The sequence below is a fragment of the Cryptomeria japonica genome, chromosome 2, assembly GCF_030272615.1.
Source record: "Cryptomeria japonica chromosome 2, Sugi_1.0, whole genome shotgun sequence".
NCBI classification, from domain to species: domain Eukaryota; kingdom Viridiplantae; phylum Streptophyta; class Pinopsida; order Cupressales; family Cupressaceae; genus Cryptomeria; species Cryptomeria japonica.
In genome coordinates, this window is record NC_081406.1 from 542,967,416 (window position 1) to 543,039,504 (window position 72,089).

The 72,089-nt window shown below is 36.8% G+C and overlaps 1 protein-coding gene across 3 annotated transcripts; it reads right to left on the reverse strand.

Annotated features, from left to right (window-relative positions):
- Positions 1–21,271: 21,271 nt before the first annotated feature.
- LOC131052341 (guanine nucleotide-binding protein subunit gamma 3) lies at positions 21,272–48,818 on the reverse strand. 3 transcript variants are annotated; one of them, XM_057986983.2, is made up of 5 exons: positions 47,844–48,810; positions 44,653–44,705; positions 44,399–44,443; positions 44,231–44,275; positions 21,272–21,687 (listed from the first exon to the last, which is right to left on the reverse strand). In XM_057986983.2, the coding sequence occupies exons 1-5, from the start codon at positions 48,015–48,017 to the stop codon at positions 21,462–21,464; spliced, it is 543 nt and encodes a 180-aa protein (XP_057842966.1). In that variant the 5' UTR covers positions 48,018–48,810; the 3' UTR covers positions 21,272–21,461. The 3 variants fall into 3 exon arrangements, with proteins under 3 accessions (XP_057842966.1, XP_057842967.1, XP_057842968.1); XM_057986984.2 differs by lacking the exon at positions 44,231–44,275 and having other exon boundaries at positions 44,320–44,443; positions 47,844–48,818; XM_057986985.2 differs by lacking the exon at positions 44,231–44,275 and having other exon boundaries at positions 21,552–21,687; positions 44,343–44,443; positions 47,844–48,817.
- Between the last annotated feature and the right edge of the window lie 23,271 nt (positions 48,819–72,089).

The following is a 72,089-nucleotide window of genomic DNA, read 5'->3' on the forward strand; positions in this document are numbered from 1 at the left end:
GTAAACTTACAACATTAGAATATTCAACCTCTACAATAGATCATCTGAATCATAATTTATAGAAGAAAAACTACCAACTAATCCTAACTAATAGGGTGACCAGCTCCATAACATAAGGAGAGTGTCATTTATTGAAAGTATGAAAAGAGGAAAGGAAAGCTCATGCATGCGCTTAGACTTGAGTCAGATATGACTTCCTCAACGGAGATATAGTGCAGCATGCCCCTAAATAGACTCAACTTTTGTACATGATTAGTTACTCCTTGACTTCATCAACAACCGGCCAATTGGTAAGAGTCCTGCTCCTTATTGCAAGCTTCATTATAACACCAATTTCTTAGTACAGACCTACAAACAACGTTAGCACATACAAACAACCACATTTCCCAAATCATCTTGAAACAACATTCTTTTTAACCCATGCACATTTAACAGATAGTTGCATAGCATATGCACTAGTATCATGAATTTTTCAAGGTTAAAATTAAGTGCAAAAGGTAATAGTTTTTATGAAAATATTATAGTGAACAGTGACATCACAATATCCAAGTCTAAAGTATTATCATAAACAACATAATAAACCCTTAGAATATAGGACTATAAACTTGTCTCATCAAGGAGACCTGTGGATTGTTACTAACTTGACCTAGAAGTTGACTACAACTAATAGGGGATGTTGAGGCATCTGAGTAGTTCATTACACATGGAAAGTTGGGGAGGTATATGTGCATCAAATCCCTTAGTATTGGATGACATTCAAGCATGGGATTGCTAGGATAGGTTAATAGGCTTATTCATGTCAATTCCCTCTGTGCATCCTCAATATCTCTTTCGTGTCTCTCATGTTCCTTCACTACCTTTTGTTGCACCTTTCTAACCTCCTTGTCCTTTCTTTTTTATTCTCTATGCCTCTCTCTATCTTTACGAATAATTTTCTTGTCTATTTTTGCCTACTCCTTCACTTCCAGGTGAGTGCACCAACATGGGGGACCAAAAAGGTGCTAAATTTTTTTTGGCCCCCATCAACTCCTTTGGCACACACCAAATAAGGCTTGGAGGACACCAAATAGGCTTGGCATGTCAAACCTGAGGTTTGGTTATGCCAAATCTATTTTGCGTGCGCTAAATAAGATGAGTGTCAAATAAGGCGAACACCAAAGTTGGTGTGCGCCAAATGGAATTGTATTTTGACAAGTGCATTTTAATTTTACAAAGAACAAATTGTCTTTCTCTTTCACTCTCTCTCTTTCTCTCTCTCTGAATATATACATAAAATATAACATTTTTAAGTATAAGTCACATTTCTATGTCTTTTTTCTTTCTTATAGTTTAAGTTATATTTTGTGTATATATTGGTGGGATGTTTGAGAGTGGTTTCAGATCTCTAGGAGTTATAATGTAGATTCTAGTTTTTTAGAGTATTCACATAAATTTCAAATAGTCAAATTTCAGTAATCAGCATGCACGTATCACCATTATCTCTCTCTGGTCTCTCCCTCTCTCTCTCTGCATTATCTCTCTCTCTCTCTCTCTCTCTCTCTCTCTCCTCTCTCTCTCTCTCTCTCTCTCTCTCTCTCTCTCTCTCTCTCTCTCTCTCTCTCTCTCTCTCTCTCTCTCTCTCTCTCTCTCTCTCTCCTCTCTCTCTCTCTCTCTCTCTCTCTCTCAAGTATCTCCCCATCTTTCCCTCCCTCCCTCTCTTGCACTTGGGCTTTCTCTCCCTCTAGTATCTCCCTCAACCCCCACCTTCCTCCCTCTCTCTCTTTCTCACTCTCTCCCTCCCTCCCTCTCTTCACCCCTCTCTCTCTCCTTCTCTATATTTGATATAATGAAAGGAAAATACTAGGGATAGAGAGAGAGAGAGAGAGAGAGATAGACCAAAGAGAGCAAGTGAGAGAGATGGAGGGAGGAAGGGAGTGGTTGATGGAAAGAAAGGAAAATAACAAGGATGGAGAGATCCCAAGAGAGATAGGGGGGAAGGAATGGGTTGAGGGAGAGACCTAAGAGAAATAGATAGAGAGAGATCAATTGGGAGAGATGGAGGAAGGGAGGGGTTGATGGAAAGAGAGGGATATATCAGGGAGAGAGGGAGAGATCATAGGGAGAGGGATATTAAGTGAGAGAGAGGGAAGGAGGGGTTGAAGCAAAGAGAGATCCCAAGTGATAGAGATGGAAGGATGGAGATAGGGGTTGATGAAAAGAGAGGGAGAGACTAGAGAGAGACCAAGCAAGAAAGAGAGAGGGAGGAAGGTAGGGGTTGAGAGAGAGAGAGAGAGATTAAAGTGAAAGAGAGAGGGAGGGAGGAAGGAATGGGTTGAGGGAGAGACCAGAGAGAGAGAGAGAGAGAGAGAGAGAGAGAGAGAGAGAGAGAGAGAGAGAGAGAGAGATCAAATGGGAGAGATGGAGGGAGGAAGGGAGGGGTTGATGGAAAGAGGGATATATTGAAGGGAAGAAGAGAGAGGATGGAAAGAGAGGGAGAGATCAAAGGGGGGGAGATAGTAAGTGAGAGAGTGAGAGAGGGAGGGAGGGGTTGAGGAAAAGAGAGAGCCCAACTGAGAGATATGGAGGGAGGGAGATAGGGGTTGATGAAAAGAGAGGGTGGGACATAAGAGAGAGAGAGAGAGAGGGGGGGGTGGGGGTTGAGGGAAAGACTAGAGAGAGAGCCCAAGTGCAAGAGAGAGAGACTTGAGAGAGAGAATTCTCAAGATAGAGATACAAGGGATAGAAAGAGAGAGTGAGAGACAAAGAAGGCTTGCGTGAGAGGGGGGAAGGGATGGAAAGAGAGTAAGAGATTAGAGAGAGATGAAGAGATGGAGAGAGGGAGAGAGTGAGAAAGAGAGAGAATGAGAAAGGGGAGAAAAGGAGGTGTAGAGAGAGAGGGAGAGAATGGGAGAGAGATATTCCTAAGAGAGGAAGAGAGAGAGAAAGAGAGATAGAGGGTGGGCGGGGAGACATACTTAAGAGAGAAATAATGTGAGAGAAAGAGAGAGAGGGAAGGAGAGTTAGAGAGAGAGACTTGAGAGAGAAAGAGAGAATGTAATGGGAGGGAGAGAGGGAAAGAGAGAGAGAGAGACTCAAGAGAAAAAGAGAAAGGGAGGGGGAGGGAGAGAGGGACAAAAATGGGAGAGAGAGACACACCTTAAAGAGAAGAGAGAGATAGAGAGATATAAAGGGTGAGAGGGAGAGAGGGAGAGATACTTGAGGGAGAGAGACTTAAGAGGAGAGAAAAGGAGCGGGAGGGAGAGAGGGAAAGAAAGAGAGACTTGAGAGAGAAAGAGAAAGGGGGAGAGAGAGAGAGAGAGATGAGAGAGAGAGAGAGAGAGAGGGAGGGGAGAGAGATACCTGAGAGAGGGGGGAAAAGAGAGGCAGACACCTGGGGGAAAGAGAGAGAGAGAGAGAGAGAGAGAGAGAGAGAGGGGGGGGGAAGGTAGGGAGGGAAACAATGGGGGAGAGAGACCTGAGACAAGGAGGGAAATATTGGGAAATAGAGATACCTAAGAGAGGGAGACAAGGACAGAGAGAGAGAGAGAGGGGTGGGGGAGGGAAAGAGAGGGATATAAAAAAGAGAGAGTGGGTAAGGGATATGGGAAAGAGGAGATATGCCTAAGAGATGGAGGGAGGTAGAGAGGGAGAGAGAGGGATAGGGAAGAGAGAGATGTGGGGGAGGGAAAGAGAGGGATAAACCAAAGAGAGAATAGGTGAGGGAGGTGGGAAAGAGAGGGAGAGAGAGAGACTTGAGAGAGGGAGGGAAGTAGAGAGGGAGAGAGAGGGAGAAGGAAGAGAGAGGGAAGAGAGAGGGAGAGTTAAAGGGAAATATGCAAAGAGAGGGAGAGAGAGAGAGATGAGAGAGAGAGAGAGAGAGAGAGAGAGATGAGAGAGAGAGAGAGAGAGAGAGAGAGAGAGAGAGAGGAGAGAGAGAGAGAGAGAGAGAGAGAGAGAGAGAGAGAATTAAGGGGAAGCATGTGAAGAGAGGGAGTGGAATGTGTGTGTGTGAGAGAGAGAGAGACCTCGGAGAGAATAAATAGGTATAATATTGAGGGAGAGGGGGTGATATAGAGAGACTTAAGAGGTGGATGGAAAGAGAGAGAGAGGGGGGGGGATGGTGAGAGAAAGAGACAGCCTGTTAGTGTAGGTTTTTATTTTCCTAGCTAGGTTTATTATTTTCCCTTTTCCTAGGTTTTTCCTACCCTTTAATTAAGCTTGCTTAGGTTAATAAAACATGTTTACTTAAGACAAGTGGGTATTGAGGTTTTGACATGCTATGAGGAGGTGCATTTACTGTTTAGACCATCATGGTGGTCTCTCCTCATTGGCCGGTTTTGCCACCTCCACCCCTCTCTTGAGTCTATATAAAAATGCTACCTTGCTTGTATTTTCATATAGTTGGAGATAGTAATTTGATGCTATTTTTCCTTTGAGCACTTCACATCAGTTTTCTCTCGGTATCACAGTTATGTTGTTTATTTTATTTTCATTTACAGTTTATTTGATCTATCCCTTTCAATTCAATTCTGGGTTGTAATCTGTTTCTCAGATTTTAACATGGTATCAGAGCGCAGGTCATCAGTTCGAGTCCCTCGAGCCCTAGACCCTTCATCCACGTAATCTTGGCTTATCAATGTGGTACGTAGTGGGTATGAATCCTACATGGTACATGGTTGTATCCAGCTCTATCATGTGGGGGGGTGTTGGCATAGCGACTATATCCACGATGAGATCTCTCTATATTCTGGGGGGGTGTACTCTCCTTTGTTGGGGGGAGCTTCTTCTTTTTGGGGGGGAGGACTATGTACATGGGTACCTCATCGGGCTTTATTTTTCGGGACCCATATTTTCACCCACCTAAGCTATGCTTAACGGGGGTGTTACTATAGGTTTTTGTTTTCCTAGTTGGGTTTATTATTTTCCCTTTTCCTAGGTTTTTCCTACACTTTAATTAAGCTTGCTTAGGTTAATAAAACATGTTTACTCAAGACAAGTGGGTATTGAGGTGTTGACATGCTATGATGAGGTACATTTACTATGTTTAGACCATCATGGTGGTCTCTTCTCATCGACTGGTTTTGCCACCTCCACTCCTCTCTTGAGTCTATATAAACATGCTACCTTGCTTGTATTTTCGTGTAGTTGTAATATGTTTCTTAGATGCTATTTTGCCTTGGAGCACTTCACATCAGTTTTCTCTCAGTATCATTGTTACGCTATTTATTTCATTTTCATTTACAGTTTATTTGATCTATCTCTTTCAATTCAATTCTAGGTTGTAATCTATTTCTTAGATTTTAACAGAGCCCAAGTGAGAGAGAGAGAGAGAGGAGGGAGGGAAAGAGTGGGAGAGAGATACTTGAGAGAGGGAGAGAAATAGAGAGCCCAAGTGAAAGAGGGAAAGAGAAGGAGAGATACCTAAGAGAGGGAGAAAAATAGAGGCAAACCCCTAGAGGAAAGAGAGGGAGGAAGGGAGGGGTTGAGAGAGAGAGGTGGGGGTTGAGGGAGATACTAGAGAGAGAGAAATACTAAGTGAAATAGAGAGAGAGAGAGAGAGAGAGAGGAGGAAAAGAGAGAGTGAGAGACAGAGAGAGGCCGAGTGAGAGGGAGGAAGGGATTGAAAGGGAGTAAGAGACCAGAGAGAGGTGAAAGAGAGGGACAAAAGGAGAAAGGGAGAAAAAGATGGACGAAGGTGGGGGTTGAGGGAGAGACTAGAGGGAGAGAAATTCCAAGTGAAAGAGAGGGAGGGAGGGAAAGAGAGGGAGAGACCTAAGAGATAAAGAGAGGTAGGGGTTGAGGAAGAAAAAGAGGAGGAATACAGGGAAGAGAATAGAGAAGAACATTGATACAATCATGTTGATTATTGAAATTTATATAATTACTCTAAAAACTAGAATTTGCATTATAACTCCTAGAGATCTGAAACCACTCTCAAACATCCTGCCAATATATACATAAAATATAACTTAAATTATTAAATTAGAGAGGGAGGGAGAGAGAGAGAGAGAGAGAGAGAGAGAGAGAGAGAGAGAGAGAGAGAGAGAGAGAGAGAGAGAGAGAGAGAGAGAGAGAGAGAGGTGGGGGGGAGCATATGAAGAGAGGGAGTAGAGTGTGAGAGAGAGACCTAGGAGAGAGAATATGAGAGAGAGTGAGGGAGAGGGTGATATAGAGAAAGACTTGAGAGATGGATGGAGAGAGACAGGGAGAGGGGGGAGACAGAGTGAGATACCTAGAGAGATCTGAGGGGTGGAGGGATGGATGGTGAGAGAGAGATACTAAGTGAGAGAGAGGGGAGAGAGGGGGGGAGGGTAAGAGTTGGAGAGAGAGAGATGCTTGAGAGAGGGAGATAAATAGAGAGCCTAAGTGAGAGAGGGAAAGAGAAGGAGATATACTTGAGAGAGGGAGGAAAAGAGAGGCAGACCTTTGGAGGAAAGAAAGGGAGAGATACTTGAGAGAGGGAGGGAGGGAGGGAGGGAGGAAGGGACAGGTTGAGAGAGAGAGGGGTGATGGTTGAGGGAGAGACTAGAGAGAGAGCAAGCCCAAGTGTGTGTGTGTGTGTGAGAGAGAGAGAGAGAGAGACTTGAGAGACTTGAGAGAGAGAGTGTGTGTCCAAGATAGAGAGATGGGGGAGGGAAAGAGAGAAGAGTGAGAGACGGAGAGAGCCCGAGTGAGAGGGAGGAAGGGATTGAAAGAGAGTAAGAGACCAAAGAGAGAGAGGTGAAGAGAGGGAGAGAGGGAGTGAGTGAGAAAGAGAGAGGGAGGAAGGTGGGAGTTGAGGGAGAGTCTAGAGGGAGAGAAAGTACAAGAGAAAGAGAGGGAGAGAGAGAGAGAGAGAGAGAGAGAGAGGTTAAGGAAGAGAGGGGGGAATGCAAGAAAGATACTAGAGAGATAATGTCGATACGAGCATGTTGATTACTCAAATTTAACTGTCTAAAATTTATATGAATACTCTAAAAACTAGAATTTATATTATAACTCCTAGAGATCTAAAACCACTCTCAAACATTTGGCCAATATATACATTAAATATAACTTAGAGAGAGAGAGAGGGAAGTGTGTGTTAAGGGGAAGCATGTGAAAAGAGGGAGTGGAATGTGTGTGTGTGTGTGTGTGTGTGTGTGTGTGAGAGAGAGAGAGAGAGGGAAATGTCTGTTAAGGAAAAGCATGTGAAAAGAGGGAGTGGAATGTGTGTGTGTGTGTGTGTGTGTGTGTGTGTGTGAGAGAGAGAGAGAGAGAGAGAGAGAGAGAGAGATCTGGGAAAGGAAGAATAGGAGAGAGAGTGAGGGAGAGGGAGAGATATAGAGAGACTTGAGAGGTGGATGGAGAGAGAGAGAGAGATACCTAGAGAAATCTGAGAGGTGGAAGGATGGATAGAGAGAGAGGGGGGGGGAGGGAGGGAGGGAGGGGGGGGAAGGAAAGATTGGGAGAGAGAGAGAGAGATACACTTGAGAGAGGGAGAGAAATAGAGAACCCAAGTGAAATAGGAAAAGAGAGGGAGAGATACCTGAGAGAGGGGGGAGGAAGGGAGGGGTTGAGAGAGAGAGGGAGGTGGGAGTTGAGGGAGAGACTAGAGAGAGAAAGCCCAAATGTAAAAGAGAGAGACTTGAGAGAGATAGAGTGTCCAAGATAGAGAGATGGAGAAGGGAAAGAGAGAAAGAGAGAGTGAGAGATAGAGAGAGCCCAAGTGAGAGGGAGGAAGCAATGGAAATAGAGTAAGAGACTAGAGAGAGAAAGAGGTGAAGAGAGGGAGAGAGTGAGAAAGAGAGAGGGAGGAAGGTGGGGGTTGAGGGAGAGACTAGAGGGAGAGAAAGTCCAAGTGAAAGAGAGGGAGGGAGGGAAAGAGAGCGAGATAAATAAGAGAGAGAGAGAGAGAGAGAGAGGGGGGGGGTTGAGGAAGAGAGAGAGAGAGAGAGAGAGAGAGAGAGAGAGAGAGAGAGAGAGAGAGAGAGAGAGAATGAAGGGAAGAGACTGGAGAGAGAATATTGATACAAGCATGTTGATTACTGAAATTTAACCAAGTCTAAAATTTATATGAATGCCCTAAAAACTAGAATTTGCATTATAACTCCTATAGATCTGAAACCACTCTCAAACATCCTACCAATATATACATAAAATATAACTTAAAGTATAAGAAAGGAAAAAGACAACTAGAAATGTGACTTATACTTAAACATGTTATATATATATATATATATATATATATATATATATATATATATATATATATATATATATATATATATATATATATATATATATATATATATATATATATATATATATATATATATTGCATTATCAAATAGAGAGAGGGATTGAAAAATTACCAATAGAATACATTTGGCACATGCCAAATAAGGCGTACGCCAAATGCAAAGTTTGTATTTGTTAAATTTTGTGTGTGCCATATTTGGCGTACGCCAAAGTCATTGCCTTGGGAAAACCTAAGCATCCAACCCAAAGGCTTAGACGCCCTTCTCAATCCTGAAACGTGTTTTCTAGCAAACATTGAAAATTTTCTTTTTTGTTTGTGCTCTCCATCAAGTTTGCATGTCTTTCAATGCAAAAAAAACACCATACAATCATCAAGCACTCTCTTAGCTATCCAACCATATAATTCTTTTCAAATTTTGAAAATGTTAAGGTCTTCATCTCTAATTTCTTTTGTTAGTGTGTATGTTTTTTGTCAAAAACCAACATGTCGTATTTCAAGCTTAGATTTTTACTCGTTTATCAAATTTTGAAACAAATTACATTTTTAGAAACTAGACTCCATTCTACATAATTTAAAAAGAAAGATTGATTTTTGATTAGTTTTCACAAATTTATGGGGTGAGCACGTTCAAATTTTTGTTTTTCATGATGTGTCCACTTTGGAAATTTTTTAAAATTCAAATATTCATCAAAAAAATAGCTAAAAAATCAGGCATAAACTTCAATGTGTAAGCTACATTCTCACCAAAGTGATTTGCAAAATTCTTTTTAAAAGTTGACATTTTAGGGGCACCACACTTGGTGCTATGTTATGTTTTTTTCTGAAAAAAATAGGACCAATAAATGTGGTGCCCCTTTTTGAAACCCTTAATCTCCACCATTTTCAAAACAAATTAGTAGTTTAGAAAGTAGATTCAAAGCACTTCAACTTTTGTTCTTGTTGCATCTTCAAATTTTGAGTGTACCTATCTTCAATTTCTCATCAAATTTCAAATTGTGCTAATTTTAGAAAAAAAAAGTGGCATCTTAAGACCCCTTTTTGGTCCCCCATCTTTGTGCACTTACCCTTCCATTGCCACCAATTGTGTTGTCTTCATTTCCTTAATGTGTTGTTTCCTTTGGACTTTGATCTCCTCAATTTTCTTTTTCCTCTTCTCTTACATATAATTTCCCTTTGTCATCTGCAAAGAAAAAGTATACTAAGTAAGTCTGACCAGATAAAGCAACATTAAAAAAATTTGAGGACCAATTTTACATCTGAATATGTTAACCAATTCAATATTCAATGCCACTTTGTTTTGTGTATGTTGATAGTGATGCATTAATAGAAGAGAATTAAGTGATGGTTTTTATATGAAGAAATATTTGATGAAGATGACAGTGATGTATGTGCTTGTCCTCATGTTAGACTCGTCAACTATGTGGTCTATGTTGTTTTGTACTTGTGGTTGAAGTGTAGAAGCCTATGTTTTGTTGTGTATATTGAAAACATGGTTGAGTTTTGGTAAACTTGGTGTTGAATCCAGTTTGAAGATGTGGTTCAAGTGTTGAAGTATATGTTTTGTTGTGTAAATTGAGAACATGGTTAACATAGGTCTAGCTAACATTTTTTATTAAGGAAAATCAAGTTTTAAGGGACCCGAAACCCAATACAAGACAGGTTTTGGAAGGACCTACAACCCGAACCAAAAGATAAACTTGAAAGTCCACTCAAAGAAACATAACACAAATGAGACTCGGCACAGCCAAACAAAAGATGGGGTACAACACAAGAAGGACCCCCAAACAAAAACTAGTTGGCTGCAAAAGACCATCAGCCCCAACGCAACCAGGACGGATCAAGAATTTGACCTACCCTTGTAGGATCGAAGGGTCATATCAAAAGAGGACTAGGATGATTTAGATTTTTCTTTTAACAGTAATCCATCCCTCCTCAACCTTAGCAGCAGCCTTTTGCCAAGAGGATGGGTCCAAAATAGAGGACCTCCCATCACCAGGAGGAACAGAGTCAGCATCCGGAGAGGCAGGGACAGCAGAAATCGAATAATCAGACAAAGATCCAGCAGCAATCTGGGAAGCGGGAAGGTCATCCACCAAAGAAGAAGATCCAACATTCTTCAAACAATCAGTCGGGATGCCACCACAAGCATCCACACACTCCTGAGGCAAAGCTACACCAAAAACAGAGGCAGCAACCAGAGGCACAATACCATCGATCTGAGGAACCTGCGCAACCACCTGGGAGAAGCTTTTCTTTTTAACAAAATAGTGTTCATAGGTAGCACCCTTCCACCAAGAAGCATATCTTTTTTTCTTTTTTTCTGTTTCACACCGTGCAACAACATGTCCAGTCTGGAAGCACTTTCGACATCTAAAGGGGATACCCTCAAAGTTGAGCGGTTGGACCCAAGATCCCAAGGAAGATTCAATCTCTATCTCAGTTGGAAGCCCTTTAGAAACATCAATGTTAACCAAAATCCGAGCATAAGTAGAATGATAAATTTGGTAAGAATCCTTATCAATCATTAGGAATTCGCCTAAAGCCTCCCCCACTTCCTCTAGCAGAGAGTCCATCCATAGATGAAGGGGAAGGTTAGGGAGCCTAACCCAGATAGGAATCTCATTAAATGAATCAGTAGATGGGTTAAAACCCAAGAACCAGGGTTTAACCATCAAAACAAATTTGTCCTCCCAGCTGAAAGGATTAATATATAAAATTTTCGATCTATCCTCTGCATATTCAAATTTAGCAATGAAAAAACCCTTGGCTGAAGGAAAAAATGTTAACTGAACCCTTTAAGATCGGTTCCCAGCTTTGGGAAATCCAAGTGTGCAGCTGAGGAAGGCTTGGCCAAAAGCCCTGAAACCTGCAAATCAGACCATGAGATTCAAACACAGAGGAGTTGTGGATGATCTCCTTTTTAGTATCAACAAACACCCTGAAAGCCAAGGGTTTTCACACGGTAACAGCCAAAGGTCCCAAGCCACAGGCAGCCTGATCTGTATCAGAGGGCGCCGGATGCACCGGATCACCATCCTCCGTATCAATCTTGAGCCTGCAAGGATCAGCCACGGGAGCAACCTTCAGCTTCACACTAGCAAGGGTACCCCCAGGAGGCGGAGCAGACCCAACATTCACCCCCGAAGAGGGTAAGGCCCACACGGAAGATTGCATTCGAGCAGCTGAAGCGAGAGGCAAAGAACCCCCCGCCAAGGCACAGACAGAAACCTCTGCAAAGCCCCCATTCGCAACACACACAATAGCCTCGCCAAGGGATGCAACAGTCAGTCTAGCTAACGTTGCTAGGAAATGAAAATAGTACATAAAACATTTGCAAATTGCACTCACATAAAGTGTATAGACATATCATGTAACAACAAAGTGGGAACAACTCTTAACATATGGAAATTGTATTGACATACACAATAAACACATATAGACAGTCAAAAGAACAATAACATGTTTGTACTGTCAAACAAATAAGATAGAAAGTGGAATAAGAAGAAAATCTGGTGTGGTGCAATGCCCGCCAAAATACCCTAGAGAACTATACTAACTAACATGCTAATAGAGACAAAAAAAATTGCATCTACTAATACAACACATTAAACTACCATTACTCAAAGCATTAATTATCATCTACATGATTACATAAAATATCTTTAACATTTCCTTAACATAGCATCATTATTACGCAAGCAAATTACAATACAACATCTATCATTCCCTAGGTTACTTCAGCGTCATCCTATGAATAACTCTAACACATAAACACATCTCCATCTATGATACCATTAAACATTCCTTACATTCACTTCCTAATCAATTAATTTCCTTTTAACATGAGAATCATCATTCAACAAATGCATATCCCATCATGTCCCTAATATACTTTTGATTCATTTTAAAACACCAAACCAAATGCTCCTAATCCCCCATCCATCCATCTAACATATCATGACATCATGAATTCTCGATTAGGCATCAACTAATGCAAACTAGCTCATTCTTAATTATAACCACACATCCTACAAGCTACTCATTTCTTTCCATATTCTAGAGATATCTATTAACCAAGAATAACATCATTTCCATTAAGAACATACATTTAATGCTAACATGCACATTGCTCATTCATTTGGTTTCTTTCAATCTAGAATTATATCCACATTGAATATCCAATTACAGCATAGACATCTACAATGATTCCAACAATCATAATCTATTACAATACATCATGATCCCAATCTACTATAAATCCTATTACATATGATTACAAGATACAAGGACATATCTTCCTTTACAATTACGATTTTCCTCATGATACAAGCTTCATAATTTCAATCTCAAATATATAGAATATACTCCAAGCTCAATCAATCAGAAATCCAAAATCCTCAATCGAAAATTCGCTGAGAGCCAACCCCTCGGCAACGCACAGAGAAGGTAATAAATAAAAATTAAGCCAAAACTATGGAAAACTACCAACCAATCAGAAAATTCCCAAAAATAATATCTCATACCTAGCTCACATAGTTTGAGGCAAATAATATAAAAATAATATTTAATTAACTAACCAATAAACTCACCCGATCATAAAATAGGATAGGTATCACAATTATTTATTTAATCAACCCAAGAGGGTTAATAAGCAAATAATAATATAAACAACCATTCATAAATTAAACTATGGGCATAATTAAATATAAGGCCCAATAAATAAAATAACCAAAGATAAATAATTACCACAATTAAATATCAGACCTCAACTATATAAAATAATTAAATAAATAAATAAATAATAATTAGACTCAAAATCAAATAATTTAAATAAATATTGAATCCCAATAATAAATTAATCAAATAATAATTAAATAACCAAACAATATAATTAATCAATTTCAAAATTAACAAATTATATTAATCAAATAATCCAATACTCACATATCACAAGACATCGGACACAAGGATCGAACACATACAACAAGGCAGCACAAGGTGATCTAAACCACGACACAACTGACAAGGGTACCAACTTAGACCTAGAGTGTAAAGAGGGAACTCATGGCATCTTCGATCAACTTGTCATTGGGATAAGACACGCTCAGACTTGTGAGACCAGGTGGAGTTGATGTCTAGTACTTGCAATCCTGTAACCACCACTAAACACGATACAACATATATGCAGTGCATATATATCATAATTGATCAGACAAGTGAAAGAGAATCGCAATACCATAATATGCTCGCAATAAGTGTTATGAAATCGTCTCTTACCACGAAGACAGTAAGGCAGTCCCACAACAATAGCATCAACTCATCTCATGTTATCATCATCATGAAATAGGGGTTAGTAGCATCATAGCATCATGAATAATATAACCCACATCCATAAGGATCATCAAGTATCACATGACACATAGTATATCTAGCATTATCAAGTGTCACCTAAATAGAGTCACAAATAACCAACAAAATATCAAAGTCGTGTCTAAATAGGTCTATCAAAACACAAAAGGGAAAGACGAACTAGGGAGGGGCACTACACCTAGAACAAAAAATATTGTGTCTTCTTTGGTGTCTTCTTAGGTCAATCTGTCTTCTTTGGTGTCTTCTTAGGCCACTGCAATCTTCTTGTCTCCGTGAGTAGAAATGAAAGGATTTGATATCTATTTGAACTTGATAAATAAATGATATGTTGGTTGCTTGATTGGTTTGCCTTCTTTAATTTTTGTCCTCTTCTTATTTTCAAATTTGAATGTGCATTCAAATTGCAGGGTCGATTCATGTTTGCTATTAATTTGACTTGATAGTTTTGTTCATTTCATTGCATTTATAAGGAGAATGGTGGCCTTATACACTCGATTGTGGGGTTGCAGGTGGGCAAGTGGCTGAGAAGACCAACAAGTGTACACCCATCTTTGCTTATATGAGATAGAGTGTGCTTTAAGATGTTAGGGTGGTGTCAATACATGTTAGGGTAGTCATGTCGAACTGGGGAACTATGGTATACAGAGTTGATGGGCAGATGGGCTTGAAGGGACAAATATATTTGTTATGACTTTAACGTGGCACTGTAATTTTGTTGTGTTGGCTTTTACTAGGGTGTTGAGCCTTGGATGAAGCTTATGTTTTGTTGTGTATATAAAAAACATGGTTGCGTGTGTTTTGCTAATGCTGCCCATAAAGGGCCAGCATAGAATATGTCAGTGATTTGATAGGTGCTCAATGAATTGACACCCTCTTGGTCAATTGGACAATTATGCATACTTTTGACTATTTTGAATATATATAAAATACAAGACTTAATTGATATGTGTCCATTTTTTGTCTAATTAATAATAGGCTTAAAAGTGTTTATTTTTTGGAAAAAAAGTTTGCATGTATCGGTTATTTTTTAATTACGTGTGGGGCCCAAACGTGGTCGGTCTTATAGTACGTTTAGGATCTCATGCACGTATCGAGACCTCTCCCCTAATTGACATTATAAATGTAAATGTAATTTCTTTCACTTCCAACAATGACAATGTACTTCCTGTGAAAATATAAAACGAAACTTTTCTTGACAATGTATGTTGGAATACAAATGCTAGTAAGTGGTCATTTTTTTATTTTCAATGAGGATGCGTGTAAATGCATGTGATTGTCTGCATGTTCATGATCATGAAATCTTATGAAATTTTAGGGGCCAATAACCCATTACGTGTTTTCCTTCTGTACGTGGAAATCGGAATAACGACAAAAAAAGGATGCAAGGAAAAAAACGACAATAAAATAGTGGGAGAAATTTCTCAGCGTCAAATTGGAGAAAAATATAGTGGGTTTTCCCACATAATATAGCATATTGGCTAAATATTAAATTATTATGTGATATTGTAATTAATATTAAATTATTATTAACATGTGATTATATATTATATTTTAATATATTTGTATTATTATATTTTTATATTTCAATTAAATTCTTTACCAAAAAAAGAACCAAATTGTTATTATTATATTATTATATTTTTAATATTTATATTAAATTTAAAAAAAACTTATTCAAGCCTAAATTATTTTTTAATAAATTTTATGTAGGAACATTTCCAATCCTCCATAATTAATAATATTATTTCTAATCTATTATTATACTTCTAGTTTATTATATGATATATTTAAAGTGATATAGAATTTTTTTTTGTTTTTATATATTTATTAAGAAAATTAACATACTAATCTTGTAATAAAAATAATATAAAATTAAAATATAATTAAAATATATTTTTTAATTTTTTCGTGCATATAAGTGTTACAAACACGTCAAATTAAACACTTCTAGGTTTTATTGACAGAAATTTTTGGATCCATAGTGTGAGTTTTTTATTAAGGGAAAACAAGTTTTGAGGGGATCAGAAACCCCGAACACCAGGTTTTGAAGGGACCCAAAACCCTCAGATTTTGCCACGATTTGGAACCTATAGAGAATCTTCTGCCAGTAAAGATAGGCACATAAAATTAGTAGATCATATCAGCAAATTTCGCAAGTGCCAGCCAAAAGCCAGCACTACCACAATCAAGAAAAAGCCAGCCAGACTAAAAGAAAATCATTATAAAATCTGTTGGCAACACAGCCTAAGTCTATAAGTGAAGTTGATGAACTCCCTCATCCAGACATCAGGGATTTTTCGGGTTCCCCTCCCCATATACATAAAAATCGGGCAGCAAAAAGCTAACCTGTCCCTTCACCAAAAACCAGCACAAACTAAGTTGGGCCCTTCAAAACTGTCAACATCCAACCAAACATAAAAAAGGGGGTTTTGAAATTATCCCCTAACCTTCCATTTGGGTTTTAAAATGGCTCCCAAAACCATCAAACTGAACAAAAAAAACCACAAAAGATCCTTCAGAAACCCCACCTCAATAGAGAAAAGAGAAAGAAAGGCAGCCAGCCTATCATCCTTGGTTCTCCCGCAGAGACAAAACCGGGCATCGACAGCCCTACGCAAATCCAACCCTCCCTCCACAATACTAGCCAAAAGACCAAGAAGCCCCTTAACCACCCGATCACCATGCAACCACTCCACCTCCATAGGAGGGCACATTACCTCAAGAGGAGAACCATGGGAACGAGTAGCAAGAAAACAAAACCTCAGAAAGATACCAACAGGAGAAGCATTGAGGGTGCACATCAAAGAATCAGGTCTGTCACAAGTGTTCAGCTCCATCACCAAAGGAACAACCCCCACCTCAATAGGGGGAAAAAGGTTCATTGGAAGGAGAAGCCACACCAACCACAACCTAAGAGCCAACCAGCCTCTGTCAGGCAAAAAAACCACTGAATAGGAAACTCCAGCTGTAGCCTCAGAGAATATCTCCACCTCAATAGGAGATAACACCACCATTACAGGCATAGAGAGCAAAAAAGGAAGCCAAAAAGACACTGTAACCCTAAGAAAATCCACCTAAGTCCAATCCACCTCCATAGGAAAGGAGAACAGCTCGTAAAGAGAAGCAAGGGTAAATATCCAGGAAAAGACAGCAATAGAGAGGTTGAACAGAGGACCCACGAAAGGCCCAGACCACACAAAACAAACCCCATGGAATAGAGGACCCACGAAAGGCCCAAGCCGCACAAAACAAACCCTCACCCAGCATGCACTAGCAGGAGACAATGCCGCCAACGTAAGGTCTCCAAAGGCAGAACAACCACCAGTGCGGCCCCTGCAAGCACTCGAGACAACGGAAGGGAAGAGGGGGCCCCGAGTGCCAAAGAAACTCTGGCAACCACCACCTACTGCAGACAGCCCTCCGTTTCCGTCCATTGCCATCCGCATCTTCGGATTCCCCACCTTCATCTATTGTCTCTGTAATGTCGTGTCCCCCCGAAACCCTAGCAGAGCTTCCTAACGCTCTCCCGCCCATCGCTCTCATCCATAGTGTGAGTTAAATACGTCTTTGGCATATAATTATAAAAAATAATATAAACTTATATTTTTAATAAAGTAACAAAATACTTTAATTATTATTTGAAGATATATTATTATTTAATAAAAAAATAAATAAATAGAAATCTTAATTCTCAAAACTAGTCATAATATAAATGTTTATTATAGCAAGTTTTTAAATTGATAATAAAAAATATTTAAGATCTTGTTAAGAATGTTCTAAAAATTAAACTAGCATACCTTTAATTTTAAAAATCTAAGTAAAATATGCCAAGAGATATAAAATTTGAAAATATCTAATAATCATAAATAATAATAAAGAGTTTGATTTAACGAATTTGAAACAAAATGATTCAATGGAGATGTAAAATTGAAGAAGATTGCATCACAATCATTAGTTTTGTTCCATGTAAGAAATAATATACAATGCTAAAAGAGTGCAATTAATAAAATTTGAATAATTAATAATCAAATGAGATAATATCCAAATGCAACAATATAGACATTTCATTTGTTATATTCACGTGATGATTGTTTATAAACAAAATAGAAACCAATATCATGTTCATGAGAACTTTTACAATAGTATTTGTAAAATATTATGAAAATTGAATTTTTACAATCAGTCAAATAATATTTCAAAAAAAAATCACTTAGCTACAATTTATGCAGTGCTAATAATTTTCGAACAACATTTATAAAATATTATCAAAATTGAATTTAGTCATAGATACAATGTGTAATAGTATTCAAGAATTTGTCAAATAATTTTTTAAAAATATTTTCACTTAGTTAACTATTTATGCACTGGTAGTAACTCTCCTTGAATAATGGCATGACTATTGGAAATTTGAGTTAATATGTTGTCATTGATCTGAAACTTGTCCTGTGTTGGCATTGATGTCACTTTGATGTCACTATATGTGTTGTCTATGACTGTATGTCTTGTTATGATTGCCTATAACGTCAACATCTAGTGCTTACATATTATGATCCTTGTAATAACCACATCTTTCACATCCTATTTGTGCCTAAATGATCCTCATCTCCTCTTTAGGGATATCCTTATATTGCCATTTTTTGTCATTGAGGATGACTTTGGGAGTTATCTTGTATTTCCCTTCTTACACATGCTTTCACAGTTATTTCCTACTTATGTTTTTACATACTTACCGGATAATGATATATTTTACTATGTTTGCATGCCTAGTCATGCTTTTTTTTTCCTTCCTTCCTCCAATTCAATTACCTCATTTATATAAAACCAACTAATAGCCTCATTTATATACTAGTTCTCATTTATATACAACCAACTAGTAGGAGATATATATGTCACTAATGTTCTTTATTGTGCAAAATGTTTTATGGCAAGCTCATATTCACTTTCATGTTCAAGTATGACTCCATCTACATTGTTAAAAGCTTCCACATAGTCAATGCATTTATCACATTTATCACATAGTCAATACATTTATCACTTTCCCTAACAAGTAGAATCACTTATCCTTCTACTCTTTACTTAAACTCTTTTCAAGCATAGTTCATCTTCAAGCAAGTGGTAGTTTATATCAATTTTTTAAGTATGTGACGAATGCTACTCATATTTTTTGTTTAGCAAGTTTCCAATGGAGTATTATATTTAAGTTTTATTTTTTGGAGTATTATATTTAAGTTTTATTTTTTAGTCTAGCATTTGTCTGGTAGTTCAGATGCATAACAAAGTGGGAGCAAAATACAATGGTTAAAATTGCATAACCATGTCATTTTCCCTTACATTTAGGCTTGCTTTAATTAAAGTATTATAAATGCAATAAGTGGCTTACAAGTGGTATATTGTTGCATGTATTTGTTACATGACATCACCACATCGCAACCCCTATAGATTTTATCATTATCCTACACCTATTATTTGCCACTTTGACTCAAATCTTACAAGTGCAAACTTGACCAAAGAGACTTCTACAGTTGCGAATCTAAACCTTCAACTTTTAAAACTTAAAATTCAAATTACACACCGCCAACCATTAACCAATCATTGTGAGCCAACCTATTGCATATTTGTGCTGATTTAAATGCTATATTGTATTTAAAAACATTCACTCATCCATTTCAAATAACGTTGGGAGATCATCTAGGAGCATGCTAGGGTGAATCTAAATGAATTGTTATGCAGCATTTATGACAATTATCACCATCATCCTAGGTCTCTACTTAATGTTTTGATGTGCTTAATCTAAATCTTTCATTGTTGAATCAGTCAATCTAAATCTTTCATTGTTGAATCAGTCAATCTAAACGTTTGACTAAGAACATGACCCTTACAATTCAACAAATTCTTTAAAAATATTTGCAAACTCCATCAATTCCTTAGTAGACTCGAATATTTGAAGATCAAAGACTCTGGATTCTAACTGTCAATTTTTACCAATTTATTCCACCAAGAATAGGTTCAATTTTGAATGCAAAATTTATTTCCCCAATCATGAATCTGATTGGATCCAATTCATTTCTGGAATCACACTGTCAATTTTTACCAATTTATTCCACCAAGTATAGGTTCAATTTTGAATGCAAAATTTATTTCCCCAATCATGAATCTGATTTGATCCAATTCATTTCTGGAATCACAAAACTTATCGAGCCAAATTTTGATACAACCCAGTTCAAAATTAGTTATGTTGCTTCCAACACATCTAAAAATACAAAATTTTGAGTTGCAATTCAAAAGTTATAATCAAATTGTTGACAGCTATTTATCCACTGCCCAAATCTACGAACTTCTTTTTATTTCTATCTACTTCTGGATTTCCAAATTCTACTACGTGATCTGTCACAGCTTTAAATTAAATTACTTTTTATATTCATTAAGCCTAATTTTAGTAAACAAATTTATTTTGTTTCTTTACAATAATTTGATTATATGTTGACATGGTATGTAGGAATACTGTTGGTTTGTACATTTAAAGCTTTTAGGTTTTCAAGCAGAAATGCATACTTAGTTTTCCCGTGTTTATAGCAACTGTTAAGTTCCCTTCTATAGTCCCATTGCAGCGTGGAAGCATTGCCAACAATTGTTGCAGCAATTTGGGCATCGACACACCTAATGAATCCTTTGACTTGAAAATTACATTAACTAAGATTGGCATACAAATTGAAATTATATTGCATTGTCTAATTCATAATAGCTTTCAGATGTTCTCGGAGCCCAATAGTTGGCTCTCAACTTTATAAGTTTAAAAATACAATATCTAACCTTGACCACTGCACAGTGAGTTAATGCTTCTGGATTAGTCCAGAAGAATGCACTCACTGATATAGACTGTGGAAACATCATATCTCTGATCACTACAAAGCGTTTGGAAAACCAATGACTAACTCAAAATATTCACTTAGTTATCCAAGCGTCGCAATTCACCTGAAAAGATGTTTGGCTCATGAGGAGCCCACCAAAGTTCTTTTCTTGATATGAGTATTATGGTTCGAAGTAGCCCATTGACTTATGATAGCCCAACTGTTTGACTATCATCCAGATATATCTAATATTATTTTTTGCTTAAGTTGGTAACATCCATGTGCTCCCTCGGCTATCTTTTTTCAATTCCTTGAAAGTACATAAAAATTTCTTATAGATAAACAAAATATTTTCATAATAGCTTGCCACAGTACATGATGATTTGCATTTGTATGGTTCATGTGGATTTTACAAAGTATATGGACATCGCAACCTAAAGACCAAATTATGCCTAATGGATGCTAAAAAGTCATCTTTCGTCACATTTACCATTCTACTCTAATAGTGAATTATTCACTTCAACATTATTGTAAGCTATCAAATGGATCATCCACAGCATGGACTCAGCTCAAGTCTCCCTTAATGTGGTAAGGAACTTTGGACGTTGGAGGGACTAAAGTAGTAATAATTAATGGAAACTATGGCCATACTGTCGTGAACCTGTTCTTAATTTTTTAAAATACAATGCCATTTATGCTATAGCTGTGACCTTACCATGGAACGAGAAGCTCCCTTAAAATGCCTCTACATGTGAACCAATTCAAGTACCTTAATCGTTTCCTTAAATCCCTCAACACATTGGTATGGAAAAAACCAGTAAAAGAAAAGGTCATCAACAAGCAAATCTGCTCCTCAAAATGTAGGCTGTAACTAATTATTCTCAAGCAATTTCTACAATATCAAAAATAAAATTATTTTCATTCCAAATGTTCCCAATGAAAGCATATAAACATCAAATACATTTGCCACCGATCAAAATTTTTATTTTTGAAGTTTACATAAGAAGAAACTGTCTCCAGAAACTTAATTTCATCACCATCCATCATAATGTTCTGCATGGATGGCAGCATTTAACACATCTGAAGCATCCCGTGCAGGAACATTTACAGCAAGATGAACTAGGAATTTTACACGGTGGTTTGCATGACAATTTCGGACAAGAGGGCCTCCAACTTTGGAAGAAGTTGCAAGAGCAGCAAGAAGTTTCTGGCTGATGTGATCGCTCCTTCGGACAACAGCAGCATGCTAATGTAGATTGACCTTTTATGCTGTAAGAAAAAACAAACATATAAATGCTTCTTGCAAAACATGACGAAAATGGGTGCAGCTCAGGGAAAGGGGGAAAAAAACATCCCTCCATTCCTCTCCCTCTTTCACTCACTGCCTGCTACAAGACTCTCTTTGGAACATGCAATCAAATCATATGGCACATCATTTCAATGAAATTACAAAGTTTGTTCACCTCACCTAAAGTGCAGTACACAAATCAGAGTAAAGCATTCAAAAAAGAAAAACAACATATGGTATTTGATTTAGAAAGGAACTATGCCAAAGTCTAGTGTATATCTTACAGAGGACCTTTAAAGAGAAGATTTTAAGGACTACTGAATCAAATTTTTCAAGCCTCTATCCTGTCACTGTTGAAAAATGAGAATCGGAATCTAGGACTGCAAAACAGGGTCCATAAAAGGCAACAAAAATGTACCAATTTTAAGATTCCTATTTCTCTGCCTACATGGAGAAGGGAATAAGTTTGCTACCCAGGTAGACTGATAGGTGGTTACATTAGCCTTCTGGGAAGTTTTCATTCAAGCTAAGAATTAAGAAGAGAATCTGAGAAAGTTATCAGCTAAGGGGAAAAAGTGAAAAGCATAATTTCCTTAAGTGGAAAAAAAAATCCAACTGAAATTTTCTACCCCTATACTAGTTTCAGGAAATAATACAATTCACAAATCATAATGTCGATTTTGGAAAATATATAATTCACCAGAATAAAGAAAAGTAAAGAACTAAAAATGTGACAAGTTTAAAATTGACTGCTAGACTCTCACCAAATAGCGAGAACTGAGAAGTACCCTTGTTAAGATGGTTAGCAGGTGTTAAGATATGCCTTGCAAGAAGTTTACAATCAAGTTATACATAAGAATACATGAATATCAAGCTTTGGAGGGGAAAAATGATAAATGCAATAAATAACATAGTTCCACAGAGTTTCTTGACAGGGGACAGGGGAACGCGGGGATGGGTTTCAGGGACAGGGGGACCAAGGGCCTAAATTTGGGAACAATGAGGGGACAGTGGGGGAGCGGCAATGGAGTGGTGGTGGGGGGGGTGTTGCTGATATAAAAATAGAGGTGAATTGAAATCTTCAAGGCAATATCTGCAACATAACATCTCTGTAAATATCCCATGGAAGGCCAACTAGTTTTCATGAAGTTAAAGGTTGCAATCAGTATGTAATGGCATGTGCCATATAGCAAGCAACCTGGTGGCATCCCCAGCAGAGGTGGCGGAAGTGGTAGTGCTGTGGCGGAATGTTTCCCCAAGTCCCTAAGTCTTGGAAAAGTTGGGTTTTTTTAGGGGCATGTGTCCCCATGGAACACTGATAAATAACAAATCCAAGAGATCCAAGTATCAGGGTAAAAATTTCTGTGTACTAGTAGCTTGATCAAATACACTATATTTCAATTGTCCACTTCAGCAAGATGCTAGAAATGAATTTCACCTGGAGAGGAATAGCAGACGAACATCCTCCATATGAAAAATCAATCCAAACCCATGCAAATATCTTCTAAAAACTATACCTTCAGGTATCAAATTACAAATGGTGGGTTTCACATTTTAGTCACAGCTAATTTACCTACCTAAGGCAACAGTTTATAGCTCCACTTGGAGCAATTTAGCTATCCCATGAGGCACGAGCCTATTAGTATTCAACAGGAGATTGAGTTAGAAATGAAGAAACCTTTTGATTTAAACAACCTGAATAGAGCACCAAAGACAATTTAAAACTCAGTCTCTATATGCATAAAGTAGTACCATAAATTAAGGGAAAACGGCAAAAGCTGGACGAATCTAAGAAACTAATCAAGAAACATTTGTATCCTATATATTATGAAGAGGAGTGCTATATAAGATAGCAATGATCTAATCAAAGGCATAGATATGTATGAAGTATACTACTGAATTTGGATGTAAACATTATAAATGATGGAGCATACATTACTACGATGCCTGCATGAAGTACCATGGAGAACTTTAAAAACATCTAAGAAGACCTGATTTCCAAGCGTAAATATATAGTGGGGCAAGACAGTCAACCTCTTCATACGCACAAATCAGAAAATTGGTTTCAAGCGGTAAATGGAAACGCAAACAGAATGCTAGTACTCTTACAAAGAAAAATAATTTGGGCATTTGATGTAGATGTTCATACTCATAAGAAATGTTGGAAGCTTCATCTGGAATTGCATCCCAGGAACTGCAATAAGGTTGTGCCCCTTCTTTGAAAGAAAGGAGACATGGAAAGCTCTAATGTGGATGATAAGATTTACTTTTACTTTCATACATAGAGAGGTACATTTGAGTAGAAAAGATGCCATGAATACAAGTGAACACACCAAACTCTTCCAAGAGTCGGATAAAGAAAAGAACACTGGACTCTTTTTCTAATTGCGCTTCACATACGAATCTGATTTCTAAGGAGTTGGTGCATAAGAATTGAGTTCATTGCGTATAATCATCCTTATCCATACTCGTTGGGTTAGGTAAGGCAAGGAGTAGAAATAAGTCACAAACAATGCAAAGTAAAATTTGGGAAAAATGTTGAATTCATTGAAGAGGTTGTGGTAGATGATGTGCCCCTTGATAGACGTGGGTGTAGTATTTGACAGTCTATTAATGTAGGAGAGAGATTTTACCTTCACGAGAACAGCCAATGAATACCATTTGATCAAGGATGGAGAAAGCTCTCCTTGGCAAGTGTTAATCAAACCAGGAAGTTGATTTTAAATTTTTTGGGAGATGAGATAATGAAATTGTTGAATATAAAGCTTATTCCACCATGTCTACTAACAAAGAACAAAAGAAAATAGAAGAGTTATTACTTCAAGAAAGTTTTCCAACCATGAAAATGCCACCAAAGAGAACAATAAAGCATGAGATTCAGTTGCTACTAGATTTCCCTCTTCCATTATTGGTCTCTATTGGCAATCACTTACAGAGGTAAATGGGGCAAAAAACAATCTCAAAACTTTGTTAGATTCAGGTGCAAATGATCCTCACACTTCTCCATGTAGTTCTTCTATTGTTATAGTTCCTACTTCCTAGAAGAAAAGTTATACAGAGATGAATCCAATAAGATAGCTATTAAAAATAGCTGCCCTTTCCTGCTGATTGATGACATGATGGGTGAGCTTCAACTTGCCAAGTGCTTCACAATGCTAGATTTGACATATGAGCATTAGAAGGTGAGAATAAAGGAGGCTATATGAAAAACTGCCTTTGAGTATATCATAGTGTCAAGAGTTGGTGAGTCTTGTCAACGACTCACATATTCAAGTCTGAGTCAGAATTAATGAACCTGCAACCTTGAGTCAGACTCGGCCAAATCTCTAACAGCCAAATCTTGCAAGTCCACCAAAACTCACTAGTTTTAGCAGACTCGCAAGTCTTGGCTGTCTCTGCAAAAAGCAGAAAATCAACTCAATTTATTTTGTAAGATAGGTTGTCATATATAATATTTTTTTATTGCCAAGTTTTTGCTGAGTTCAAGTCTCAACACTATGGCTTATATAAATGGTTTGTGCAAGGCTCATACTCCTTTCATGAGATTGGTTAATGAAATATAGAGACCATTTGTAGATTCTTGTGACATTGCATACCTAGATGACATAGAAGTGTTTACATAGATGGAAAATTTGCCTCAACTTACAAGTCATCTGGCAAAATGCACCAAGTCTCAGCTGACTACTTGCCAAGTCTTGTAAAAAACTCATTAGGTCGTATAAAAAATTGTCTTAAAATGAAGGCATATTTTATTGGTAAAATTGCTCAACACTAGTCTACTTGGCACATATGGTTGGAACAAGAAAGTTGAAAAGTGATCCAACAAATTTGGAGGCTACTATCAACACCTCAGTTATGAGCTTTCTAGGGATTGCCAATACATGAGGAAATCCATAGCATCGTCCTCCACAGTAGTAGCACCTTTGCATTCCATAATTACAAGTTGTCAATCCTTTATCTGGTGTGAAAATCAACATCATGCATTTGAAGAATTAAAGCATAAAATTAGCAATGCATCAGTTCCAACACTACCTAACTTGCAGGTACCATTTGAGGTGCAAACCAATGCAAGTAATTATGCTGTGGGGGGATCTTTATTACAAGACAATAAGCCATTATGCTATCATTTGAAAATAATCAGGGCAGTTATATTATTGTACATGCAACAAAGAATTATATGCACCTGTGGTTGAAAAATGCAAATATTGTTTAATGGAGAAAGAAACCATTTTTCGCACAGATCAACAAGCACTCCAATATTTGGAAGCACAATATAGATTGTAGAAAGAAAGACATAACAAATGGATGGATATCTTGTAACACTTTTATTTGCTTATCAATTATAAATGAGCTGTGACTGAGAAGTTGGTTGATATGTAGTCGAGATTCTCGACCACCTCTACTTTCAACTTTGAGCACATTGACTCAACTTAAACCATTTGTCCATAAAGTATATGATAAAGAGCATGGGAACAATACAGACTTTTGAGAGATTGATCAGCTTGTGAATGGAGAGTAGGGTGCAGATTTGAGCATAAAGAAGACCATCATCTCCACGAGTATGTTCTAATAGTTGGCAAAGTTTTGTGTTTGAAAAGATAGAGGAATTCAACTAATGAGAGAGGTACCAAACTTCAAAAGTTGCTGATCAATTTGGTGTAGCAAAGAATTTGGCATATTTGCAGAGGTATGGGAAAGGATCAAAATTGCAAGATGGATCATAAAGAGGTGTATTCTATGTAGCACAAGCCAGACAAGCAATAGAAAGTTCAGGTTGCATAATCCACTGATAGTTTTTTATAAACCAATGGATAACATTTCCATGAATTTTGAAGGAGGCTTTTCCATGTCAAAATAAAAGGCATAATAATTTGAAATTTCATATCATTGTAGACCAGTTTATGCAAAATGTGTACATGCAAAAGAATTTTTAAGGACCTCTTGTGACCTTTTTCACACATCACCCCATTGAGAATGGGGACCCTCCCTTTTCCCTGCTTTCTAGGGTTTTTGTTAGAGCCTTGTGACATTCTAGCATCAGTATTGCCAAGTTTGGCAGTTTTGAATGGTCTGAATTTTGAAAGTCATGAGTCAGTTTGTGCAAGCCATGGTTAGAACCAAAGTTCCCAGACTCGGACTTGGCTCAGACTCAGCAAGGCCGACTCGACTCGTGACTCAGCAAAATTTAAAAAACCCTTGAAATTTAGAAATTTTTAACAATTTAAAACTTGTTTCATGCACCCATTATTGAATAAAGCTTAAAGACACTATAACATCGTCAAATAGAAGCTAATTTGATCACATACATAAACATACATCCATCACATATGTAGAAATGTAAATTGTAGCTGAAGGAAATAGAAAACATAGATATATAGAGTTATAAATGTTGTCAAATGTATATAAAATCCATGACATAAAATGTTCCCAAACATATATGTAACCGTAAACAAAAACAAGTCTATGGCTAAGGCTCTAGCTCATCCTCAGCCTCAGCCTCAGCCTCAGAGTAGTCTGTCTGCCTCCTACAAAGGCGTCTAAGGTAGGTCTTAGATGACTGAGTAGCCATAGTCTCCGCCTGTGAGGTGCCACAATGATCAACATCAATTGTGCCTATGCCAAATCGTGCTCTATCCTCCTCCTCTGCCATAGCCACAGCCTCAGCCTCTTTGTCTGCCATGTGTGACATGCCGCGACGCAAGTCCGTGTCACAAGTTGTCAAAACTCACCGAGCTTGGCTCGACACGCCAACTCGGCAAACTTGCCTAACTCGCAACGAGTTTTGATACTCTGGTTAGAACAGAGTCTAGACACCGTTAGAATGCCCAGAAAGTCTGAAGGACGAAAATTGCAATTGATTTGGGTCAATTTGGACAACTTTCTATTTTTGGAAAGTTTTGTTTTTTGCTTTTTCCTATTTTTTAGGAAGTTTCATTTTTGGCATTTTGAGCACGATCCCCGAAGTGGCTATTTTTAGAAATTTTTTCCTATTTTTTAGGGAACCTTGCTTCTTCTATTTTGGGATCTAGGGTTTGCACTATCGACTCTGAATTACACTGGAAATGATCAACAAATTCCTTTGAAATTCAAGTTTTGTTCGAAAAAGCCAAATTCCTAAATTTTAGGGATCATGAGAAATTCAAGGGATGATTGAAGTATGGTTTTCAAATTTCGAGGCAATCCGAGGAGTATTGTTCAAGTTATGAAGATTCAAAGTTTTGATCTAATGGTGCGTGGATTTCTTGAAGTCTGCCCTCCTTGGTTCTTGAAATTCATGAAGTCCGCCTTGGAGGTGATAGCAATGGGTCATGAAGTTGAGAAAGTCCACCCTTGTCTAAGTGAAAGGTGCCTAAGATGATCCAACTCCGCCCTCACCATGGTGCAAGGAAATGATAAAGTCTGCCCAAGGGTATGAAGCAATGTGGCATGAAGTAAAGTTCGCCCTCCTAGGATCATGAATGTGACAAAGTCCGCCCTATCAAGAGGTTGAGTGCACAAACACAAGGAAGTCCTCCCTCCTTGGTCACATAAAGAACAAAGCCCGCCTTCATGAAGCTTAAGATTAGTAAAGTCCGCCATGAGTTTTGGTGCACAAAGTTGGTAAAGTTCGCCCACTATGCATTGAGTGGTACATGAAATGAGCAAAGTCTGCCCTAGGAGGACGACATATGAAGTGCACACTGGATGTGAAGTTCGCTCAAATGAAGAAGAATGACATGTTAGAAAGAAAAGAACCAAGGAAATCCGCTTTGAGGAGAGAGAAATTTGGTTAAGGTTAATGTGCACACATCTCTCCAAGTCCACCTTAAAGATTAAGTCTAAGTGCATGACTTCTAGGAAGTACACCCAGCATTATGTTAGATGGTGCACAAGTTGTGCAAAGTCCGCCCTACCTCTGATTGCAAATGGAAACAAGTTAAGACAAGTCCACCCAAGTAAAGAGAATAAGATCAGTCAAAGATACTTTGCCAATTTGGAGGAAAAGAGAGTGATGTCAGCAAGATTTGAAGATGAAGTTTGAACTAGGACAGAAATAGAAGTTTTTTTGAAAGGAGAATATTGCAGATTTGGTTCGAATTATGAACTGAAAACTGAATTAGAAACTTGCATTTGTGAAACAAGATGAAGGATTCGAACTTGATAGAGATGACAAGTCAACTGAAGACCAAATTAGAAACATTCTTTGCAGATTCGAAGGACTGAGGATGAAATAGAAACAAATTTTAAGATGATTTCTGAGTTTCTAATTAAGAATTCGAACTCTTATACAAATACCCAGTGCATTCCTCATTTATTCATTTGAAGTTTGAACTTTTTGAGCAAGTTGAGAGCAATTAAGAGAGGTTTTCTGCAGGTGAAGGACATTTTGTGAGAATTTTTAAGAGTTTTTGCAAGTTGGAAGTGATTTCAAGAAAGATTTCAAGTATAAGTCTGAGATTTTCAACCATTTTTCACAAGTTTGCACACAGATTTTGGAAGAACCTTGACTGTTTGGAAGGCAAATTCATTAATTTTCTGAGATTAACATCTGATTTTTCATCCTCCAAGCAGCTTCTGTTCTCTTCTTCTCATTCTTCCGAAGGTGAAAATGAGTTTTGTGGGCAGAGTATTGGGTTTTGGACCCGATTTTTCTTCAAAGTTTTAAAGAGAAACAACAAATATAGCAGATTTCCCTTCTTTTCTTTCTCACTTTCTGCCTTTCAAACAAGTTAGAATGAATTTAATTGAGTTTTCTTGGACTTGGATTTTCCCTAAATTCTGATTTTGAAGTTAAAATCAGACTGTAAACTCCTTAAGTTTGATGATTTTCAGGGGTTTTCATTAAGACTTTCAGAATATCAAAGTATTTGAAAACCTTATTTTAAGGCTAAGTGTTGGAAAGGGAGTGAAAATCATGACACTTAGCTATCAAACCCCAAAATTACACTTAAATACAGACCCTAACTTAAGTTTATTTGTTTCTTTTGCAGATTTGGATGACCTTCGAGGTTGGAACATCACGCAGAATGAAGTTTCAAGTTGACAAAGATTCCCCTCCGGAATCAAAAATGAACTCTAAGTGGAAACAAGTAGGAGACACGAACTTGGGACACATCAACCTCCGAGAGTTTAAGAAGAGAATGCATGGCACAGACACTCCACGCATACCTCTTCCACAAATATCATTAAAGGATTATGAGGACATGAAGATGACTTTCAGAGAAGCCAAAGGATGGACTTTTGATGCCTCAAAGCATGCTGACATACTCATTGAGAACCTATTATCAGCACATGACTCCACCTCTTCCTTATTGAGCAGAATTCAAGACAGTTGAAGCTTGGGAAGATATTAAGAATATTCAGAGTAGGATAATTCCATGTCTGAAGATAATCAAAGGGCTTTCTCAACAGGATCTTATAGACGGAAAAGTCATCCAGCCCGGTGACATATATGATTTCAGCACTTAGTATTTTGCTTTGATTACTAGGGTTGAATCTTTGAGAAAATCTAAGGCTAAGTGTTCAGAGATTGAAAAGAGCATTAGGAGTATCCAGGAAAAAGTCTTCTTTGTGGCAGCTGAGATATTGCAGCAGGATGAGGTGCAAGAGAAGCATCTGCGCGCAGAGAATGTGAGGGCCAAAGTTCAAGGAAACTTCTTCAAAGTTTCAGGGCCAATTCTCAAGGAAGATCTCACCAAGATTTCAAGTTTCATTCGTATTGATGAGAATTTCTTAGCACAGGCAGCTGACTGGGAGAACACTCTCGCCACATGTACTGATGGCATGGACATGGTTGATTTCCAAATTGGCATCTTGCCACATGTCACCATGGAGGAGGTTCGGCCACTTGTGTCTAGATACATTGAATTTGTAGCATCCCAGAAAGGAAACTAGATGGTCACTTCACCAAGATTAGCAGCTATGCCAATTGTCCTCTTTTCTCTTGTTGAAATTAATTGGGTTTTCGGAAACCCTAATTAGGATTTTGATCTTTTAATTTGAGCCCTTGATCGCTGTTCGATCTTGGCCATTCCAATTTATGGACTCCTATATAAGGTTGCCTCCTCTCATTTGGAGAGTGTGAGGTTTTTGAAATATTGTTGCAAGAAGGTCATTTTCAGATAATATATTACTTGTGTGCTTTTTCTTAAGGTTTTGTAATCTCTATTATTTGAGTGATTAGCAAGGTTTTCAATTTCTTCAACATCTTAGTTAGATTTTATTTCATGTTGTTAGATTGAATGAAGGATTTGATAAGTATTGATTCATGGTATATCTCCGCTCATACTTTTGATAAATAGATGATTTTTATTCATTGTGCAAAGTTAGTCTGAGCTTTCCATTTTGTGTATGCTTAAACTTCCGATCATAAGCACATTCCTTGAAGATTGCATCCACTTTGTATAGTTGTCTTAAGTGAGGTGAAGCAAAGTGTGGTTTATTGAGTTCACCAAATCAATACCGTCTCTTGAGTTCATAGGAGTAGAGTGGACTTCTAAACCCTTATCCTTTTTATCCTTTTTTTGAAAGTCTTAACCCGAAAATCAAAAAAAAAAAGAGAGTAGAGCATCAATCGATAGACCCGTCTAAATCCCAAAGTTGTGAACAATTCAAGCGTAAGTCCCTTTGTGTATTACCAGCATATCACAACGCCCATTGAGCTTATCCACGCGTCTCAACCTGACAAAAGAAACCTTGGAATCGCCATATGATCTTCTAGCAATCTTAGCATACGTGGTGATTTTGTTCAAGAGAGGATAAATTATCTTTGGGTACTTTATTCTAATGTTCGGTATATGATAAAACGTACACCAACAGGACCATGACGCGGCAAATTTGGGTTCACTTTAAATTGCCTAGTTCTATTGTTTTAGATAGAATTGCAAGAACTACATTTTATCCACGGACAGATAGCTAGACCAAATTAGTCTTTAAGCAGCTCTTTAGTCTTTAAGCAGCTCTTGAGAAGGTGAAACAGAATCATACCAAGATTTGGTATGAAAATTTGGCATGCATTCAGAACTTATACATTAGGGAAGTTCATAGTTTTGTGAACAAGTCCCTTTCTGAAATATGTTCTGGTTAATTGCCTCTTTGATCCACTTGAAAATGTGATGGGACAGTAAACAAGAAAGTACGAAAAATTTTATTTGGAAATACACAGCTGTAGAAAGGCAAATTTGTTTTTAAGCGCCAGGGAAGTTGAAGGAAACTTAAGCTAAGCATAAGGGAAGGCGTGATCAGCATAGAACTGAGCACAACTTCAAGGTAAGGGGCAAGGTATGGCTTTACTGAGGCAATGTGAGACTATAAAGCTAAGCTAAGAATCTTAAGCCACTCAAGCATGGTCCATTTGAGATTGTTGAGCAAGTGGAAATTAATGCAGTCAGATTTAACCTTCCTCCTTACATGAAGATATATTCAATTGTCAACATTGGGAACTTGATTCTTTTTGCGCATTTTACACTAAATGTTAAAGAAGAAAGACAATTGCTATCTTCCACTGAAGACTTTGTGTCAAATGCTCAAGAAGAGCCACACAAAGTTTTAGTGTAGGTTTTTATTTTCCTATTATCTAAGTTTTTCCTACACTCTAGTTAATCTTGCCTAGGATTAATAAAGCAAGTATTCGTGTGAGTGGTGTGAGGTGTCGGCATCTTCCATGGGAGTTACACTTGCCTTTTTTTAGGCTATTTGGTGTTTTCTTCTCGTTGGTTGTATTTACCACCTCCTCACTCTCATTTGATCTATATATACTGACTCTCCTAGCTTGTATCATTATCCATCACTTTGCATCTTATAGCTCCATGTTATTATGCTTTCCTAATGCTATTTTGCTTCTTGAGAATTTGCATTACTCTCTTAGAGACTAGCTCTATAATGCTATTTTGATTTCTGTAGTCATTTATATTTACAGTTTTATAGTTGCTATTTCTCACAATAGATCTTGAGTTATCATTTGTCTTGCAGATTCTAACACAAAGATGATTTATAGAAAAAGGTAAGGACAATAAAGAGGGGAGGGCAAGAAAATTGGCAAATATGCAGGAGGAATTTTGAAGCAAGAGCAAGTGGTATTCAAAAGAAAAAATCAGATAATTGTTTCTTCCTCTTACAAGTCCTAAAATTTTTGGGGACCAGAAGCCTCCCATCTGGGGAGCTGTGATCCAAATTGAATTGTAAAGAATGTCATAGTTCTGGTCGATTAAGGTAATCAAATCAACGTCATAGTTTTAAGTAATTATAAACATGCTCACACTCACATGATAGGAACAGGACAAAGAAAGTACAAAAGCTAAACAGAGTTGAGGAAGCAAATGCATAAACAATTGAGGATGATCCTAACATCTTGGAGCCTATGGTAGAGGTGTAAAACCAATTTAAAGTGGCATATTTGCAAGAGCCAAATTGGATAATATATTTAGGAAATGACAAAATCATTCAATACATACAGGATTAGAATGGCTCATTCAGCACATACCAAATTCAACCCATATGATCAAAAGGAAAAAACCAAGCACGCAAATGGAAGCTAGAACACTTCACCTTTTGTCTGTTTATACTGCATTTGGCGTTTCTATCTGATTCAATTGCTCACGTTCTTGTACGCATATGCCCCATTGGAGTCATGTAATATTCATTTTGGAGTTGTAAGACGTATGTGCAACTAACTAAGGTAGTATAGCATGTTGTTTACGCAAGTTTTCTTCTCAAGACACACTAACAGAGGACTGCAGAAATGCTACATAAGTCCCACAGTGTTCTTGGAGGCTCTATTGGAGCAGCTATTGAAATAAGAAGGTAAAACCCCTGCTCTTCTAGATTTTTCTCACATTGGGTTTTTCCAGGGTAAACTCTTGTATTGATACTCCATTTGTATTTGTTGTATCAGTCCTTAACTTAATTCAAAATCATTTTATTCAACTACTTCAAAAGTTCCACAAATTAAGGCATCACAATTCTAAAGATATTTTTGTTTTTAAGAAAAGTACTTAAGGGACAGCAAGCTAAATCTGGTGTATCAAATTTCTAGCATGTTAAGATTTATATTACTGGGTTAGGAATGGAATATCTATCCTAATTATATCAAGCTGTCACTTGACCATTTGTATAATAAAACATTCTATAAATTTTCACCTAAGCAATAAAAAAAAATTGTTGCCACATCTTTCTCAACAAAATGGACAGAAAATTTGCTTTCTTAAGATGATAGCAGGTGTTAGCCAGCATTTGCATCTGACTCAAGATCTTATCTTCATAGACAAATATTTATTGGGGCATGCTGAATATTCTTGTTTTTTGTGAATTCAATTATAGAATTGAATGACTTGCAATCTCCCTCTAGCAAACCAAGCAGTTGGAGATGAATTCAATTAGGAAACTAGGTAAGTGTTGATGTGTCTTTTGTACACGACCAAACACAGAATAAAATACCAAGGTATCTTATCCTCTCTTGAACAAAGTTTCCCCGACTGCTGAAGATCTCGCCGAAGGATCAATCGGAGCAACTCCAAGATTCTGATATGTAGGGTCTCTACGTGTGGATAAGCTCTTGCGGTATGATGTGATTTTGCTGGAATCACAAGGGGACTTACATTTGATGACCCGAGCGTCTGATTTACTTTGGATATCACTGGAACGTGGGTCTTTACATGATCCTTGATTTTTTTTAAAGGGAAAAAAGGATAAGGGTTGGAGAGGAATCTAATTCTAACACTAAGAATATAGGAGCAATGGATGACCTTTGATGAAACTCTAACTAAGTCTTGCTTTGACATGCTATGATCATCTCCACAAGGTTAGTGCGGTCTTCTAAGGATAGCTTTATGATGTTCAGATCACCACTACAAGCATAGACACCGTCAAGTTGATGCATATCAATGAAGAAGCGATAATTGATGTTAAGCTTAAGTTGAATGATTCCAGTTGACTATGCAAGGCAAGTTTGCAATCAACAAACCGCTAGTAGTATGGATATACAAATTTCACCACTGATCGTACAAATTTCTTCCATTCATCTAATAACATGAAATTAAATTTGAGAAGTATAGAGACCATGCAAATTGTAGAATCGACACATAGAATTCACCATTCCTTCAATGAAGTTTACATGTCTTTTGCAACAATGTCTTGACAACAATCTTTGCCTTCTCTTTCTACTCTACTTTAAAATGCTATCTACTATTGAGCTACTAATTATTGACTATCTCTCTTTTGCTAACTCCTAACTATTAACCTTTACAAATGAAGAGCCAGGGCTTTATATAGAGAGCCCTTTACAAATTGATGGCTCTGATTGACTTAGAATCAATGGCTAGGATTACAAGATAGAAACCCTAATTAGGGTTTGTTACAACAAACTTCCTTAGCCAATGAGAAAATTACATTCAATGAGTGTGGACCAATAGGAAGCAGGGAAAGGTACACCGAAGTTTGTGCCATCACTGTTGAGTTAGGTACACTGAATCTGGACATGTTGAGGTGGACCAATTTGGCTAGAGGAAAAGTGACTGGGATGCCACCTTATTTGATGTTTGTGTTTGGTTGGTCTTCTTCTGTCCTTGGTGTACTTGATGGATGATGTACCTCCTTGACTCCTATGTGCTTGATGAAGCCGCCTCACGGTCAAGTCACTCCTTCTCTGGTAGCATGTGGTTCCTTTGCATGGCAGAATGAAGGTTTTGAAGATAGCTTGCAAATCCTCAAACACTTGTAGCCTTCCAACGCTTTAGAAGCACCTTGAGTCCTCCTCTATGCATTTGGAATGTCTTTGATGATGATGGGACTGGAATAGGTCATCCTTGTCCTAACCTGACCCTCTTCCATCTGCAAAACAAACCAAAAGATGATTAAGAACACATGATATATTTATCCTCGTCATAGTACATTTTACCTTAAATCATTAACAAAAAGGGATCAAAATGGAATTTGCTTTAGGATCCTCCCCAAGGACAGGCCCTATAAGAATTTCGCTCTAGACCCTTTGGAAGGGTCAGGAGCGATTTTTGTTATTTTGCTCAATTTAGACCTCATTTCATCATTTCATAATCCTAGGCCTAGCCTTCAAACCTCTTCTCATCATGATCTCAAAATTAGCCCTTTGCCTAGCTCAAACAGGGTGAAAAATAGGAGTTTCAAAGGATTTCGCTCTGGACCCTTTGGAAGGGTCAGGAGCGATTTCATGATTAAGACACAATTCCATCCCTTCCTTGCTCCAAATTGCTTCTCAAGGTAAGTATACATTAATCTTTGCTCCACCAATGCTTAGGAATTCACATTTTGGCCTTCATCATGAGCAAATTAGGTGATTTTGAGAATTTCGCTTTGGACCCTCTGGAAGGGTCAGGACGAAATCCAAGATTTGCTTGTTTTCCTTCACCTAGATTCATTCTTCATACCTTGCTTTCCTTTGAATCTCAACTTTGGATCCCCCTCTCACGAAGGCAACACTTGTTTGAACTCAAATGGCTTGAAAGGAGAAATTCGCTCAAAACTATGGCCAGGGACAGGACCTATTTAGGATTTCACTCTGGACCCTTTGGAAGGGTCAAGAGCGAAATTCAAGATTTAACTCAAAAACCTTCATTTTTGGTGATCAAAAGCCATTCAAAGGCATGCCTAGGGGTATCTCCAAGCTCATTTCACCTTGGTCAATGTTTATCTTGACACAAAATTGGAAGAAAAAAGAGATTTTGGGAATTTCGCTCTGGACCCTTTGGAAGGGTCAGGAGCAAAATTCACATTCTAGGCTTGACTCTTCATCTCTTGAACTCCAATCTCCATTGCAAAGTCAATATAAACCAATCCACCTTCAACCACGCCATAGAAACTAAGGATTTGACCTTATCAAAGGGAAAAATAGGTGTTTTCAAGAATTTCACTTTGGACCCTTTGGAAGGGTCAGGAGCGAAATTCATGATTTAGGACAAAATCCTTCACTCCTTCACTTCTAATCACTTCCTAAGGCAAAAACATGTCAATCCACTTCCAAATATGCCCAAGGAACTAAGATGTTGGTCTAAACAGGGAAGAAAATGAGGTTTATGGAGAATTTCGCTCTGGACCCTTTGGAAGGGTCAGGAGCGAAATTCCCAATCTTGGACAAAATCCTCGCTTTTCAATGCTTTCATTCACTTCCTAAGGCAAGAACATGCCCATTTACCACTACTATGTCCAAGGAACAAAGCTTTAAGTCTAAACAAGGAAGAAAATAGTGTTTATGGGGAATTTCGCTCTGGACCCTTTGGAAGGGTCAAGAGCGAAATTTCCATTCTAGGTTGATTTCTCACTTCTTCCATTCAATTTACCTTCAAATTTGATCAAACTCACCTCTCCTCACCACAATCAAGTCCATTTGCTATCCACTTAGCTCAAAACAAGGTCTTTTCAACATCTTAGGCAAAATAGGGGGTCAAATTGAGGATTTCGCTCTGGACCCTTTGGAAGGGTCAGGAGCGAAATTCCTATCTTGAGTTTATTTTCACTATTCCATCGCCTCAATTCACCTTTCAAAGGTAAGAACGCATCAAAGTCCTTCCAACCATGGCTTAGAAATCCAAAACTTGGCCATAACAAGGAAGAAAATAAAGGTTATGTGAATTTCGCTCTAGACCCTTTGGAAGGGTCAAGAGCGAAATTCTTCCTTGAGCTCATTCCACACCTCCTTCCTCCTTTCCTTGCCTTGGATATAACTTCTCAAGACTTCTCCTATCATCATCAAGTCAACTTGCTCTCAAAGTGACGTTTATTTCAAGGTCTTAGTGAGGAAATAAGGTCATTCAAGAATTTCGCTCTGGACCCTTCGGAAGGATCAAGAGCGAAATTCACATTTAGGCTCAAATCTTGACTTCATTTCCCACATTTCCTTATCCAAACAAGTGCTTTGCTTTCAAAAATGCATGGGACAAGGATTAGTTCATAGGTTTGGGCAAGGTAGAATGCCTTGTGAAGGAATTCGCTCTAGACCCTTTGGAAGGGTCAGGAGCGAAATTGCTCTTCTAGGCTCAAATTGACTTCTCTTCCACTTGGCTTTGCCTTAGACTCAACCCTTGATCCCTTTCCTTGCCATAAATGTCCTTGGTGAAGAAATAGGTATTTTAAGGAATTTCGCTCTGGACCCTTTGGAAGGGTCAGGAGCTTGAAAAAATTTCGCACTGGACCCTTTGGAAGGGTCAGGAGCGAAAATTGCAATTATGCTCAAATTCCTTACTTTTCATCACTTCACTTTGTTTCACACCTCAATACTCTCTCAACTACGCCATAAGGACAAGGTTTATGAGGCAAATTAAGACCAGGAAGGGAGATATTAGGAAATTCGCTCTAGATCCTTTGGAAGGGTCAGGAGCAAAATTGAAATTCGCTTTGGATCCTTTGAAAGGGTCAGGAACGAAATTGAAATTCGCTCTGGACCCTTTGGAAGGGTCAAGAGCGAAATTTGTCTTTAGTCTCTCCGTCAAGATCCATATATGGAATATAACATTTAAGTATAAGTGACATTTCTTATGCTTTAAGTTATATTCCATATATATTGTCAAGATGTTTGAGAGTGGTTTCGGACCTCCAGGAGTTATAATGCAAAATCTAGTTTTTGGAGGATTCTTCAATTTTCCAGACTTAGTCAAATTTCAGGATCAGGATGACATTCCAGACTCCTTAAGGAGAATTCGCTTTGTCCTTGATGTAAGGGATGGGACCTAGGAGGACATTATGCATTCAACCAAGGTTTGACTTAACAACTTGAAGTGCAACCAGATAGTACACAAAAAACACCCTAGGAATGATCTAAATAACCCCTAATTACTGAATTGACCTAACCTCTTGAGGAGATCCACCTGACTCAATCCCTTTTACTTAAGCAAAGCCTGCTATCTTAGTGATCCCTTTGGCAACACTCAAAATGCAAAGGCTAATAGACAAGAACCTAAAAGACCTAGAAAAACAAACCCCAGAAAGCAAAAAGTAGGGGTCCCCATTTACAATGGGGCGATGTGTGAATACGTCACAACAGTAAGATATCAGGAAGGCTCTTTGGTTAAAGCTTAAAAGAGCAATCATTGATAAAGAAGCATGAAATTGTCACAAACAATTTCTGCATATAACTGAGCTGAATATGATACAAAAACAAAGAAAGAATTGCACAGTTTACCAGGGCAATTATGTAGTGAGGCAACTACAAGACTCTTGCCAGGTTGGATACATTCTATGGTTGCTCTGACTCTTTCAGTAATCTAGTTATCAAGTTCAATGTTGCAGTTCTTAGAGAGACCCAGATCTAAACATCTCTGAATACTCTCAAAGTCTTGATCCCTGCTTTTATTCCCAGATATAAATCAAAACGATTGCCCTGGTTTATTCATTTGCAGACATTAATAATTATTAGTTAGTCAAACTTCTATAAATACCATGAAGCTCAACGTTTCTCATACAGTCTCAGAGGGCCTGTCTGTAGAAGAACTATTATTAATTTATTATGCTCGACAACTTATGACATAACACTATGGTGAAAAGGGGCAAATTTTATGTTTAGTGCCATCTTTACAAAAATAAGTGTTGCCTTTGTTCCAGCTATGATTTCTTCTTTCAAAGCTCAAGAGTTTGACATTAGGTAAGAACTCCCATTTTGGAGATAGAGAATAGTAAATTGGTAGGTTTACACGGCTCTGCTCCTTGAGTTCTACAAATTTGGGTAAAGTACTACTAGTACAGAAATATTCTCTGTGTGAAGAGGCCTTATCTATAGAATCTTTGGGAGGGCAAACTAATGCAGGTATTATTAAATTCCTTAAGATCTATATTAGGAACAGACGTGAAGGTTGGTGAGAGATTACTCTTTAGAATAATGTTGCATATAAAGTTATTATGAAGGTGCTTGCCAAAAGATTGGGATGCAATTGCCAGAATTGTAACAAATGAATAAGCATTGTTTGTTTAAGGTAAATTCATTCCAGAGAACCTTAAATCTGCTTAGGAAACCATCGAACAAGCCAATATTCAAGTACGCCCAGTTACCTCTTTTGTAGTCAATTGTTGCTTGTCAAGTTTTTATATAGATGTTTCATTTGTGCGTCCATAGGGTTATCATCCTAAAGGTCTACAAGTGTTGGTCACAATTCATAGTCATGAGTATAGGGATGTCACAAGGGCACACAAACGTGTTTTGGTTTGATCACCAATGCAAAAGGGGCTTTTTGTTAGTGTGGGTTCGAGGAGTTGCCTTTGACAATAGTCCTTGGTTTGTTTAGGCTTCATGTAAGGTTCTAGCCCCTTAATAAATCATATGACTTAGGATTGTTGCATAAGAAGTCCAAAGTTCCACCACATGTGTGAGAAATCCAAAGTTTCCTTGCAATTGCAAAATAGTGTGAGAAGTTGAAAGTTTCCCCACACGCACCAAAAGTCAAAAGGTGTTTGATAAAAGATCAATCTCTGATTCAACTATTAAGCATCAAAGCTCCATTCATGCTATGATACCACTTGGTGAGATACAAGGCTTAGACTACTACACTATGAAAAATATAAAAATTGTATGCAAATATGAAATTAAGTTGTCTTAACATGGAATTACCATGTAAAGATTCAACCTCTTAGATGTTTAAATCAACCACATTAACATACTTAAAGACAACCACCTTCAATGAACTTCAAGCAACAATAAAAGGAAGATAATATCACCATAAGTTAGCAGCAATAAAGAAGTACAAATCAGCAACATAAGAATGCAAGAAACTCCAAAAGATCATCTCACAACACAAAATTTATGTGCACAAACCTTTTCGGGGAAAAAATCCACCAAGAGAGGCCACACATGTATTATCTTCAAATGCGAAATTGCAATACATTCACTTCTTCTATCTCTTCTTGAGATTTTCCTTACATCTCAAACTCCCTCAAGTACCTACAAACAAAAGTTTCTTACTTACTAATTTTCTTTCTACTTGCTACCATCTTATGCACATCTTAAATAGTGTTTGCATCCTCGAAATGAGATATTCAAGTTGGTTTCAGATCCCAACAACCCTCCTTGGAAATCTACAAGCTTGCTTAACATAGGCCAACGTAGGTTGCAACCAAATTACTAACCTACTCCATTTGGTCACTTAGTTTGTTGTTATTTCCAATGTGAAAAAAGACATTTAATACCCATCCCAAAATTGATTTCAAGTATCGAAAAAACCTCATGGGAAGTTGAGCGCCCAAAACCACTATAACAACCAATATGCTCTACCCTAGTACACAATAACTAGTTTCCAATAAATAATATTTACTACCTCCTAATAAATAAAAGTCACTGCTCCAATAAAACATTGATGATAAAAAATAATTACCATTGTCAGTGAAACCTTCATCCCTTATGACTGATCTATAGGCATAATTGGGAGTAATTAAATACATAAGATTTGATGGCACCTTAACCCTAACAAAAGTTACCCCACATGCACGAGGAGTCCAAAGTTCTCTTGCAATTGCAAAATTGCACCAGAAGTCCAAAGTTCGCCTCACAAGTACTAGAACTCCAGAGCTCCCCCACAGTTGCGAAAGTTCAACTATATGTATTTGGTAGGGTTTTCATTTACATTTTCACATAAGAACAAAATGTATTTTGTATTGATTTTGAATGGATTTCTCAGGTATCTATCAGTCTTCTGCTACATTTTATAAGTAATTTAAGGCATGGTATAGAACCAATTCTATTGGTGTTGGAAATAAGCCAAACCCGGACCGACGATGGACTGGTCCAAGAGAGGCCAGTAGCTCAGTGGTAGAGCACTCCAGCAGCGTATGGAAGGTCCTAGGTTCGAGTCCTAGCTGGTCCATGTCTCAACATGGTATCAGAGCCAGGTCCAGGCTAGGAGCCCCAAGCACACGAGAGGTGTGGCTTAAGGAGGGGTGTTGGTGTTGGAAATAAGCCACACCCGGACCAACGATGGACTGGTCCAAGAGGGGCCAGTAGCTCAGTGTTAGAGCACTCCAGCAGCGTATGGAAGGTCCTAGGTTCGAGTCCTAGCTGGTCCATGTCTCAACAAATTCAAGCTATGAAAGCTTGTCAAAGGCACCTATTTTGTTGGCATAGCTCCTCAAGGGAATTGCAGTCCCATTTAAAATTAGATTTATTTGAATTCATGACCTTGTGGAAAAGGTTATTATGTGATTTCTGAGGATCTAAAATGTGTTCTATATTGTGCTGTGGTTTTATAGAACATGATACTTTGTTTTCTTCTCTGGTTGCAGGGGTTTGATCTATGTGTTTGCGTGTTGACATTGGCATGAATAGTTGACAAGAGAGAATATAAACAAGGAGGATAAGTGAAGTGTATGCTAATTAAAATACCCTGGAGTTGTAGCTGCATACAACGAATGTTAAAACATGAAGAAAGAGGCAATTACAAAGATTGTTGAAACAATGAGCAGCTCGTGGACAAAGACATTCTAGAAATTATGGGAATTTATATGAATTTTGGAAATTACTATGGGCAAAAAATTTCTGCAAAGTGTTGATTTTTCACAAGAACGTTATCTTCAAACTTGCTCGATTTGGATCAAATTTGACAGTCAAAGTCAAATCATTATTATTTCTTTAATAAGGCCTTGTAATTTCAAAATCAAGACATATGACTCTTAGCCTTCCTATGGTTTTGTCTTATATGGTGATTTTGGAGGGACATCCTTTTGACTTCTAATTTTCACAAAAATCTATATATGTATCAATGTTCAACTTGTAATGGAGTTGGAAACCAAAGATATTTGATTTTCATACAATATTTCAATTTCTTTTGTGTTCTTTCCTGTTTGGTGTTGGTTTTCCAATCAACAAGTCTTGTCATCTTCTACTTTTCATATGAAATTCAATGAGTATGTGATAAATTTGAAGGGCATTTCACATCACTAAGAATTTACTGATGGTAAGTTCTTTTGAGTGGTCAACCTGAATACTTCAGTACAGCTTTAATATGAGATACTGTCTTGCACTACAGTTGTGGGAGTTGTTCATTCAACCTATCCCTGGAATAAGGTGGTTGTGGATTATACCTTTCACTATTCACATTTTCTCTCCTCAAAGGATTGCACCTTCTTGTGTGTTGGCTGCTATTCTTTGGGTCAAGCAAAAGAATGGCTTTATATCAAAGTTGTCTGCTCACTGAATGATTCTTGAGGAACAAACAGGTTCATGCTTTCTCTTTCTCTCTCTCACCCTTTATGTTGCATATTTTTTATTACATCAGTTAGATTAGGTTTAGTCTAGATTTTAGTTTTGTACAAATTGATAGACTTATGTGAATTGCAAATCTGAAACTTTATGTTACATAGCAATTAACGAATCAAGTTTCATTAAAATGCATGCTTTTCTTTATATGTGAGGGGTTGTTAATAGCTGCAATATCTACTCCTTGGGACTGTATGTAGTATGTACACAGGGGCAGCCAGTAAGCAAGTCACGAGACATAAACAGCAAATAATTAGTGATTTTTCATTAAGGCTCTGCTGCAGCCCCTTGAATGGTTCAACCAAACCATTCACCTACCAAGTTATTAAGAACCTTTCAACCCACAAACGCATATAGAAGACTCTTGGGGTTAACACCTTCCAAATAGGGGAAAAAAATTTGTTCCAACTTGTAAGCATGTCAAAACACACTTCAACAGGTAGTTTCCAGTAGAGGTGTAAAGCTGCAAAGAGAAAAAACTAAATACTGATTCTCAACACTTTTAAATCTGCTCTTCCTAAGGGAAGATTTCTTTATAGTTTATACAGGGAAAAAGGATAACAGCATAGGGATATTGACTTGTCAAAACACACTTCAACAGGTAATTTCCAGTAGAGGTATAAAGCTACAAAGGGAAAAACCAAAACTGATTCTCAAAAAATTTCAATCTGCTTTTCCTAAGGGGGGATCGCTTTATACAGGAAAAAGGGATAACAGCATAGGGATATTGACTTTAAAAAAGTTCCTCAATGAACCCAAAAATTACGTGTTCTATTGGCTGGTCCGACATCCAATTGTGCTTACCAACAAAGCCCATTTTTTACTCCATGAGCTAATTTTTTTGAAGCTTATGCCCATCCGATATTTGCATGCATTTGACTATTCACTGATTATATTTGTATAAGCTTATGTCTAGTCTGACATCCCTCAAGTTTTTTCAATTAAAAGTCTCTTTTCTAATTAAATTCTGAAACTATGTAATTTTAATTTTGTGTAGCTTTCTGCCAAGTTTTGGTTGGATGGCAAGCTGAATCTTACTATTTGGCTTGCCAAATCATTAACAAGTCAGAGTAATGTGAGTCCTAGAGCTGCAACTTTTATGATAAGTATACATGCATGTTGTACACAGAAAATTCCCTACAAAATAATGAAAATGCAATCACAGATGGGGATTATGATCATTGGGAAGTGGATGCACATTATCCAAAATCCAAAAAAATAAAAAGAATAAAAACTATAGAAATAAAGCAAAGCATGGCAGCAACAACATATGAGAAGATATGCTAGAACATTTATCTAAAACTCATAGAATATGTTCAGTAGATGGGATCCAAAAGAATTACTCTATAATCTTCAAGCTGCAAAATGACTTCCGAACTTGCTCATTCCTGTTCACAAAGAAAGGACACCATCGATATCATATACAACTTACAAGAGAAAAAGAGCTATGCATACATTTGTCTGTAAATACTTCAGCTTTAGCAAAAGGTTCCCAAGTTGAAGGGTCATACGACTGAAGTAAAGGATCTGGGTGTGTATGAATAAATTCCTCAACCCTGCCAAAATAAAGAATTGTGTTTTTTATGAACAATCAAATCATGACATGAATGTGAAGATCTATTGAACTTTATTAAAAGCTATATAAATAGTTCTTTTAGACATGAATGAAGTTTTTAATAAACAGCTTTCTCAACAATCACCTCAAAATGAATCAAGAATAGAAAGAGGAAAATTTCAATAATGAAAACAAATATACCCAACTTACTCTTTGCAGCATCTGGAAGCTGGGGGAAGACCTTCAAGTGACCTCAACTCTTCCTGTTTTAAACAACGTTAATTTTGTTATATGAACCTGTTCAGCCTTTTTTGTGAATAAACTACCCCTGACAGCATTCCTTCTTTCATGAAATCCTTAAAAGATTTAGCCAGCATTCAAATCCTATATTAAATACTAGTTCAATCAGACATACTTTTATGGACAATACACTTGAATACAACAATTATGTCTCCAAAGTCAAAATTACTTATAACTGGCATCGCAGCGTAGTCTACTCACAAAAACTTGATATTACATAAATGATAACTCTGGGTACCGTGTCCTGACTCCTGACAACATGCTCCTTGGTGTCATGTATTTGCCAATAATCAACTTTGGGTGTGCAACAGGACATTTTAATGACTATTGTTTGATCACAAATAAAGACTCATCCTCTGAACAACAGTTAGATGACCATATATTTGTATACAATAGAAATTCTCTAGCAACCAAACAAGAACATCTACTTTGTTATCTTTCTTACAACAGGAAAAGAAATAGAAAACAAGAAAACAATAAGGAAACCATAATTGATATTCAGAAGCATATTACCACCTAGGAAAAGTAAAGGTAAGAAAAGAGGGATGGTAATCACATAATGAAGATAGAAATTGGGAAGAAAGACAAAAATGAACATACGTCCAGAATGGTCTCTTGATTCCTATATGTAAGTGTAGTGAATGAATCATTCCTAATCCGAATGATTTCTTGAAAACATTGTAAAAATAGGTCATTATATCAATAAAACAAAAAATACAGACAAGACTTGGAAAGTCATGTATAATAGGATAACCTGTAACTCTGAGATCGGAAAAATAAAAAGGGTCTCATGATTCTCATCATAATCAATTGTTATGAAATAACTTGCACAAAGAATAATATAATAGGGCAGATACTTGATAATAATATGCCACTTCAAGGGGGCAACCTCCAAATAATTAGATAATAATATAAGAATTCAATATTTGATGATATCATGGTCTGGGAGAAACATCTCAACCTTATTTATCATCTCGACTATGTAGGGACACATACCCTCATATATCCTTAGGAATATAAGATATGAGAATCATAACATCAACCCTTATCCAAATACTCTTCATTGCTTCAATACCTATAAAGCAAGCATTTCTCTGCTTAGAATCTATGCTTAGAAGGCCTTATGCATTATGCATATAGGTTGCAGGGCAAACATGAAAGTTGTCATCATTTTGATTGTCCTGGGAAGCAAAAGCAGCTAAGGTATCCAATAAAAAATGATTGATCACAGAATCCCGATATGATTAGAACTCACTTCTACATACAGAATGTAATTTGTAAGAATTAGATTTGAATTTGCAAAAACTGTAGTTGGATCCTTACAATACAGATAGTAAGATCCAGTTATCATTGTATTCTCAATTTAACTCTCCATTTCAAGGATCCGTCTCCTAAAGGGAATTTAAGCATCAATTGCGAAAGGAATGATCAGCAGAAGATAATTCTTTGAGCTTAAGTGAAAATACCTTATCATTGCTTATCTTAATTGCTCTGGATTGATGTTAAACGTCTTCAGTTTCCTACAAAATAATCATCTTATGCATGTTTCTTGTAAACTTTTTTAAAACGTAGTCATGAATTAAGAATTCGAAAAAAAAATGACATTAAATTGTTTTTAGCAGAAAGAATTAAAACCCTGAGGGTTTTATGAAACTCTTAGGCTTCATCCAAATCTTAATTTTGTCTAAAATTATAACTGTATCATATAATAAAATATGAACACAATTCAAATCTTTTTCAGTATTTATTCCAAAAACATTTAAAGTCCTCCAGAAAAATTATACTTTAGCCATGCAAACATAATACAAGATATAAAGCACCACGTTCTATTAATATCAAAACCACTTGAAAGTTGAAACGGTTGTGCTACTAGATACCTTGAGTCCGCGACAATGTGATGATCCAAAAATACATTGCATAAAATCTTCTCTGCAACAATAGTTGCATTTTATTTCAAAATTAAAGACATGTTTTTTACACAAGAGACCATAGCAATTAAAAATTCAAATTGGCAAATGAATCACAACAATAATTCAAAATTACGCCTGTAAAAGTTAAAAGTATTTAGAATTTTATTTTTATCCTACACAAACGTAGAAAGAACCACAATAGTGTGATCTCAATGAGGAATGCATGTAAAATATTTTACTACGAGTAAGGACGGTATTGAAGAAACTAACTCTAATAAACTACTATGTTGAGAAATATTATGCGTAACATAACATACAAAAGAGAAGCCAAACGGAAACTCAATGGAATTGCTCATTTCAGACATTTCTATCAGGTGAGACAAAGAACAAGTCTCAAATTAAGATCACTGATACCATCTACGAATGCTGACATATAACAATATACCAGTGCATCCAAGAAGAGATTCTATTTTGCAACTGAATTCTATCATATCTCTAGGTGTTTGGAAATCAGAATGTTAAAGATGCTAGATGGAATGAATCGTCTCATTTACCAAATCCATTTGTCAATTGAAGCTTTCCAAAAGATCTCTTCCAAGGGCATCTCCAAACCACAATCTCAAACCTGGTGGGCAAGGTGGGCTGAGTCTCATTTATGAATTCCATTTTTAAATCACAACCAGCGAGATTCAAGAATAGAAACACGAGCACCATAACCAACATCCATCAAGACCGTGAACAGTACAACTAAAGTAAACCAGAACTATAACCATCTTCTAAGATTTAGACCTACTAAGCTTGCATGATTATCTTATGCAAATGCTGTGGCGGAAAAAAGTGGATGTTTTAAATAGTACATCAAGCTTTGGTAGAAAATATTGAATTTGAAAACCATACCAAGAACAATAAAGGAGTTCTCTCTCAACTAAGAACACTGAATTTAAGCATATTCCTGAAATCAGATTAACAACAAAACAGAAACCCCAGGTGCAAAAATATTCAAAATATTGCATTAGATTGAATAGAGAATGAAGGATTAAAAATGGGGTTGAATGTGGCATGTAGGACAGGTACTTTTGTTGTAATATGAAGTACAAATAGTTAGGATGTAATATAAAAGACAAATGAAAACTAAAATGACAAAGCTAATTACAGCATGAGAAAGATATAGCAAGTAGTACAGATACTTACTTCTAACAATGAAATTTCTTGGTCCAAATGTTTCAATTCTGCCTGTTTTCTGTACTTTCCATGAATATCAGGATGCCGAGGTGGGGTTTTGGGCTTGGGTAAAGGCAAGGGCTGTCCCGTTCTAGATGTAGAAGCTATCTCCACATCACCACCCCTCTCTCCTCCTGCCTGCATTCTCTTCTACTGTACTGTTATACAAATAAACCTCTGTATCCAACTCAAAAAGAAAAGGTTTACAAAGGAGCCCTGAAACTTATCATATAACAGCAATTCCAGACTCCAAAAAATTTGCCGAGGCTATATTTAAACCAGTTTTGACTGGATTCTGCAATCAGTTATGGGCGCTACTGTACAGAACGTACTGGCATGCCACGGTAGCCCAAGCAAAAATTAAAAATCCTGACAAGGACATGTCCCTGCCAGAATGGCAGAATTCCCAGACAAGTGGGCGGCAGTCAAGTCAGTCTGTAATGCCTGCTACATGATTCTGCGCGTGGGTGAGTTGGTGTTCAATAAAAGAAGTGAAAAACAGAGATATTTTTCCACTTGAGTAAGCTAATTTTTCAAATGGGCTCAATACCCACCTGAAAAACACCTGAGATTTTGCAATTTTGAAGCTCAATCATGAGCCTTTTAGGTCAATGAGGCAGACCCAGTATATATATATATTAGAGGCTGGATATGGTTTTATATAGTGAAGTCAGTGAATGCAGAGAAAAAAGACAGAGATACCATAAATGTGATTCAGTGGGGGTGTTGTCTAGCATGGATCCTCGTGAAGTTGTGACAGACATATTATTCTAATTTATATGTCCACAGGTTGCGAGAATCTTGCTTCTATTCTACACCGTAGGGGATTCCCCCTTGCCTTTCTCTCATTTTGCGAGGACGTACACACGAGTGCCATCCGTGTGCACTTTGGGAAGTGAACTTTTTAACATCTACCGATTTCTAATTGCTGACTTGTCGTTTGCCGGGTACAAAATGAATTGTTTTTTTAAAAGCCTTCATGTAGGAAGGAGCACATGACACGGAGTTTTAAAATTTTTCTGTCTTTTTCTTTTTTTTGGTTCTACTAGGTTAAATTTTTTATTATTATTACTATTTAAGTTAAAGAGTTCAATTATGATGTCTAGCATCTTCATTCAAGGACATCTTGGTTCATTGAGTTTTTCATCTGTTTAATAGTAATTATAAACCCATCTTTCTTTAGTAAAATTCAAAACAAGCATTCAATAAGTATTGATTGATCTATTGGCCCCATCTATATCTAGTTGTCTATAATATATATATATATATATATATATATATATATATATATTTTTATTTTTTTTTTCTTTGATTCTATTTTAGGTTCTAGAGTGTCTTTAAAATAAGGATTAGTTTACAAGTGACTTTGGCTTATGTCATCACCTTTATCCTAATAATACTATTATTCATTTTCAATGATTGATCTTTGATCCTTAAATCAGCGATTTGTCACCTTGGATCAAATTCATGGGTGTAGATTTCACTTGCCATCCTTAATTTTTAAATTTAAAATTTAAAATAAATCTCATTGAATTCCTCTTATTAGCCATAATGAAACAACCAAATTGTGTTGATATGTGTGTTATGTTGTATTTAAAAGCATTCATTGATTTGTTGATTTTGAAACAATCTAGGCATGTCGGAATATCCTATGACAACCTAGAAATCATTAAATAACACATATCATAGCAACATTATTAGATCATTGCATCAACATGCATCATCAAAGGTCCATTACACGCTTGTCCTCAATTGTTGGTAAGGAAGCTAAGGTAATGGAACAACTTCGTACACTAACCTTGAGGGAAGGGTGATACAAAAATAATTTAGATGATCTTTGTATATAGTGAAAATGGATAACAATAATAACAATATTGAAAGGCTAAATGAATTCAACCACAAAACCCTAGCCTAACAATCAACAAAGATCCACCATAACATATGAAGATTACCTAAGACAATGCAAATCACATGAAATCACAAAGATTATACCATCACATGTCCAATAGGGTTTTGATCTCCATTCTTCCTATCTCCATTGATCTTGCTTGATATATTTGCTCTCAGATTTTATATGCACAAGAACTCAACAAAGAACGGAATGTGGTTGCAAGTAGGATCGTAGTGTAGTCAATTGCATAAAAGATGATTAGCATGAATGATTAGCCTGAGTGATTGATTAGGATGCATAGAATGATTAGAATGCATAGAATGATTAGGGTTTGATAATGAAGGAAGCATCTCCTTATATAGAAGACACTATATGAAATGGAGGGATAAGATTGAGAGGTGTAAAAGGAGGTCGGCTATGATTAGAGGGTAGGTAAAAGAAATAATAAAATAATGAGAGGGGTAGGTAGTGTATGAATTAAGAGATGAATGACATGTGTCATGGGTAGAAAAGGCTAATGAATTAATTAAATAAATAAAGATTTATTTAATTAATAGAAGAAGTGGGATCAATTAAATAAATAAGATATTTATTTAATTTAGGAAAATGATAATTTAAATAAATAAATGTATTTATTTAAATGAGAAATAAGGCTAGAAGAGGATAAATGAATTAATTAAATAAATAAAGATTTATTTAATGAATAGAAGAATTAAGCTTAGATAATTAAATAGACTGGACAATTTTGGGTGTCTACATTTTGCCCCTCTTTGAGACAATGCGGTTTGTCGCGTTGTTTCAAAGAAGATAAGATGAACTGATACAGAGTTGCCCCAGGATGGGAATGATATGCCCCCTCGAGAGATTGGATGAAAATGTCTGAAAAGATTGCAGACAATCTCTCGATAAGAAAGACAAGATAGAATGGATTGACCGGATAAAGTGACAAAGTCACGGGATAACGAAGACTGACTCGGGAAATGAAGGCGAGGGCTAGGGTAGGCTATAAGATAGACCACGGGGGAAATACATCCTCATTGTCATCTACACATCCACGAGAGCATATTGCAGAGCAAAAATAGAGCAGGAGCAGTCAACAGCGATGGCTTTCACTCACAGATTCGACCGCGTTCGCCGATTTCAAAGGCCAGGGGAGGCAAGAGAGCCGGTAAGTACCACCAAACCTCCTCGTACTTTGACGCATTTAATTTTGTCATTAATGCATGTCGAATAGGGTAATAAATGCGCTTAGACTAGGGTCCAAAAAGTGTCAAAAAACGTCCAGGCACGTCTATGCAGAGCATAGGCACGTCTATGTCAAGAAGGCGCGTCTGTGTTTTTCAGGCGCGTCTATGCAGTCTTTGAGCGCGTTTATGTCATGTAAGCGCGTTTGTGTTTGAAAAGTATGAATTTGCATCTTCTAGGTCAAATCGGCAGTTCTGTGATGAACATATGTTGTCGATTGGATAAGTTGTTGAGAGGATACACTCAAGCAGGTCCTCTAGGAAGACTAGGATAGATCAAGGCACTTTGTGATGAACAGTGAGTACCAAGATAGAGTACTTTGTGATGAACAGGGAGTACTAAAATATGAGCAGCACTTTGTGATGAACAGGGAGTGCAAATGTGAGTAACACTTTGTGATGAACAGGGAGTGTCACACACGTAGTACTTTGTGATGAACAGTGAGTACCACTAGGATAAATAGCAACACTTTGTGATGAACAGTGAGTGTCACTAGGGTAGATAGCCATATGCATTTAGATAACGAGTAGCATTTTGTGATAAACAGTGAATGCCACTATAACTGACATGATTGAGTTGTTTGATTGCAGGAGTATTTGCCGATGCTAAAGTCACGGGAGAGATTCCCGTCGACGCAGAGGTTGCGACCTGAGTTGTCGCTCGAGGACAGAGCTGCCATCGAGGAGATGGGTTTGAGACATGTGCTATATGTGCCTGAGTTTCGGGCAAACATGGGTTTGCTGACTACGATGGCTGAGAGATGGCACTCTGAGACGTGCACGTTTCATCTGTCGATGGGTGAGATGATAGTCACCCTGGAGGATGTATATAGGATTATGCAGATACCGATTGATGGGGAGTTGATTCCGTACGATCGAGACGGAGACAGGGATGCCCTTAGATGAGTGTTCTAGGATCCAAGACTGGAGATGAGGGTGGGACACGTGGCATGGGATACCATGACATGGATAGGATTAGCACTACCAATAGTGTTAGCAGGAGTGATCAGTGAGTTCCTTTGTATCAGTTTTGTACCATTTTGTATAATGATGTAGACACCTATGGGTGATTGTAGCCATATGATTTTGACATCATTGTATCATGACACTTTATATATATATATATATATATGAGATGATTCATCTTTGCGGTAGCTATATGCATGTGTACCTATGTGATGAGATGTTCTTATGTGATGCTTATGATATGGATGCAAATATGTATATGATGCAATGCAATATTTTTATTTTTTTTTCGTTTATGTTTTATATGTGTATGCATGATGCAAATGTGAATGTAAGTAATGCAGATGAATATGATAATGCAAATGTAAATTGTGCTAACAGGTGTTGTGTGCAGGATGTGATGCAATTGTGATATCTATATGTATGTATGAAATGCTTCTATGTGGTAATGTAGGTGCAACTACATGAAATGCAAATGTTTTTGGTGTGTCATTATACTCAGTCATGTGATAGCAGGCTACACGGACTCGAGAAGGATGATAGAAGTCAATCAAGAAAGGGGGATGAAAGACAGAAGATATGAAAGTGAAAGAGCTTCTTGTGCGTTATCATCATTGAGCTTTATTATGGCAAAATAGGTTATGACAATCGAGGCATATGTTCGACCCAGAAAGTCATTGTACCTGTTTGCATGGAGATAAGACAGTCACAAACAAGGAATGCCCCAATTCATACTAGACTCACAGTGTCCTCATATCCTTGGACAAGTCATAGCATTACTAAGAGACAATCCACAGACAGAAAATACAAATAGGTGACGATACCCCATCCTCGCCTTTCTAGTCAAAGATATCCTGGAGATAGAATCTCTAGTCAAAGACATCCCGGAAAAGCTAAAAGACATGTCACCAAAAAAGATGAAATCAAAAGAAGACCAAGACTCGACACCAACATCCATTGTAGTCCTCAAGTTTAGTGTCTCTTATCACTTGTATAAGTCTTATTTGATTGTGGTCACAATGTTTACTATCACAGAAAGGATAGATAGCACTGAACCATATGTTGTCTGAGTCTGTTGAAAGATTTGATTTGTTGAAGCCCATTGTTTTTGCTGTCTCATCTGAAATTGACAGAATCCATGAAACTGATACTTTATTGCGGAGAAGACGAAACTTTATTGCGGATCTATGATGCAAATGTTGCTTTATTGCGGATTGTGTGCGGACAGACTGAAGGAAGCTGGAAGAAACTATACTCTTCGAAACATGTGATGTTCTCAGTTCCACACCCATCACTAGACATAGGATTTGCCTTAGCCACAGATAGGATCTGATTTATTATGGATGGAAAGGGAGGTGAAAAGGGAGGTTTATTATGAATGGCTAACCAATCTTGGGTAGATCAATAACAAGCCATGATGGGAATGGGTAAGTTTATTATGGATGAATTGGTCATGAGTGTGTGCAAAGTGAAGTGATGAAAGAGAATCCTGAAGGAGGGAGGAGCAATGTCTCTACACATGGCGCTGGTGACCCAGTTTTCACCATGGTACTTGCCCAAGGCGCCACCGAAGTGGTTTTCACCGTTGGACGAAATTATTTCTCTTTGCTTTTTTCGATTTTTCAATGTTTTTTGTGTCACAAGGCGCCTGTTTGCCAGATTTTCACCAAGTAACGATTTTTTTTTTTATAATTTTTTTTTTTTGTATTTTTGAATTTTTTTTTTTTTTTTTGTACTTTTGAATTAGGATACTCTAAAGAGCTATGTGTAGAACCTGCGAAGGTGCATGTTGTTGATAGGATCCTCCAAAGGTTCACCTTTTGTGGTTGAGAGCTGATATGCACCAGATCCATATGCTGCTGTAATAATGTAAGGACCAAGCCAGTTTGGTTCGAACTTGCCCTTCCTCTCTCTGTCTTGCTGATTCTTGGGGTTTTCTCTGAGAACCAAGTCACCTACCTCAAATGTATGAGGCTTGACTTTGTGATTGTAACTGCATTGTTCCTTGAGCGAATGATGTGTAGCTCAAGTGACTGTCTTCCTTGATAAAGGAATTGAGATAGAATTACTAGTGTGGACTACACAAGCCCGTATGCGTGTCACCTGAAGAAGTTTGGGCATCACTGATAGCAAAGTCCTTCGAGGAAGCTCCATTAAAGGTCCATGATGTATCACTAGAAGGGAATGGATGTGTGAAACGAGTGGATGAATGATGAAGGCTTATGATTGCGAAAAGAAGTGAAAGTAGGATAGCATGATGGAGACTTGGGATCAACAAGTATGCTTTTTGACTTAAAATTGTAGAACTTTTGCCCCCAGTTATTTTGATATTAGGGGAGATCAACTCTTGTTCTTTTTGCTTCATAGGAGTTTTATCCTTGACCTTGATTTTTGCAGAGTCCAATAGCTTTTGATTTTGATTTGGACTAAAGCACTTTTCTTTATTTTTGACTTTTAAATTTTTCTTTTCATAGCTTGATTTTTGATCCCCAATGAGTAAGGGCTTTTGTAATTCTTGTTGATCCAAGTTTGGAAGTGGAGTGGAAATGGAATGAGTGGATGAAATAGTAGAACTATGTGAGTTCTCAAGAGGTCTGGCGATACACTCAATAGATTCTTCGCTGGAACCACTCTCAGGACTATTGATATCAAGAGATGCTTGCACCACTAGAGGAGATTTGCATTCAGACTCAGTAGCCACAACACTAGGTGGTTCACACCCAATTCCTTGCAAATTATTTATAGATTGTTCCTGTAGACTGAATGTCTTAGGAGATAGTGGGAGTTGATCAACATGAAAGATATACTCACCACATCCCATATCTTTAAACTTGAATTTTTCTTTGAGCTCCACTTGCTTTGATGTAGAAGCTTGCAAGGATTCTGGATCCACATATGTTGAAGAAGGAACAACTTCTCGATTGACTGGGATTGTTGTTTCTGATCTAGGGTGCAAATCGTTGCAATATATGAATGGATTTGGATCCGCTTTGACGGTCACTTCAACTCCATTGTGTGGAAACTTGATGCATCGATGATATGTAGAAGGGACTGCGCTCATCTCATGAATCCATGGACGTCCCAAGAGTATTTTGTATGTGAGATCTAGATCAAAGATTTGACGAACCACATCCTTCGTAACTGGCCCAACTCTGAGAGGTAAGGTGACTGTACCCTTGGATGAATGCTCTTCATCATCATATGCCTTGATAGTGATTTGATTTGTAGAATTCACAGCTTTATTTGAATATCCCAATTGTTTAATTGTGCTCAATGTGCAAATGTTTAGACCTGCTCCTCCATCTATCAGGACTCTTTTTATTCGATGTTTGTGTATGAAGGCTTCAACGTGTAGTGGTGCATTATGTGGCTGACTTACGGAGGCATTATCAGCTTCTGTGAATGTAAGGGAATGTGGAATGGAAAGGTATCCCACCATGGCTTGAAACTGGTCCACGTTCAGATCAGTAGGAACGACAGTATCTCTCAAGATTTTGTCAAGAATGGCTTTATGAGCGGGGGATATGCGTAATAGCTCAAGGATGGAGATGAGCGCGGGTGTCTTCCCTAACTATTCTACATGGTCATACTCAGGTTTGGTTGATGAGGAAGCGATTTTTTTAGCTGGAGCTCCTTGCAAAGTGATTTTACCTTGACGGGTTGTAACATGACATTCAGAGGTAGGTTCGGAAGAAGATCCAATGCCTTTCAGAACTATCTTGGGTCTCTGGGTAGAATTCTCAGGGTTTTTGTCCTTGATGATAATGGTAGAGACATAATTGTCCATCGAGATGTGATTGATGGTTGAATCATAGTTATAAGATGCTCTGGTATAGTTGGTTTGGTCATCTGTGGCTTTAGCTTTTCCCTTGTCATGCTTTGGGAATGCTTCCTTAAACATCTCATGTTCTTGATTGGAGGAATGTCCCTCAATCTCAATGTCACCTCTATCAATGAGATCTTGTATGATGTTCTTCAGTCGATGACAATTTCCTGTCTTATGACCCTTGCTCTTATGAAATTCACAATACTCATCATCATTCCACCAATTTGGTTTGACCTTTGGTTCATATGGCGGGAAATCTGGAATTGTGATCACCTTGTTTGCCACTAACTTCTTGAAAACTGACTCAAGTGGTTCTCCCAACGGGGTATACTTCCTTCGTGATCTAGAAGTTGTTTGAGTATTCACTTGATTGTTTGTAGAACTTGATCCAGAAAAAATGAATTTGGGTCGCATTGTATTGCAATCAACAACACCATCATTGACTGTATTCTTGTTTTTATTCCAAAATCTTGGCTTGTCTTTTCCTTTAAAGTCATCTTTGTTTTCCTTGAATATTTTAATGACTCCTTGTTCAATTAGGACCTTTTCTATCGCTAAGCCTTTTTCAATGATGTCCTTGAAGGTGGACAAACAAGCTTTCCTTAAGTCGTAACCAATGTCTTTGTTAACATTTTGTGTGAACATCTCTACCATTTGTTTTTGTGGAGTTTCACAAGAGCATCTGCTGGCTAGATTTCTCCATCTTTGTAAAAATGATGCAAAAGATTCTCCCTCTTTTTGCTTAGTATTGCACAAAGTAGTGACTGATATGTCTATCTCTATGTTGTAGGAGAAATGTTGAATAAATGCCTCTGCTAAGTCACCCCATGACTTAATTCCAGGTGGAAGTTGGGAGAACCATTCCATAGCTTGATCACCTAAGCTTTGTAGGAATAATCTCATCAAATATGTCTCTTCTGCTGCTACCTCAATGCAAGTTGTGAAAAATTGTCTTATGTGTGCCTTAGGATCCCCTTTTTCCTCTATACTTATCAAATTTAGGCGTCACAAAGTGTGTAGGAAAAGGAGGCATTGGAATGCTCTTGTCAAATGGATAAGGACATATGTATCTCATTGTGTATGTTGGCTTCGGTGTATTTATGTCCTCCATTTTCTTTTGTAAGTCCCTAATTTGTTGCTCCAAATTGCTCTTAGGTGGAGATCGACTTCTTGGACCATACCCCATGCTTGAGGCACCAATTGGAGGAGGAGCATGTTGCATATATGGATGATATTGATCACACACATGTTCATATGGAGGAGGTCTGTAATGATGCTGTGTATATGGACCACTTGGTATAGATTCATGTTGAGGAACCCCATATCTATTTTGCGCATGTATACCATATTCTATAGGCATGTCATGTTCCATTGTGTTGCCCCCAAATTTGACATGAGGTTTCCTTGTGTCCAAATTTTGAGCATGCCTTTGAACATCCAATTGTTTTGGTGGTTGATCCTTAGCATTGGTATGTGATTGACCATATCTGTCTGCATAAGACTTCTATAATGGTCTACGAAAGTGAGTATCATATGCTTGACCATATGTATGTGGGACCTCTGGTTTTTGAAGCAAAGCTGATGGTGATTCAGGTACCATGTGTGGTCCTATATTTCCTCCACTATTAGGTCTCCTTTGATCCATATTGGGGTGAGGTTGTTGCAAAGGTCGATTTTCCATTATTTGAGACATGTCAAAATCATGAGGTATCTTGGCTCCACTTTGTGCCATCATTTGTAAGAAGTATTGTCTATCCCTCCTCATTATTTCCTCAACCAATCGATTGAAATGGGGATTCATAATGGATTCTTCCACATCTGCTGAATGTACTGAAAAGTTGTCCACATTGTCATTTTGTGTAGCATTGTTGTTTATAGTGTCCATGTTCTCAACATTTGGAATGTTTCTATAGGCATCCATGTCAGGTAATGTAGTATGATCAGAATTGAAAAAGATATCATTGTCATACTCATAAGAACTCATGTTTGCAGACTCTTGAGCCTCTTTAGTTTCTCTCTTAGATTTTTGAAGATGGGTTTCAACCATGAACTAGGTATTGACCGAGATGTGAGAGACTAGATGAAAAATGGAAAGAGTATGAAAGACCAAGAGTTGAATGGAATGTAAATGAGTCTGAAGTGTACTTGCAATGTCCAAAGTGTAAGACCAAGTATGTATGTAGTAGAGTAGGTGTGACTTCCAAAGAGAGGATAGTTTCTCTTGATGAGGTAAGTTGACCTTGACTCTAAGTAAGACCAAATGAGACCCAAAGGTAAGAAACCTTGATGAGGGACCACTTAGCAAAGTGTTGTTGTATGTAGTGTGTTGACAAAGTATAGTGAGGACAAGCAAGTGACCTTTTGACTCAAGTTTAGACAAATGTGAATGTAATGTAAGGTGTAAAGCAATGATGGATTTTGTGAGACCCAAAGACAAGTTGAATGCTAGATGAAAACCTGGAGAAACAACCTAGGAAGCTCAAGAATTCTGAAACTGATTGCTCTTATTTGTTGGACTGTAAAATTTTTCCAATTTGTGAAGTTGTGACCAAATCTGAATGTTTGACTGTTTTTTGTGACAAGAGGACACAATGTTGATGAGGACTCAATGTTTGCAAGTGTTTAGACTCAAAATGACTACAAGAAAAGTGTGTTGTTTGATGTAAAAATGTTTTGCATACACTTGAAGACACAAAAGACACAATGTTTTGTTGTTTGGTCTTGAATGTTTTGAATGTTTAAAATAAGTCAAGCACAATTCTTATGGCTGGCCAAGACAATAGTTGTTGATCCCACATGGGGTTTTACCCCCGAGGCTACGCTATTCAGAGCGGATACTTAGATGCTTGACCTCACTGGCTCCACCCTCGGCACTCACTTCTCGGGTCAGCCAAGCATCAGTCCCCACAAAAACTCCCCATGGCAAACTTTGTATCTCTACTAAGAACCGTATGTGTGTGGGCCGCTACCAGAGATCCGACCTCCTACCCCAACAACTAGAAGGATTTGGGCTTCTAAAACAAAAAGGTGCTAGTAAGGGCATCCGCTCGTGTGGCCATACATGCGGCACTTTCAGCTCTGTAAATATAGAAGGCTCCCAGCTGATAGGGGTTACGCCCTACAAATGATCAAATAAATTTGATCAAACGGGTTTATGGGGAGACATAGTGTCAGTATGAACTAATTAGCACACGTTATCCATAGTTTTCACCATGAATACAGTTGTTTATAGTGGTTTGGAAGAGGTTGGTTTTCCTCGCTACCACTTGGGTCGTTCTCTTCTCACTAGTAGTCCTAATGACCACACGGGAAGACAGACCCTCTAAAGATTAAACAAAAAGAGCCTATTGCTCAAGACACAAAAGACAATGATTCAATTTTAGTGCACCAATTGAAGTGTTTGCTAGTCTATGAAAACAAGGCACACAAAAAAAATCCAAAAAACCCTTGCCAAGGACCTGCAACAAAGATTTATTAGTAGTTTGGATTGTTTCAAATAATCACCCCTTCCTGCAAGCACACAAGTTAGGTAAATTTTAGATCCAAAAGACTTTGTGAAATAGGGGCCTTCAATAATGCATTTTGTTGACCAATTCAAACATCTAATTCATCATAAAAAAACACCACCTGTTAAATTTCAAGAGATTTCCAGAAATGTAAGAAAATTCAAAAAAATTGCTAATTTGCTCTCAAAATTAATTTTTTATGAAAAATCATAAAAAATTCATATAAAATGCAAAATCAATCCAAAAAATCTGAAATTTTTACTGGAGAGTCTTGATGGTCTTCCAAACTTGCACAAAAAATTTTCTGCAACAAATCCAAGCAGTTTGTGAGATATGAGTAAAATAATACAAAAACCTAATTTTCAAAGATCTAATTTTTGAGGAATAATTTTGCATCAAATTTAAAATCACAAAGAACAGATCCTATGTATAATTCTGAGAGATTTCCAAAAATGTAAGAAAATCCAAAAAATTCGCTAATTTTCTCTCAAAATTAATTTTTTATGAAAAATCATAAAAAATTCATATAAAATGTAAAATCGATCTAAAAAATTTGAAATTTTTACTGAATCTTTTTGATACTTTTCCTGACTTGCACAAAAAATTTGATGTCAAAATTCAAAGCTGTTTATGAGATCTGATCAAAATAAAGAAAAACCCTAATTTTTAAAGATCCAATTTTCAGGGAAATATTTTGCATCAAAATTAAATTCACAAAGAATAGATCCTATGTATAATTATGAGAGATTTCCAAAAATATAAGAAAATCCAAAAAATTCTCTCATTTGCTCTCAAAATTAATTTTTTATGAAAAATCATAAAAAATTAATAGAAAATGAAAATGTACTTCAAAAATTCTGAATTTTGGATTGAGAGCTCCTGATACTTTCTTTAACCTGAAAAAACAATTTGGTGCAAAATTTCCAAGCCGTTTATGAGATATGATCGAATCTCTCCAATATCTTGATTTTGTGTCCAAAACCCTAGCTGCACAAGGTTATTCTCCAAATTGTTTTACAAAATAGCAATATAGGGTTAGAAAAATCTGCAAAAAACATAGATCTAAGAAAAATCCATGTCCCACGGGGCGTGCCAAAATGTATATATTGAAAATGGATAACAATAATAACAATATTGAAAGGCTAAATGAATTCAACCACAAAACCCTAGCCTAACAATCAACAAAGATCCACCATAACATATGAAGATTACCTAAGACAATGCAAATCACATGAAATCACAAAGATTATACCATCACATGTCCAATAGGGTTTTGATCTCCATTCTTCCTATCTCCATTGATCTTGCTTGATATATTTGCTCTCAGATTTTATATGCACAAGAGCTCAACAAAGAACGGAATGTGGTTGCAAGTAGGATCGTAGTGTAGTCAATTGCATAAAAGATGATTAGCATGAATGATTAGCCTGAGTGATTGATTAGGATGCATAGAATGATTAGAATGCATAGAATGATTAGGGTTTGATAATGAAGGAAGCATCTCCTTATATAGAAGACACTATATGAAATGGAGGGATAAGATTGAGAGGTGTAAAAGGAGGCTGGCTATGATTAGAGGGTAGGTAAAAGAAATAATAAAATAATGAGAGGGGTAGGTAGTGTATGAATTAAGAGATGAATGGCATGTGTCATGGGTAGAAAAGGCTAATGAATTAATTAAATAAATAAAGATTTATTTAATTAATAGAAGAAGTGGGATCAATTAAATAAATAAGATATTTATTTAATTTAGGAAAATGATAAATTAAATAAATAAATGTATTTATTTAAATGAGAAATAAGGATATAAGAGGATAAATGAATTAATTAAATAAATAAAGATTTATTTAATTAATAGAAGAATTAAGCTTAGATAATTAAATAAATAAAATATTTATTTAATTAGACTGGACAATTTTGGGTGTCTACAATCTTTACATAATTTATATAAATAAACATAAATACCATGCATATCGCAACATAGTGATTTAAGTGGGAAAAACCCTTTTGAGAGAAAACTCCACACTCCAAAAGTCATGCAATATATTATTATGAAATCAACAAGATTACAATATACTTGTTGCACAAGCTTCTTTCATGAATATCACTAACCAAAGATCCAAAGGTAAATTAACAACTATAAGACTCTTGTTTACACACAACCTACATCTCATGCACCTACTATATAGGAGATAAAATATATGAATCCATCAAATAGTACTACAAAACCATGATCTGTGACCACCTAAAAAGTGATGAACAACTTATTTCCAATTGAAGATGTCTTATGATGTGTCAAAACATACATCAACAAGCGTAACTCCCCAGGTTACAATGCATTTGTGTGTTTAATACATTTACATCTCTGATTTTAGAAGACCCGACTCGCAGGCCACAACTTTTGATCTAGAAGTTTGATTGATGAACTATTTGAATCATTGATTTAAGCTCATGAAGTGTTATATAAAGCTATAACTTGTCATGTCATTTACAACCACTTTCATGCCCAAAATATGCCTCTAAGGCCTTCAAGCTAGACTTTGAAACTTTCAAAAATAAAAACTCTAATATCTTTAACTCAAGACATAATCTTGCAAACAAAATTTACCAACATGCTTATTTAGTCAAATTGCAGCTTTAAATAAATTTCAAACCAGTCCATCTTCATATGTAAACTTATTCTAAATAGCAATTGTAGACGTATAAATTTGACCACTTTCTTAAATAAATATTTAATATTTATTTAAACCCCATTCCTCCTATTAATTAAATCTTATTTAATTAATTTCTTCATTTTCATCTATTTGATTAAGTGAATTACTCAATTTATTTAATTAAATTCACCTAAACATTTTCTAGCCTTTAATTAAATAAATCACTTTATTTAATTAATTCCCCTTTCTTCCTTTTAATTAAATTTACTTTTAATTAAATCCTCCCACTTGTATTTATGCAAGTTGCATCTATTTTAGTTGAAATAAAACATTTTATTTTAATTAAAATTATTTTTCTCCCACTTGCCCTCTCCTACATTTTCACTTGCCTCCTAATCATTCTTCTAGAACCCATCTAATCCTAATCAATTAGCTTTAATCCCTCTAATCATGTCATTTCCCTAAATTTGAGGAGGTCACTTCTCAAATTTGGAAGAAAGTCTTCTAAATGCATTAAAGGCTTTATTTCTTCAACAAGCTAACTTGTTGAGTTCCCCCAAATTTGGAAGGACTCTTACAAATTTGTCGCCAAAGCCTTCCAAACCATTAATGGTTAATTCAACCTCCCCTCATGGTTAGAGACTTTCTCTCTAACTTAACCCTCATCTGACCCAAGGGTATCATCAAGCACTCATGGCTTTAACCCTAGTTATCCTATTAACCCTTGCACAAGTGTTTACCCCTTGGGTAAAAGCTTTATCCAATGGATGGCCCTAACCTAACCATAACCTTACCTCCTAAGGTAACCTTCATGTCTCCTCGGGCATTTAATGCCTCTTGCATCTCCTCTCAAGCCACCTCTTGTTGACAATTGTCACCATGTCATTGGTGAAAATTGTAAATATGGATTGAGTAACTTTCAATCCTAGACATTGTTAAGATTATTCAATCTTAACCCTCCATTGCCCCATTTTCCCTATAAATAGAGCTCATTCCTCATTCTCCATATCCAAGTTGCATGCATCTACATTATAGTCTAATTGTATTAAGCATTTTAACCTCTCTTTGTTAGAATATCATCATAGCATTTAGAAGCATTTTCATATCAATAGTATATCCATGCTAGTATATCATGTTAGGATAGTTTAGCAATATCTTTATCATATCACTATCTTCATCTTAGCTTAATCATCATAGATTTTAACATATCATATAGATCTTAGAATGCATTCATGCATATAGATCACAATATCACTCGTTCTTGGAGTTGTCATTCCTAAGTCATTTGCTCAATGATCTGAGAGCAAAACATTGGCTTTAGGGATCCTGTGAGATAGAGAACAATGAGACACCCCTTGGGAAGCTAAACTAGTTTAAATTAGTTTATACTTTCACTAAGAGTCTAATTGGTATGTAGGTCATTTGATCTCAATTTATTTGTTTTGATCACCACATTTTGCTACATACAGTAATCTTATGTAATTGCAACATTAAAATGTCATTTATTAACATTCTACCACTTGTTGAACACCCTGCAAGAGCAAAAGAGGTATCTACAACATAATTTAATTGCTAAGGGTTATGAGGCCCATAGAGTCTGAACACCATATGAACTTCTTTATGCCCATAGCCTCAAAGAATCTATATTATTCATCAAAGTCTCTATCTTTACCAACTTCACCTTGTTGTCATCGGCCATATCATTGACAAAATGATACTATACATCAATGTGCTTGGTCTTGACATGAAATGTCAAGTTCTTAGATAGGAAGATTGCACTCTGATTGTCATAATACACTACCATTGCACGGTGTCTTATTTTGATATTTGAAAATAGTATCTTAAACTAAATGGCTTCTTCAAAGTATGAGTAGCTACCATGTACTCAACTTTAGTAGTGGGTAAAGCAACCACATCTTGTCACTTACTCATCTAATTAATTGCACTACTCAATGAAGTACAAACACATAAACATTAGTGGATCATCTACTATCAACATCACTTTCCCATTATGAGTCCACATAACCATGAATATCAAAGGAAAACTCATTTCCTATCAAATTACCATGATAATACAAGGAATACTCTCAAGTACTCCATAAATATTTGAAGACTCTTTTAATTGCATCCCAGTGAACTCTAGGAGGATTAGACATATATATAGAACTTGAACTCTCACTAGTTGAGAAATGTCTAATCTAATACAAACCATAACATACATCAAACTTCCAACTACACTCAAGTAAGACATTCTACTCATGTCTTCCATCTTTGATGGAGATGTTGGAATGAAGTTTTGGATATTGTTGAGAAGTTTGTTGGAACAATGTTTTGTCATTGATGTCAACATATTCTTCCGTGTGTTCCAGTGTTGCAGTTAGATTAAATGAGTTGGTTTGGTTAGTGTGTTGCAGTTGAGTTGTTGTGGTTTAATGGGTTTTGAGATGTACTTATCTCTAGTTGATTCAACATAAGTTTTTGTGGTCCGCATGATGATTTGATCAAGCTAAGAGGTCTGGTATTGAGGTTTGTTTTTCAGTTGTTTGTGTTATTCGGTATTTTGGTTTTGCTTCGTATTGCTTCAGAATTGCAATATCTTGGTTTGTGGATTTGGCAGAGTACTTGGGATGTTTTGTTGTGTCCTCAATTTTGGTGGTTCATGATTTGGAAATCCACAAGAGAATCTTTCAGGTTGACAGTCAATTATGTTGGTGTTCTTGAGCTCCGATAGAGAGATGATGATGATTCTAGTAGTCCTAGTTGTTGTGGTGCAATTTGCATTGTGTGTGAATGTTTCTAGATCATGTTATATTCGTGTTGTTGGTCCGCATTGATCATTACGCACGATATTGATCATTTTCCTTGATCTAGTGGTGATCTTCGTGTTATGCAATATTTATGGAATTGTAGTGTGCTGCAGATGTTTGAGACATAATTATTGGAGGTGTTTCATATTTGTGGTATTAATTTGGGTCTAGACTATGTCTTAGCCGACATTGGTTTGGTTTGCATGTGTTTTTGTAGCATGTGAGGTTATTATCTTGTAATTTGTGTTGAGGGTTTAACCGAGCTTGAAATATAGGTTGATGATCTATATAAATTCTTGTAATATTCATTTGAGAGAAGCATCTGCATGTGCGAATATTATATTGATCACTTAGTAGCAGAAAGAGGAGAGTGAAGAGGTGTGAAAGAGTGTGCAAGAGTGTAAGCGTAGAGTTTGAGTATGTGTGCTTAATCAGAACTATAATCATTAGGAGATGTTATTGTCTCAGTTCATGTAAATTGGATTGTTGTCCGAATCTTTGTAAGACAGTGAGTCTTCCCCAGGGTTGTAGCCCTTATTGTATTTGAGCAATGAGCTCTAGGAAGTGTGCCTGAATGCATGTGCATTCTCCGTTGTAATATTTCACTTACTCCTAACAGGGTATTATCTTATTGTGGGTAGGTTCCCACTATGATTTTTCCCTTTACTGGGTTTTCCACATCAAAAATATTGGTGTTATGTGTGTTATTGATGTGGTGTCAATTTGTGCTTTAACTGTTAATTATCATATTTGAATTTAAGTTTGAATTGTGTAGAGTTTTAAGTAAACTGATTCGACCCCACCCCCCCACCCCCCCCCCCCCCCCCTCTCAGTTTGTTGCATTGTTGCCAACATGAAGTAGATAAATGCATTCCAACTATAAAAGAACACACAACAGTCTATAATATTGCATGTTAAACCTTTGTAAAATTGAATTTCCATAATATAGCCAAGCCATATATTTATATTCACTCTATCTCTTCTAATTTCCATCTTAATAATGTGTTTAGCTACATCAAGATCTTTTGTTTCAAATTTAACTACAAGTTGAGACTTTACTTTTGTAATCATTCATTTCTCTTCACCAATAGATATTATATCATCAACATATAATGCAATACTAGAATCGATCATCATTAGTTTTATGATAAACATAATGATTTGATTTGGAATTCTCAATGCAACACATATGTATCAGATTTTGGGTACACATCCTAGATCTCTATTTGTGGCCATACAAAAAAATTCTCAATTTACAAACCAAATTACTTTTATCTTTCACCATGTAGCACACTAGCTATGCCATATAAATATCCTCCTCAAAATCATCATGAAGGAAATCCATTTTCACATCCATTGTTGAACTTTTAAATCATAAGAAACGATAATAAAAAGTAAAAAATATAATGGATCAAGTCATTTTTGCAATAAGAAAGAATATCTCGCCATAATCCACACCCTCACCTGAGAATAACCTTTCACAACCAACCTTATTTTGTACTAGTAAGTACACCCACTTGAACCAACCTTTTTTTTTTAACACTCATTTGCAACCAACATGTTTTTGTCCTTCAGACAATGATACTAGACCACATATATCATTCTTTTTCAAAGATAACATTTCTTCATCTGTAGCAATCTTCCAATAGTTTGCATCATTTGTACCTATTTCCTCTTCTATAGATCTAGGTTTATCCCTATTTGTATTTAAAGAAATAATACATTTCCAATCATCAATTGAATACCTTTTCAGGTGGTTTTATATGCCTTGTAGACCTCCAAACAAGATAAGTTGGAGGTTCTGCCTTTTTTTTTAAGATTTAGAGCTAGATCTACTCTCCTCAATTTTTTGTCTATCTAAGGTCCTTGATTCAAATTTCTCAAGCGTAGAAGGTAGTTGAATCACATCTTTTTGTTCAATTTGTTCTAGCTACAATGTAACATATGAAGGCCCAGTTTCTCTAAAAGTTTAACACTTCTAATATATATTACCTTTTGTTGAAAAATATCTCAGAGATTGTAGATTTTCACACCTTAACTACAATTCATGCAAATACATTTCCTAGCCTTATTCTCCAAAAAATTTCACTTCTCCTTTGACATGTGGATATGTCTTGCAACCAAGAAATCTAATATGTCTCAATGGAGACTTGTGACTTGACCATGCCTCTATACACATATTATCAACAAGAGACAATGTAAGAGAATTTTTTAATTATGTAGGAAGTAATGACAACAACTTCAACCCAATTTTTTTTGTTCTAGACTATCACACTAAACATGCTCCTAAGTTTCTCCATCAGTGTCTTGTTCTTTTTTTTTGCAACTCCATTTCACTATGGAGAATATGAAGTTGCCTTTTATCTCAAAATGCCACAATCTTTACATAATTTATCAAAAGTATTATAAAAAAATTCACGCCATTGTCATTCCTCAAATATTTTATTTTATTTTAGATCTACAACTCAACCATTGCTTTCAATTCTTTAAATAAACTAAAGACTTCAAATCTAATCTTTAAGAAATACACTCATGTCCTTATACTATAATCATCAGTTAATGAAACATAATATGTGGATTTTTCAATGGAAGGAAATTCCAAATAACTAAGTTCACATCAGAATGAATAAGATCTAACATATGACAAGATTTATGATAATTCAAGTAAAACTAAATGCAACTTTGTTTAACATATATGTAATTATCACAAAATCAAAATCAAGATTACTATTAGATCACCCTTCAACAAGGTTTTCATTTTCAAGGTACTTACACTTTGTTTGCCAATGTGGTCAAGTCTCTAATGCCATGATACAATCTTCTCTACAAGTAACTTAGATTTAAAAGAAAGAGCGCCCTTGGGTACCCAAAAGAAATGACCATCAGATGAAGATGAAACCCTCGCCTCTTCTAACAAATTGGTCATTAAATTACTTTCCACATAAGTACTTTTGCACTTAATAGTGTCTACATAAATATTATATAATGTGTCAAATCTAACACCTCTATTAATCACCATAACACCTCTAACACTATTGCATCTTGTATTTAAAAAGATTACTTACACACCCACATTTATTAGTTTACTCACAAATAAAAAATTTATTATCAATCTAGGGATATGCAACAACTATTAACCCCTATTTTTTTACCATAAAAAACTTGATTCTAAGTTTACCATGTACAATAATATTTAAACAAGAATCATCACCCACTACAACTTGTCCCTATCAAATTCTTCATATTCAGAAAACCAATCTCTATTAGAGGTCATATGAAAAGTGTTGAACCCAAGGCAAGACTGAGAGGGGAGGGGGGGTGAATCGATCCAAACCAACAATTAATGCAACACATAAATAATTAATCAACACACATTCAACACATGAACACTAAGATTTATACATGGAAAACCCAAACAAGGAAAAACCACAATGAGCACCTGCCCACAAAATATATCCACTATGTATATCAGATTACAAAGAAAAGAGCTCACTAATCCAAACTCGCACACCAAATCTAACTGCTTGTAGGCCAAGATATAAAGAGGACTTGCAAAACCTTAAGCTAGTTGCACTCAAAGTAGATATGAAAAGAAGGATCTCCTGATCATGAAGTTGTCCTTGAAATCTGCATCAAGCGACCAAAATCAACACATGACTCTGATTTCAACTGCCAACACTCTGTCTCAAATCTCTGTCACAGTCTCAACATAGCTTCATATCATTCGAACACAACTCTGATCAAAGCATTAAAGTCACCACCTATAATAAAAGGTTTATCAGTATCCTGTTTAAGGCACTCAGATATATCCTTCCATAGCTATTTTTTCAAAGAAGCGTTGTTTGGACCATAAACATTGATCATGTACACCTACACATGTAGTTGTTTAGAGTAATTTCTCACCCATTGCCACCAATTTCCCTAGCTCATGATATTGACTTCCACCAAGGACCCATTCCATAAAATAGCTAAACCACCCGAAGCTTCCTGAGCTTCAACTAAGACACATTTCCATTTTTTGAATCTACTGTAAAAGGTATCGAAATCTTCTAACTTAATTTTAGTTTCCTGCAAACAAACAAGATCCGAGCGAAACTGATCAAGGCATCTCTTAATCAGTCTAACCTTGTCAGGGGCATTGCAGCCCCTGACATTCCACGAAAGGAACCTCATTGCTTCTAGGAAGAGACCACGTCGCTTCCCGATCTAAGTCTGAGTTTACTCTGGCCAGCAACACTTCCTGCAATTTCCGTTCTAACTCTGTTGGATTTAGGTACTCGTTTCTTTTTTTCCCCTACTTTCACTTTAGCATTTTGAGCCAATGTCATTTCCAGCAATCTCTTTTCTAGATCCCCTCCTAGGGCTAGTAAACCTAGATCATCTTCCCCCTTCGGATTATCAGATATATCTCCCTATGAGTCTAAAGAAATCAATTCCCCTCCACTATCTTTAACTCCTTCAAAGGATGCCTCTAGATTTCGAATGGGAGAGATTTGAATGTCCTTGAAAACCATTTCTTCCAGTGCTTGACCATCAAGAAGTTTTTGTGAGGAAGAGCTATTGTCTTGAATATGTGGCCGCAAATGTGCATAACTTATGATTCCCCTATTCATGTCTTCTTCCTGAGTCTTAGGAACTATTGTCTCTTCCTCGTCACCTTTGTAATCAGCTTGGATTTCATTTGATATGTAATCATCTACATGTTTTAGGTGATTAACATCCAGAGTGTGTTTCTCCTCTATGATCTTTTCTGGAACACTATAACCAGTTTCAGAAACCCTTGTATTCTTCTTTACAAGTTTCACCAAAATCTGCCTTTGAGGATCATTTTCTTGAGTATTGGTCTCCCCAACCAAGGATTCTATCCCGCATACAACTGAGAAGTGCTCCAATCCCATTGTAGAGGACTCTGAGTCAAACAGATCATCTATAAGCCCTTTCATGAATCCTGCTGAAAGTATTGTGTCATGCTCAACTACACTTCCCTGTTTGAGATTATGAAGCACATCCCAATCCAAGGCTTCCCATTGATGTTCCCAATCATTAGATTCTGACAATCTTATTATTTCCTCAGCCAGAAAATTTTGTTCTTTGAGTTTCCCTTTATCCCCTATTTTGTAGTCCCCTTTAGGGTGAGCAAAGGATTTATAGTCTGGACATGACTCCGTCAGATCTTCTAGTACCACCTTTTGAATCCAAATACCCGAACCTATTTTAATTTCTAGGGTATCCAGAATATTATGAATCAGATTCCAATCTATGCAAATCCGTGAAATCACACTGTAGTTCACAGAATCAATAAATTCATCTGCTTTTCTGAAAATCCCCAGGCTTTCACCTATTCTCCTTAGGGTTTCTATATCCTTGTATTTTTGAGGCAGTCATGGAAATTTAAGCCATATTGGAACCCTACTGATGTTCTTTGTCTTAGGATTAAAGTTTGGTTTCCATTTGAGGATATTAAAACCTTTTCCATCCGTAAAGAATGGGTCATTGTCCAAAATCCAGTTCCTATCATGAATAGAGAGGCATATAACTAAAAAGAAGCCATTTTCTAACATTTTAAGCTCCACTCCCTCACCCTAGATGGAGACACACCACGCTTTGATCTTTGAGAAAGATGGCCATGTGCCCCCCCATTTAAAAAATAGAGCACGTTCATTGAGAAATCTAATATTTTCACTCCATTCCTTATTCGAAATCTCTATATTTAAAACTCTACTGTAAATTGAGTTTGGGCATACCTCTAAAACCTTTGCAACTTCCACCAAGGGTTTTTTCCTCCAAAATTTCGCCTGCACCATCTTGAAATCAATTTGCTGCATGTTGTTTAGAGCGGCATAGCCATCGAATCTTGCTTTTCTCCATTCCTTGTCATTTTTTGTGGTTGCTCCAACTGAAATCCTTCTTTGTTGCGTGGTCTCTGGACCCTTCCATGGCCATGATTGTCTTCTAAACCTTGAACGATCATCTCTGTAGTTGCCACGGTTCCATTTCCTATTCAACGACCATTTTCAATCAAGCCCGCCTCTGTATTGAAATCCATAATGTCGTCTGAAGCCTTGCCAAGAGCTTCCAGCTGCCATTTTCAACGAAGACTCTGTGGATGTTAAAATTAAAAAGGATTCTAATTTAAAAAAATTATTATTCATTATTTCTATTAAAAAATAGTTTTGAAAATATAATAAATATTATAATTATATTATAATTATATTATAATTATATCTTCCTTTTAAATCTATATTAAAAATAAAATTAAACATTAAATTTAAACACTTCAATCAAAACATATGTGAAACTATAAAAAAAATATTATAAAAAATGTCGTAAATATTATACTTATATTTTCCTTTTTCTAAATGTTATTATTTGTATAAATATTTCTAAAATAAAATTAAACATTATATTAACAATATTTCAATCAAAACATAGGTGAAACTACAAATATCAAGGCATATAATGAAGTTAGTTGATGAATTTAATATTTAATTTTTAGGTCACACAAAATTCAAAACTCTCCAAGTAATCAATAAAAATAATAAAAACAAATGTTCATGTACCAAACAATATTTACAAAATTTGTTTATGCTTTCTATTGAAACTTGACATTGATTTTCCAAGGTTTGATTTTTTTTTTATCGGTAAATAGTACTTTTATTGATATTTCCAAAAATTTACATTGTCTTAAAAAATAACATGAAATGTCCATCTAATCCCCATAAATACGTTCTAAAAGCTACCAAAAGATACACCCCTCAACCAAAGTTTGAACATAACCCCACAATACATGCATCACCTTAAACTACTGAGAACAATGACATAGTTTTTACAAAAATCAAGAACAAAAAACATCTGGAAGATTAATAAGCAAAACATAAGCCTTGACCAATCTTAATCTGCAACAACAATTTCCTTGCCTTTGACATTCACGTCCTTGGCACCCTCACTCGCCCCCTTTGGGCCATCTGCACCATCAATGTCAGAGAGCAGGAATCCAATCCACATAGTGTGTCTCTCCTTCCTCTTCTTCTTTGACCTACGTAGGCATCCACACTTTCACCTTGATGAAGATGCCACGACCAAGTGTTCAGTTCTCAATTCATAGGGGCTCCATTTCTCTACCTCCTGTCTAATCTCTTGCCTCTCCCATGCCTTCAAGTATTCCTTGATACCATGCATCCCAATTTGGGTAAAGGCACGATAAACCTCCTTGTTGCAATTTGCACTCCAAATGAGATATGGGCGTAGAGGAGGACAAAATTCTCCGACATGGAGCCATGAACCGTCTAGACATACAAACCCCTTCCCATCATGCGACATCC

Coding starts and splice junctions, on each gene's coding strand:
- LOC131052341 (XM_057986983.2), bottom strand. CDS start 48,017: ATGCAGGCAGGAGGAGAGAGGGGTGGTGATGTGGAGATAGCTTCTACA. Junction 44,444..44,652: donor GCTTCCAGATGCTGCAAAGA/GTAAGTTGGGTA, acceptor TTATTTTGGCAG/GGTTGAGGAATTTATTCATA. Junction 21,688..44,230: donor TGCAGCTTGAAGATTATAGA/GTAATTCTTTTG, acceptor TTTTTCTTACAG/CATAAAAGGTCAATCTACAT.